A 70,523-nucleotide genomic window follows, 5' to 3' on the forward strand; every position below is an offset into this window, starting at 1 on the left:
AAATTTAAGAAATATAATTAAATAATAAACTCACTATGGAAAATAAAAAAGTTTGAGTCAAAAATAATATTAAATAAACACTGTCTGTGGGGCAAAATAAATTAAAATGCAATGTCTTTGGGATAATATTAAAAATAAACAAATGAAAAAAGGGGGGAAATTCATTAAAATAAGCGTAATATAAAATAAGGAGCCCGAGCCGAAAAGTTTCTCTGACACTGTCTTGGAAAAATGTTTAATTACATACACTGTTTACGAAGAAAAATATTATCCTTAAAAACCACAGTTTCATTGTGACAAAAGTAATATTAGTCTTTAACAAACAGTGAACTCTAAAGAATGGTTTCTTGGTGTTTATTCTAAACTTCGTTCTCAAAGTTTAAAGTTTTCATTCTCATTTCAATAAAATAAAGCGAAAAACAAGGAAGTGTGTGATTTAAACGCACTCACAGTAATACTTAAAAGTGCTGCGCATTACATGCTGTTACACGCTGAATATGATAGCACACTCAGCAGATCTGAAATACGTCACAAAGAGCCACGTGTGCTTCACTGTCACCTGTTGTTGGATAAAAACATTTAAAATTGTTGGATTTTTTTTTTTTAAATAAAGTTCGGCACCTGCTCTGCAGCACGGTCTTATTTTCCTCACGATGACGATGAAGAGGCCAGCTGGGTTTCTGACGTCGCGTGCTGTATTTGTTGGATGGATTATGCGCATCACAGAGCTGAAGCCAAACACCACAGCGCCTCCGTGTGGTCACTGCAGGTAATGCCAGCAGTGACCACACGGCGTCCCTTAATGAGCTGAAGGTCTCAGGGCAGGACGTCTCAGGTGATCCTGAGCTTCACACTCACACTGAGAGCGTCCGGCACCGGTTCACTGGTTTTTAAAAAACTGAGCTCTGAATGCTGTGATAAATAAAACATGTATTATTGAATTATTACACAGAGCTGTGAACAGCTCTCAGTCTGTCCAGGGCTGGAAGTCACTCAGTTTCATCACAGAGTTTGATGAGATTTTTCACCTGAAACTCAAAATAAAATCATATAAAATATCATTGAACTTAATAATGGAATAAAATTGGGGCGATTGTGGCTCAAGAGTTGGCAGTTCCTCTTGTAATCAGAAGGTTGCCGGTTCGAGCCCCGGCTCCGACAGTCTCGGTCGTTGTGTCCTTGGGCAAAACACTTCAGCTGTTGCCTACTGGTGGTGGTCAGAGGTCAGAGGGCCCGGTGGCGCCAGTGTCCGGCAGCCTCGCCTCTGTCAATGCGCCCCAGGGCAGCTGTGGCTACAATGTAGCTTCCCTTCACCTGTGTATGAATGGGTGGATGACTGTAGTGTAAAGCGCTTTGGGGTCCATAGAGACTAAGTAAAGCGCTATACAAATACAGGCCATTTACCATAAAAAGAGAGACGGGTGTGGCCTCGGCCTTCCTGCGTCTGATGTTTGACTCAAAATAGAAACACTTGTTGGGCCTCCTGAGAACCGAGCTTTCACCAAGCGCTTTCCATGTAAGGGGAACTTTGCAGGACCAAAGGCTCCCACCTCAACCCCCACAGGGCTGGTCAGTTCAGATTATCACTGTGTGGCATCTGCATCCCGGACAGCTGCTGTATATAAAGCCTCTGATCCCAAATCATCAGACTGACTGAGAGCAGCATCAGAGTTGATGAGCAGAGATGGTAGGTGTTCTCTCACAGCCCATGGTTATGCTTTTTATACAAATCACAATTTGAAATGTTACCAATGAAGCTAAACGCTCAGAGACCTAACAGAGCGAACCGGATTACTCTGTGTAATACAGTTAATACACTGTATTCTAGATGGTAAACAGTAGTATAATAAAGTTACACTTCTCTACACCATCTACAATACAGCACAGAATTATACTACTGTGTATCTACTATAATATACTTATATTTAAATATGATCTACTAATACAGTTATAAACTTTTGTACACCGTCCAGAATACAGTACAGAGTCCTGCTGGTGGCCATCGCTCTGAGGTGTTTCACCCTGCAAATACACTCTTATTTTTATTTCAGCAGTCGCTGAAACAGATCGGTGCCTGCAGCGAGCATCAAAATGTTCGACCCCGACGACAAAGGCTTCATCCACAAAGACCAGTGAGTTCTCACTCCAACGTCTCCTTATTCAGGCCGTGATAGAAAGTGAAAACACTGAGCGAATGAAAGTGTAAAAATGAAAAGGGCTCGCTTTGGAAATGTTTAGTGACAGGCGTGACATCGATACCTGTGTGTCTGTAGATGAAGCAGATGTTTCAGTCATCAAACATCAACGCAACCGGAAACCTGGACTACAAATCCTTGTGTTACATCGTCACTCACAGCGAGGAGCAGGACAAATGAAAAAGGAAATGTGATGTTTGTCTTTATCTTGCATCAAATAAAAGTTCAAACATTAAACTCTGAATCTAGTGTCCTTTAATAAGCTGAAGGTCTCAGAGCAGGGCCTCTCAGGCGTCCTGAGCTTCACACTCACACTGAGAGCGTCGGGCACTGGTTCATTAGTTTTATTAGAGTCCAATTTAAAATCAGCAGAGAACAGAAAGATTTCATGAAATAAATATTTAATTAGCAGAGTTCACACTAAAGTTTATATATATATATATTACACATTTATATTTTCAGTGTAAAATATCTGTTATAAAGATGTATACATCTGGTTAAAGTTTCAAAACCTTTTTCTAGTTTTACTGAAGTTTTTATGAACAGACTGGATAAAGATGATGGAGGACGCTGCAGTTCCCAGTCTGACCTGATGGTGACAGCACTGTCTCCGCTGCTTAAACTCTGACACATTTGCTGTCATGATAACGTGAAGCTGCAGCATCAGGAGGACGTGCTCCAGCCTGCTGACGACGATGATGGCGAAGAAGCGGCGTCAGCATTGTGCTTTTTGATTAATTAGATCATTAGACGTCCTCACTGATGACACCCTGAAACACGGTCGTATCAAAAATATTTTTGGTTTCTGAAAATTGTTATAAAAAACATTTAAGTATCTTATTCCATATTGTTCCATATCCATCATCCTCATTGACCTTAAAGTTCACATTATTAGGGGCGTGGCGTCTGTGACTGACGAGTGGGTGGAGACATAGATGGAGATGTTTGGTCATGAGTGAGAATCAATAAACTCATTATCAGAAAGTGGCAGTATTGTCTAAAAATCAGACACTGAGGCGTCCACGGTTTGAGGAAACTGCACCTCTCCGTGTGATGTCATCAGCTGCACGCCGGAGCTTGGGCGTCTGGGAGGACGAAGAAGGCAAGCGAGTAGGCAGGAAGCTGCAGGTGGCGAGCCGGCAGGAGAAGTTTTCCTTTGAGTTCAGGCAGCGTTTTATCGTCCACCATCATCAACACCTCGCCGTTCAGCTTCACTGACCTGCAGAAACAGGAAATGAGCTCATCAAGCTAACCGCCACACAACGAGTCAAACACAAAGATTACTGAGATATTAATCTTTGCCCATTTCTGCATAACTCATCCTGTTTATGATCCTCGGGTGTTAGGGTTGTGTGCGCCCCCTTGTGGTCGGACCGCAGCGGTGCGGGGTGTCATCAGCAGAGTTACCCTTCTTCGGGTTTATGCCTGTATCATTTTCCACCACAGCTTATGAGTCAGATCATGACACCATAAGAGGAGGATTTAGGATGGGGCTAGTTTGAGATTGGTCGCTTAAATCAGGTAAAGCTTTTGATTTTTATGTAGTTGTTCTCAGAAAGCCTCCAGCAGCTGAGGTGCTGTGGAGCGGTGGACGGGAGTCAGACTGTCGATTCATGCTGACCAGTTTTGACTCACGGCGGTGACCTTTGAACTCTTTTGAAGCACGCCGCTGAGCCCAAACTATGAGGCCATTGTTCATCCTCCGTCAGCACAGCTGAGATAAAAGCCTGAGAGAGAGTTACACATCAACGGCATCGGTCCTCGACCTGCTGCTGTCTGCATCAGCTGATTCGCTCTCAGGTAGCATTAAATCACCATGATAACAGCTTTCTGTCCGGCACGCTGAACCAGAGCAAAGCCACAGATCAAAAGTGTCAAAAGGTCAACCTCAGCAGCTCTCATAGGACTCGATAAACACCTGAATCTGAACGTCACAAGACCGAAGCCAGCGTCTGATTCACTGTCGCCCCTCTTTTTGCTTTCATGAGTAAAATAAAATCTTAAAGGATTTAAAAAGTAGCTTTCAGGAAGTGTTGAGGCTCACTTCTGTAGAGAAATGTGAGCTGGTCTTCAGGTTTCTACACCAACCAGCCATCACAGCTGAAACACAGACGGCGTCCCTGCAGATGGTAAAAACTGCAGGTTTCACTGGATGCTGAGGCGAGATGATCCGCTGATGCTTCCTCAGCATCAAAACATTTGCTGGATTCTTCTTCATTTTTAAGCTTAGACCGTTTCACCGTCACTGAGTTCAGGAGATCCAGATGTTTCAGAGACTCAGATTCATAAGAACAAAAACAGAAAATGTAAATTTAAAAAGAGAAAAGACATCAGCTCCATGCTTTTATTTTCTGACTCCAGCACAGCAGCTCTGCATGATTCAGAGCTCAGCCCTTGTCTGAAACAAGGCTGGCTTTACGCCACTTTTCTTCTGTTTGGCTCTCCCTCTCACACAGTAGTCGACGGGGCTTCAGTCCCTGAGATGACATCATTCAGATCAAAGAGTAGAAAATACTGTAATAATGAGTGTTCGGCCTGCGGGTATCACTACACACACGGAGCTTATTATTCGGAACTTTATCTCCACCACAGGAAGAGCAGAGACAGGACAGGAAGTGAGGAGAGGCAGAACAGGTTGACTATAATGACCTGAACGTGTCTTCTTAGGCTTGCAGAGTTTGGGCCGTCTGACACACAGAGCGGTGTATCATCAGCACATAAAACATCTGCAATGGGCCAATCCTGATGTTCAGGTAGAATCAGGTGTTCATTTACAGATTTTGACCTGTTGCTTCTTCACCGTGTGTATTTCACTAAAAATGGGGGCGGGGCTTATTATCTAAGGTTCACTGTACTTCCGCAGAGCCGGGAATATTTAGTGAAAAACAACTGTCTTCTTTGGGGTCGAAGCAGATTTCTAACTAGGAGGAAAATGGCTTCATTGAGTACGTTCAGGCACCTGGAGTAGAGTCCCTCCTCCCCGGGCTGCTCAGACTCCAGGACAAAAGCCTCCACTGTGCTGTTGGAGAAGACGGCGGGCACCGAGATCCTCGCTGGCGTCTTCCCAAGGTTCATTGACATCAGCGTGACCGCTCCACGTCTGTAGCTGCAGACACGCAAAACAGCAGCATTATTACTCAGCTTGACTTCCACTTCACCTCAAACAACACAGAACGAAGCATGAGCTTCGTTTCTACTCACACGAAGCAAAACATGCGCAGAAATTATGTTTTGTTATCAAGGAAATCTCTAGGAAATTACTACTGGTGTCAGTGTACACAGCAAGAAATAAAAAGCTTTTTTCCTCCTATAAAAACTTAATGTTTGAAGACGTTTGTTCCTGAGCTGAAGTAAAAGACAAATAATTCAGGTTTGAGATGAGTTTTGAATAACGCTTTAAGAATTTCAATCTTTTCTTATTTTAAGATTTAAAATAAGATTTAAGAACTTTTTTTTCCTGTTTCTGTTTCCAGACGTTTTTGCTGGTTTATAGGAAAAATAAACCTTAAAGATCCAAAGCTCAGCTGATTCATTAAAAGGACAGTTCACTTTCAAATCTGAGTTTTTCTTTCCTCTGGCTTGTAGTGAGTCCAGTTTCAGAGGTGTTGATGTTCACAGTATAAATTTAAATAAATATATGAAATCAGAAATCCTTTTTCTGAGTAGCTCCATGTAGAAACTATTTTGTTGTACAGGACATTGCTTGAAGGGAGCTGTAGCAGCTGTTAACCATTTATCTGTTACTTCTAACTGCTAATACCTTACTACATCATTACCTTGAGCTAGCTATTTCTAGCTATTTCAGACCACTGCAGAGACAGCTGTTTAGACAGCTGTATAAACAGCTGGACGGGCCGGAAGAAAATCCCATCCACCTGATGTGGCAGGGTTACTGGTGGTGGGAGGTCTCGGTGTTTGTATGAGGGCAGGATGTGAAGCGTACCTCTTCCTGTTGGTGCAGTGCAGATACATCCTCACTCGTTTACTTCGGCCAAACTCAGAAAGCACTTGAATCTTTAAAACCTCCAGTCCAACCAGCCTCTTGTAGAGAACAGACAGCCAATAATCCTGAAAGAGGACACGACCTTTACTGGACAACGACAAACTGTGAAGATCTGGAAATGCATCGAGCACAAAAACTAACAGCAGCTTATTTCAGCCACGTTAACGCTCAGTATGAGTGTGAAGGTCCTGATTTGATCAGATTAACATACATTTTCTGACAAATGATCAGTTAATGAACTCACTGAGTCTGTGCTAAACATGTCCGTTTAGGTTTTTAATTAATTTGATGTCCCAAAGTGGACAAAATTAACCTCTTAAGCCCCAACGCCCCCTGATACGGGGGCAAAAGGCAGGAGATCAGTTAGGCTTGGGGCTTAAGAGGTTAAGCAATAACATCCAATCTGAGTGTAGGAAGGAGGAACTCTTAAAATGATTTTGCACATGTAAAAAACATGAAAGCGTAGCTGGAATACTTAAGAGAATCACCCTGACTCTGTCTTACAGGAAGAGGATCCAGGTTGTCGTCCACCAGGTGGTAACTCCCAGAGCCGATGAGCACCTGCCTCATCACGATATCCAGGCCGAGTGCTGCTCCCAGGCCTAATTTATCCAGCCACCTGCACAGATTCCCAGCATGGAGACATCTCAGCAGCGACTCAGAGATATTTGAGAGTGTTTCAGAGATGCTGAGAGCAGAAATGTTCATCCACAGAAAAACACATTCAGCAGAATAAAAATCGTTTACTGAAAGAAAGAAATCAGTCTGAAAAACACCAACGAGGTCCAGAGGTCTAGAAGACTACGAGGAAATGGTCTCCGAGCTCATGCCTGAATGCCTTCATGATGGCTTTATGTTTCAGGTCTGACTGAAGGTCTGGCTGAATACAACACGACGTTCATGATGTTCAGAGAGAAGACTAAAGCAGGGCAGACATGAGGGACTCACATGAATCCTGCGACGAACGTGTCCGACAGTCCTGCAGCTCCTCCTCCGTACGCCGAGCTTGTCTCTCCGAGCCAAACCGACTTTCCCGGAGACGCCAGCTTCACTTTCTGAGCCGGATGAGAAGAAACAAACCCGGTGAAACTCCGAACACACCCAGCACAGAACTGCTGGCACACAGCACAGCATTACCTTCATGACTTCATTGGTCTTTAAGGCCAGTGAGTCCAGGATTTCAGGATCCAGGAAGTCCTTCACAGACGTGTCTCTGCCGTTCACGTAATAACTGACAAACAGCAGAACAAGTTTATTTTATGAGTTATGAATGAAGCATTCACAGCAGTAAACCAGCATGAAGGCTTGGGAATAAAAGAACAGTGTTTCAGGCCGAGGTGTCACTGATATCCTTTAAAATTAAATCAGGTGTGCCTCAGGGCTCGAGTTTAGGACCACTGCTGGTCTCAACCAGTGCTCAGCTGTTTGTGGATGATGTGATCATTGTTAAGCCTAATTTATCACCCAAACTAACTGTCAGTGTGGATGATGAATAATAATCTTATCTTGACTTAAATCTCTTCTTGTCTGATTATGATTCAGAATTTTGGACTTTCTGAAGAAAGTATTGATGCTTTATGACCAACTTTCAACTTAATAAGTCCAAAACTATTTTCTGAATTTATGGTTTAATAAATTCAAAATTAGGAGACTTCAAACAAACATTTGGAGACAGATTAATGTTGGTCTTGTTGTCTTTATGGGAGCATACAGACACTTTATATCCACTGAATGTCGGTTGGACTAAAAATATTAGAATTTTGTTAAGTTTTAATAACTTTGACATTCTGTTTCCTTGCAACAAGATTTGTGTTACAAATGCTAAATAATTTGTTCTGAACAGTCTCTGACTGATATGTACATTTGCAGTTTCACAATAAAAGCATGGGGAAAGTATCTCACTGTCAGTAGGAGTGCATAAACTTTTAATTACCTCCGATGGACGGAGAAGCTTTCAGGCTGTAAATGACTGTAAATGTGACATTTTTCACATATACAGTTAAAATGCAAAGTTTTTATGCACGTCGCTTGTGACTGCATGCATTATGTTGTGAGAGTAGACTTAACTCAGAAATTACATTTCAGAGTAAATAAAGTGAGGGTGAACTCACTGGTGCCAGGTACAGGCGTCGATGGCCTCGGCTCCGGTCTGCAGGAATCTGCAACAGTCACAAGAATTCATGGATAAATCGGCAGCGTCAGCTCAGTAATTAAGTTGTTTTCTGTCTTATTCCTGCAGACTGAAGCTCACATGTGACTCTGTAACTCAGTTAGAGCACAAAAATCAGCTGCTTCCCTTTAATAAAAAGTTTTAGGTTTGTCTGCATCGTTGGTATCTGAGAGACGTTAAAACATCAAATCAGATCAAAAAGCTGAAAACTTCAGAATCTGTCAGCTCATGACAGACGAGGAGCAGAGTGAATAAAATTCCTGAAGACAGAGAGAAATAAAGTAAAAAAGTTCATTTTTTATTATGTGTCTTGTTTTCAAAAGTTCGTAATGCAAAATTTCATGTGAGGAAAAAAATTCATTGAAAAAAAATGTAATTTTTTTCCCCAAACATTTTATGTTCTTTTGTGTTGACAGCAGAAACTTTTCATGAGCTGTCTCTGTACGGTGACCTTTGACCTCTCACCCGTCCAGTAAGTCTGCGTGGTGGTTTCTCGGCTGGCCAACGTCCGGCCCGTACAGCCCAGCATCTTGGTACAGTTTGGACTCTGACATCATCTTCCTGAGACGAATGAAGTCCAGCCCGAGCTGATGCCCATCCACCCGGATCCCGGCCTTCTTCTCGAAGCTGTTTGGCTCTGATTAGAGATCACTTTGATTAGAGATCATGTAAAGAAGAAAGGTGACTTCCTGTCTGAGCGTCACATGAAGGCGAGGAAGTGAAACTGAAACATTGGATAAGAAACCGCAGCGTTACAGCGTTATGCCAGATATTATCACTGAAAGCAGAAGAAAGAAGAAGAAGGAGCCTGAGAAGATTTTACACTAACAGTGTCAGCCTGTTACTGATGCTCTGATTTACGGGTTTGATCAGGTGGTAGGAAACACACATCACTCTGAGCTGCATTTCAAAATAAAAGGCAGAATAAAGTCTGCAGGCCTAAATAAGCAGGTCACAGACTCAAGAAAAAACGCTGATTGAGGCTCTGTGATTATTGATTATCAGCTGATCAGAGAAGGAGTCGTACCGTTTCCGAGCTCCCAGGACATCCCATAATGTCTGGACTGGCAATACTGCAGCAGCAGGGCAGCGTTGCTGTTGTTCCAGCTGTTGTCAGCCGTCCTCAGCAGAGCATTCAGGCCGAAGATGAGCTGGAAGCCAGAGCAGTTGGCGAAGGCATGCAGCTGGTCCACAGTGAGCTCTGAGAGGGAGATGACAGTCAGAGGACGGGTGGCATCTCCATGGCAACGCCTGACAGACATCAGGACTCACCTGTGAAGAAGAAGCTCCTGTATGTACTCAGCAGGTCCTCCTTCATCAGGACCAGCTTCTGCTTCGCCCAGTCGCACTTCAGACGCTCCTCCATCCACGGGGGTAGGAAAGTCTGGTCACATGACTCACCTGGGAGTTTCAACGGTCACAGAGAGGTCAGGAAGTCAGAGACTCACATTTCAACTATTTAAAAGCTTCAACACTTAAAAACTGAATAAGAAGAAAAAGTCTCCAACCTGAACTTAGACTAAAAACAAAAGAATCACATGACACATTAAAAAAATCATTTCCTGTAAATAAAACAAAGAAATCAACATGTTCCAGATCAGTGTGATGTCAGAGAGGTCACAAGGTGATCGTGTTTACCTGCAGCGTCCTGAGGCTCCTCCCACTGTTGCCTCCTGTGAGGCTCAAACACCATGAAGTCCTGCCGCGTCCCCCCAAATCGCAGGAAGGCCGGACTCAGAGCTGCTGCAAGCGTCCTCATCCTCCAAGAGCTGCAGAGAAACCTCAGAGTCACTCCCATGATGCACTGCTGCACTGACAGCAGCATGCAGTTCACATTAAAGAATGCTCGGAAATATTCGTGGGTCAAAGCACCGAAACCTGCTGGTTTTAAACGACCCCAGCTCTGTCTCACTTTGATCTTTGATCTGAAATCTAAGTTTTGAAATTATTTTGTTGTCACAACTCCTGAAGGATTACGAAGAATAACTCTGATGTCATAGTTTTTAAGTTGGTCAACCGTTTTGACTACAAACATGTGACTTTAACTTGATTTCCTTTCCCGGTTTTGAGACTTTGGAAATGATTTTACTCGTGACCTCTGACCTCTGGTTTCCACACGCAGAGATCTGTGCTGATTATCTCACATCCATCATGTTACTGAAACAGAAGGGATTTTGGAGCTCTAGTTTATTCCCGGAGGACAAACGTGTCGGATTCACTGAGAAACATGAATCTAAGTTTGGCTGTCGAGATTCAAAGTTCAAATTTACAGCAGTTTTATTTCAGATGATCAGGTTATGAGGGTCAGCGGGTTACTCGGGTTATTCTCAGATCTAAGAGTGTTTGTGGTTCTCGGGTGTGCTCCTGCTGAAACAGGAACTCTGGGAATTCCCATGCGGACTCTGGAAACAGAAGTGAAACCTGGATTGACTCAGGATCACCTTACTTCTCAATCCTTTAAACCTTTTAAATCAGGTTCAGATTTTTTTTTTTTGAAGTCCAAACTTGAACTGCAGGTGATGCTTACCTGGTCTGAGACTGCGGGAGGCGGAGCTAACAGGTTTCAGGTGAACTGACTCAGGATCAGATTTGAAAGTGAAACAAAAGTTTGAAAGTTTTGTTGCTTAGAGTTTTTGATTTTGTGACCTCCAGTCTGTTTTAACCCGGTGTTTCCGACAATCGTCGGTGGATTAGAGTCAGAGCTCACCTCAGTAGCCACACGAAGCTCTCCTGTGAAGCCAGACTCGCGTCGATGGTCACGGACAGAAAGCGCGGATCCACGCGTCGCAGAGGGGCCGACACGTCCACGCCCAAACCCAGACCGACGTCCTGGTCCGGCTCCCCGAGGGGTCCATCAGGGAGCCGGGATCCTCCGGTTCCGGATACCAGAGTCCCGGTGCAGCAGAGCGCGCACAGCAGCAGCGCGAGCCTCATATCTGTCACACTTCCTGTTTCGCGTCCTCGTGCGCGCACACAGAACGACCGGGACCTCAAACCACGAACTTATATGCAGGTCCAACATTTCAGCAGGAATCACGAGAGACGACACTCCATCAATCAATCAGTGATCAATGACCTGAAATTAATATTCATCTAATAACGAGCCAGAAACGAAGAAACCTGCGAACATGTTACCGTGACAGAAACACGCATGAACTGTCCCACGAACACAAAACTCAATAAAAATACACATAAATATTTAATGCTTAAAAAAACGAAACTATGACAAAAAGTCAAAAATTAAATTAAATATTAATAAAATGTCCCACAAACACATGAGACCACAGCCCACAAACCAAGACTAAATTAAATTAATAATCAAAAGACTCAAATTTGTCCTCAGAATTCATGATTTTTTAAAAAAAAAAAAAAACAACCCAAAAACCTTTTTAAATATTTTTATATTTAAAGACAAAAAAAATCAGATGACCTAAAATGTAGATTAAAATGTCAAAAAATATGAACACATCTAAAGAACACCAAAATCTTCCAAATAAGAGAAAAATGTCAAAAATATATCATCAAAAATGGAAACAGTTCAACTTAACCAAACAAACTGAAATTAAAAATCAAATGAATCCACTGCAAATAAAAACAGATTACACATTATTTGATGACACACATGCTTTTATTTTGGTAGGTCAGCTGTCTGATGTAGCAGACAAATTATTTTCAGTTTCCAGAATAAATAAATGCCCAAAAAACACAGACAGAAAATAAAGTTTAAATATTTAATGTTTAAAATTTACTAAAATGAGAAAAGTCGCAGTAATGAGTCGTTTTCTCAAAGCAGTGAACCATCAGGTACAGGTCGCCCTCCATCAGACTGACATATTCTGTGTGCAGCGGAGGTGAAGACATGATGATGTCATGGCAAAAACAGCTGACAGCTTCCTGCTGATGGCACCTGAGGTTGAAACAGAGTCACTTGAGCTCACCTGACACACTCACACTGCTCAGGTGAAGCTGAAACCTTTAACGAGCAGAAAATGACCTTTAACGTTTCCTCGCGTGAAAAAACGACCTTTGTGTTCTCAGTGTGATAACAGAAGTACAGACGACAAAATAAGAGCGCAATGAATGGCTGAAAGAAGGTGAGGAGAACAGGAAGTGAAGCTTCTGACACAGACACGGCGAGGACATCCCAGTTACTTTAATAAGAAATGATGTCACAGTGAGATCAGAAGTGTTCAAAGAGGGTAGAACTCCTGAGAAGATGTCAGAGCTGTGGCAGGTCAGAGGGCGGCGCCAGCAGTTCATCCACTTCCTCCTGCAGAGCTGCGGCTTTCTCACTCACGAGCATCTGAAACAAAGAAACTGTCACAGTTAAACTTCCTGTTTTAGTGTTTCTTCACACTGTAATGTCATCAAACACGGAGACCGACTGTGAGTGTTGTCAACTCCACAGAGCATCACATCAGTCATTTAACACCATCAGTACTCGCGCTGATTTCAGGTACGGTGATCAGCTCGTGTGGGCGTGATCTCTGAGGACAGTCTCACCTTGGCTGAGGCCACGATCTGATTGGCCTGTTTCCTGTACAGGTTCTGGATGGCTGTGCAGAGAGCAGCTGGGTCGGCGTTCGCCAGGTGAGTCAGCGTCTTGTAGCCAGCAGCGTACAGCTGCTTTGCTCTCGACTGCAGGGAAAAAAGAGGTGATGTCAGAGCTTCAGCTGAGGCAGAGGACATGGAGAAGCTATGGAGGCTCAGATGGTTCTTAAAATCACCTGAAGCAAAAAAAACTTTTCACGTTGAATAAAACTGTTCCCTTGATTCAGAAACGTCGAGCATGGGACACCTCAGGGTTGCGAGCGCCGCCCATTTCTCTTTAACCTGCTGACACGAACATCAGCAGCTCAGCACGTTCACCGATGAGTCAGCGGTGACTGGGACAAAAGCGAAACATCTGGCAGAGGAGAGGTGGGACGGGCCGTGAGCCGAATAACAACCGCCCTGAACCACCTCCTGCTCACGGAGGTGTCAGCAGCACTTACGCTCTCTCAGCACAGGATGCACTTCCTGTAGCCAGTTTAAATATGTCTACAAAATAAAGTTCAAATAATCCTGAAACGTGACCTTTTAGTTTGAATGTCTCCAGAGTGAATCTGATTAATCAGGCTGAGTGGAATAAGCCGACATGAGAAACATCTGGCTCCCCTCTGCAGCGTTTTTAAACCAAAATATAAAAAGTGATCTAAAAGGAGTTTAATAAAGTGAAGTGTGAGGGAGCCGGATGCATCAGCGATCTTCAGAGAAGAAAGCTGTGGCCTAAATCCTTCTGAGCTTTCACGTCACAGTGAGATAAAGTAAAACTTGACAGCCATGATGGGACATTTAACACGTTAACATGACAGAGCGAAGACACAGAACCTGAACATTCTCCCTGACCTTCACTACCTTCATCAGGTACACCTCCAGGGCTGCTTTCAGAAACATCAATAAAAGAGAAGAAGAAGAAAGAATGGATGCTAACAGGATCAATGAAAGCTGACAGGAAGGAACTTAAAGCTGTAATAACCCTTTTACAAAATAAAACCTGAGCTGAGGTGGATGAAGATGGTGTTCATGTGATCAGTAACTGCTGAAATGGTCCACTTTCTGTGGTCCACAAACTCACGTGTTTATTACATAGACATGGGAGTGTACTGGAGCTCTAATGTGCACTTGGGCAGGAAGTAGAATCGAGTGACAGCAGAGGATGCGAGCGCTGATGCGTTGACGTGCGCTGAGCAGAGACAGGGAAAATGTCACAAAATAACAGAACTTTTTGTAAACCCTCCAAGCTGACAACAGGCTGATGATGTCATCACCCCGAACTGTGACGGTGCGGAAACTCATCACTCTTAATGTGTTTCAATGATGTCACACGAGCACACAGTAAGAAAAGGATGCAGGAGGAGAAAAAGAAGAAGAAAAAAGCAGGTGAAGAAGGTGTCTCACCTCCAGGACTCCAGCCACCTCCATCAGAGGGATAAGCTCCGCCTTCACGCAGTAACTGAGGCGCCGCGTCAGCTCGGCGAGCAGCGCTCTGAACGGCCAGAACTCCTCGAGCTCCTGAGACACAGAAACATCAGAGCATCACCATCTCACCTGAGACACACCTGCTGGCTCACCTTCAGCCTGCCCATTTTGGTATGACCTCCAGGTAAACTCCAGTGGTACCTCAGCAAAGTGCAGCACACAGGAGCAGAAGGCAGAGGCGGAGCCGAGCAGCGTCTGCACGAAGCCACGGCTCAGCTGGAAACGCTCAGAGACGCTCCAGACGTCCGTTTCCTTCAGCAGCGAGAAGAGAACAAGAGCGAGGTACATCCTCCTCACCGCCGCCAAGTTCATGCCCTGAAACAAACAGAGCACGCTGCTGAGCGGGGAGGGGGAGTGGGGGGGCTCGATCACAAAGTTCAGAGAGCAAAAAGATTATGACGTCACCATAATCTGCCTTCATCACCTGCACCACTTGTCAGGTCAAATTCAAAGATCACACTTGTCATATCCAGCGTTCATGGAGCAGGCGGACCAGGCTGAACTCCAGTCATGATTTTCGATGTTAGTAAGTTTCAGTGAAACGATTAAACTGACGTCAAAACAACCTGCAGCAGAAACGATGGCGTCAGGTCGCCACTCGCCTCCTTTGAGAAAGGCGCGTCTGTGACCCTCAACAGGAAGTGACTCTGTTTCTACTTCCCCCTCCGACGTGTCTTTACTGTGTCATTATTATTCACAGTTGCCTGCTCGTGCTTCACGTCTCATTTTTACTTCCTCACCATTTAAAGGAGCTTGTGGAAAAAAGTCACGACCTTTAACCTTTTGATTTGTGCCATGCAAACAACATTAACATTTCCTATTTTTAAGGTGCAAACATCCACCTCTGGAGGGTGGAGCTGGAGTAAGGGAACGGCCTGAGTCCGTCACATCACAAGGGTTGGGTATCATCACCGATTTCTATAATCGATTCGATTCAATTTTGACTCAGACAGTCAGAAATATTATAATTCTGATCATTTGTCAGTACTGACACTTGTGAGATGCCTTTGTGTCAAAGTAACTGAGGATAAAACACAGAAAAACATGATGGAGATTTTCCCGGCCTGTCTTTTTATAGCAGATAACCGCCTTAAAAATATTCTGCAGTAGAACAAAAACGGAAGAAAACCATGAATCAACATATGAACATTACCTGACGCTACTGAAGTGATGTAAAGCAAAGTCATAGAGGTTTAATTAGAGACATAGAAGTGTTTTGCAATTTGGCATCATTTGTAAAATTTTACATTTCTTTGGTATTGAACAGCAGAAATGAGGCTTTCTTGTTGGATGTTATCATTTTTGGAAAAAACAAACAAAAAAAAAACAGAGGCTGACAGCGCTGTAAACGACAGTAGACTGTAGACAGTAGACTGGTGCGTAATAAGCAATAATAATGTAATAATAACGTAATAAATAATGCAGAAAACAGATTTTTGATGGTAAACTGCTCTTGAAATACAGGGGGGGGTGGGGGGGGGGGAGTGTGATTTTATCGTGGTGGAAGCAAAACAGCAAAAATAAGAGAGAATTCATGACAATGTGAAGTGTACTTTGGATCTTCTTTTGCTGCTGGTTCAGTGAATTTTGGTCAGAGTGACAAAACCTCCAGCTTCAGAATCTGTGAGATGTCTGCTTTCAGCACCGACGGCTTGTCAGTGCTTTGTGGTTACGTCTTTAGTCAAGTTAAAATCGATTTGAATCGGAAAATTGATTTTTTTAAACCCACCCCTACACATCACACCAGAGCTCGGCAGTTCAAAACTAATCTGGCAGGATTAAGCCCGTCAGATCAGATCAGACCCTGAAATCCAGCAGTTCAAAGGGAAAACAGGATTACATGATCAGATTAAATCAGAGGAGCCAATACAGCTTTTTTAAAAAAAACAAAAAACAAATTCAGATCAAAAACTCCAGTTTTTGTTGCTTATTGGAACAGGATCAGGATTACTGTGATTCCAGCAGAGGGCTGGATTCAGGCTGGAAACATGAAATAAAAACTCCAGAGTTAATCAAACAAGAAAACTAGAACTGATAGACGGTGCTACAAACTGCATTACACTGTGTATTAAATACTATATTAACATAATAATATATTTTCATACAGTGATGATTATTTATGGAGCACTGTATTTCATACATGTAATATACATGTATAAATATTCAGGATTTGCGTTTTTATTCATTAAATTTAAAGCTATGAGATCTACATTAAACTGAGCTGTGTGTTATGAATGAAGAATACCATAACAGTAGAGAACAGTTTAATCAACGCTCTTGATGTTTGCTGCGCTCTGCTGGTCATGTTTTGCATTTTTACATGCTTTTACTTCAGGGGAGTAAAAGCATGACGACAGTGCACAAAGTTGCTTCCTGTTTCCAACCTGCTTTGCTTGCTAACAGCAGCAGCTCTTACTTTTGGCTTTTGTGGTCGTGCAGTTGTTTATGGTAAATGGCCTGCATTTGTATAGCGCTTTACTTAGTTCCTAAAGACTCCAAAGCGCTTTACACAACCAGTCATCCACCCATTCACACACACATTCACACACTGGTGACGGCAAGCTACATTGTAGCCACAGCTGCCCTGGGGCACACAGAGGCGAGGCTGCCGGACAGTGGCGCCACCGGGCCCTCTGACCACCACCAGTAGGCAAACATGGGGTTAGTATCTTGCCCAAGGATATTTGGCATGCAGCCAGGAGGCAGCTTGGGATCGAACTACCAACCTTCTGATTAGTGGCTGACCTGCTCTGCCACCTGAGCTACAGCCACCCCAGTTGTTTATTTCATGCAGCATTTGTATGAAAGAATTTTAAAGGTTGTGGATAAAATAATGAATTAGTGCTGATGAAATAGCTCCTAGTAAAATTAAAATAGTTAATAGTTAATAGTTTTATGTTGGTGAATTTGGTGCCTGCCGCCCAGGTAAAGTATTGCTGATCCAGATTTGGTAAAGTCATCCAGTTTTTTTTTTGTTTCGTTTTTTTTAACTGGATTAGGAGAAACAGCAGCACTCTGTGAGATTTCACAGTGAAGCTGGATGTTTTTATCCTGTACTGAAGCTTTAATCTGTCTGGAAGCGTTCAGCGTGTTTTAATCTGAGCTCCTAACAGACCTTCACAACCGTGGCCACACATCACATATCCAGATGCTTCCTCCATCACTCTGCATTCACCTGCGCAGCTTTTGGTCTTCATCTTTGATTTCATGGATGCGTGTTCGTGATTCTCTCTTTACAGTCAGGTTCGAGTACATTTCACAGGTCACGTCTCAAAAACAATGAAATAAAACCTGAACATCTCGAGCATTAAATCTGTGGTCTGAACTTTCTTACCTTCTTTACTGTCTGTCCTGCAGCTTTTCTTGCCACGAAACTCTCAGGCACGCCAGCAGCAGCTGACATCTTCTGCTCAGCCACAGACAACAGTGTGAACTGCAGATGAGGAAGACGAAGCAGAGAGCAGCTTGTGAGAGATGTGAGGAGGAGGAGGCCAAGAGGCTCTGAGGCAGGCTCTGCTTACCTGCCTGAAGAAGATCATCCAGTCAGGTTTGCACTGATCAATCAGGTCGTACGGGGTCACCAGGTAGACCAGGTGCAGGTAGCTGTTGAGCAGCAGAGACTCCAGGCCTTTGGAGAGGTCTTTGTAGAGGACCTCAGCATAGGTCAGATCCACCGAGGCTGAAGAACACCATTAATGCTTTAATTCATCGTCACGAATCATAACAGCTACAGACACACAAAACTACACCATCGCAGTTTTCTGACCTTACAAAAGGATCTTTGAAACTTTATTTAAGCCCAATGAATCAAAACATCTGAAAACAGTGGGACCAGACTGGGACACGAGTTTACCCTGTTCAGGATCTTTGGTGGCCGGCCCAGGCTAAAATGACCCTCCATGTTTGAATCTGTTTTAACTCCTCCTCCTTTAAATCAACTGTCTTCTTATTGGCTGCTCCTCATGAACATAAGTGGGTGCGTCTTGTGTGTCTGAGATGACCATATTAGGGATTTCCCTCGCTATAACATCATGCAGAGCCAACAGGAGCAAAACTCTGCAACTCTGTGTTCATTGTTGATTTTCAGAATCATGATTAAACATGATGTCCTAAGTCATGTGACAGGAAGTAAGGAGTCCTACAGGTATGCCGAGGGTACCTTTGTACGTAGCCTTTCCCAGCTTGGTGACCCGCAGACTCTGACTGTGCGAGTCTACTGTGATGAGCTCTTTCTCCTTCAGGACATCCACGCACTGCTGCACTGCCTCCAGCAGGCTCCTCCCCACACACAGCTGCTGCCACTGCACAAACAGCAGCGTTCCCTGCAGGAAGTCCTGCAGCTGCTCCACAGATGATGTGATCTGCAGAAACCACGAGACATAAGGACAATAGCACCAGTTGAATCAGGCTGTGATCTGATTATTTTTAAAAACATATTGATCAGGCATCCTGATTGGCCAGTTCAGCAACAAAAACAAGGATATATGGAAATATTTGGATCCATTATATTCCTTGAACTGAATATTTCGAAGCTTGTGTTCGTTAGACAATGTTGCCATCAGTGACACAAACCAAACAAAACAAAAACCTAGAATTACCTAGAATTAGCTAGAATGAACCAGAATTACCGACAGATTCACTGATACAGAAAAATCAGCTGCTTCTTCATAAACCACTAATTCAGTTTAGTTTTTCAAAATAAAAGCGAAAAGAAAGCCAGACCCCACAGAGGTACCATTTGATATTAAATAATGATGCAGAGATAAAAGAGATTAGCGCCTGCTGGCTAATCTGCTCGGATTTGGAGTGAATTAGAAGGATTTACGTTTAATCCAATGAGGGACAGGACGAGGCTCAGGAGGCCTTTTCCATCATCGTGCATCAGGTTGCTGTAACAGCTCTCCATCGGCGCACACACCAGTGTTTTAGCCTGAAATCACACAAAAGCAGAATTATCTGACATCTGTTAGTTTAACTGAATGCTTTTATTTTGTCATAACTCACAGGAAACGGATCAGATTGTTTTAGCAGGAGTCGGAGATGGTGGAGAAGTCATAAAGAGTTATTGTTATGTTATTATATCCACCTTAATTTTATTGTTTTTAACACATTACCAGGGCTGGACTGACCATCGGGCATACCAGGTATTTGCCCGGTGGGCTGCTTGTGATTTTTCGTATTTATGGGCCGATGGGGTTTTATTTCTTTTATTTTTTTAACGGTATAAATGAATGGTGGTGGATTGGCCAGTTGGTCATGATCGACTCTGGGCTGGACCAATTACAGCCGAGGAGGTCGAACTTTAAAGTTGAGGTGAAAAGGTACGCGATTTGTGCCGTACTTCAGCTAGAAAGTTGCTAATTCAATCATGAAACTGATCAATGATCGGCTTTTCTCTCTGCGCCAGAAACAGAAACCTGTGGATGTAGCACTAAACAACAGCAGCAGCACGTTTAAGCTTGATCAGCTGTTGTTAGAATTTATTTAATATTACTTTCTAGTATCAGCTGATGTTTGCTGGAGCCACAGCTGTAAAAGCTGCTGGTCATGATATCGGTTTGGATATGTGGTGAGAGGGAAACATGAAGATGAAACCAGGAGATGTCCTTACTGAATCATCAGAGCTGAACGGGTGATGGAGAAACAGGTTTACCTTTTAGGTGACATGAATGAGTTGAAGGGAAGTTATGAACTGTTTCTGAGAGACAAATAACACCAGGATCCTTTTTTACGTAGCTGACAGCTGGTAACTGTGCAGGGGCGGGTCTAGCAAAGTTTTGCCAGGGGGGCAGGTAGGGTATTAACAGGGAAAAGGGGGCACAAAGAAATACTTTTCTTTCTTATTCTTATTTAAAATGTCTAGCTTTTAATAAATAATTATCTGAATCTTACAACCAAATTTTACATCTGATGTAAAATGTATAGAAATCCATTATTGTATTTAGTAAATATTAAGTCTAGTATATGCCCTAGTAAGTTATAGTATTCTTTCCTTTGTTAAGGTACCATCTGTGCAGTCTGCAATTCTGTTGAAGAAAGATGTTGAATCTATTTAATTACTGGAGAAAAATAATAGATTTATGTGCATTTGTTTGATACGTGCATTAAATTTAAATCGGTTTTGTCAGTTAAGCATCTTGAGGCAGAGGGTGGGGGAGTGGTTCCCTATTTTTTTCCTTTGGCAACCCTATTAGTTAGGTATATGTAATTATAAATTAGGTTGTTTTATATTTTTGCTAAGTACTGTTTAGAATACCAGAATAGGGAGGATGGTGTAGGTTTAAGTTTATTATAAAGGCTTTATGGCTTTTCCTATAATACCATGGTGGGCTGGTCACTAGTCAAAATGCCCGGGCTTGTCCCAGTCCAACCCTGCACATTACAGAGGTTTCTGTGCAGCTGCTGACCTCAAATAAACACACACAAAGATTTAATAAAGCTTTTAAACCTTTTAACTCTTTTAATTTAACGTTTCTTTGTTTTTTTAATAACCTAAAACAGATTTTATGCCTGCAGGTCTGTATTTCAGATATTTGAGGATTAAGAAAAGTATTTTGACATAATATTGTTGGAAAGCTTCAGTTTTTAGGCTCACTGTTTTTAATCAGACATCAGTTTGAGTCCCTCATGGCTCTAGTTACCATGTTCCTGTCCTTCTCCTGCAGGATCAGGATGCTCTCGCCCACCGAATCGATCCCCGCTCGGCCGGCTCGTCCGACCATCTGCTTGTACTGGCTCCTCTTCAGGAAGTCCGTGGCTATGTACGGCGAGCGCAAGATCACTCTGTGTGCAAACAGAGGTCAAACCGGGGTCAAACAGAGGTCAGATCATTTCAGCAACAGCAAATGTGCATAAGCTTTGATATGTACACATGAACACGCAGGTGAGCTCCTGACTGCTGTGACAGGAAGGGGAAAAAGCTGTTTAATGAGCGGCTCACCTGCGAGCAGGTAGGTTGATCCCTGCAGCTAGGGTGGAGGTGCAGGTGAGGAGGCAGAGGACCCCGCTGGAGTAGGCCTCCTCCACCAGTTTCCTCTCCTCGGATGTCAGCCCGCTGTGGTGGTACGCCACGCCATACGGCACAGTGACCTTTAACACCGGGCACAACGAGCCATTCCCGCTGTCCCGCAGCTCCCTGAGGAGGACGCCCTTCTCCTCCTCGCGGTGCCGCAAGAAGTCCCTGAAAGAGTCGAGAAAGGTTTCTGAGTCAGTGATTGGCATGGGCGGCAGAGTGGGAGGAGTCACCCAGTGGCTGCTGCTCACTCTTTCAGATATTTGCAGATCATCGCCGCCACATTCTCGCAGTTCTTCTTGGTGGGACAGAAGAGCAGACACGAGTGCGCTGGGATGACCTCGGTCACCAGAGCGATGATGTGATCCGGGTCGATCTTCTGCATCGTGCTCGAGTACTGCAGGAAAGAGAAAGACCAAGCACCACGGAAACGAAAGAGGAGGACATTAAACTTTAATTTACTGCAGGAAAAATGTCTCCTGTACCTATTAATGTGGCCACGGCGTGTTGGTGTGATCCTCCCCTGCATTGTTAGAGTTAATTATGTTTTTTACTTACTTTAAAGTTGAGAGGACGTGAGAACCTGAAGCAGTTCTCTTCTTTTGGGTCCACCTCGTAGATGGTGTCGTGCAGTTTGACGAATTCCTTCAGCTGAACCTGGAAAAAATAAAAATAAAATAAATCACAGAGCGCCAATTTACCCAAACTCTCAAAGTGAGTTTAAAAGACAGGAAGAAGCCCCGCTGATAGAAACCAGCAGTTCCATGCAATGATCTTGAAACACAAGTTCTCCTCTGACTATCACCAGCTCATCCACATCCATTTTCATATGTGCAGCTGATAAGTCGTGACTAATTCTGAGAGTTGCATTTGCATGACACACAGACCTGATTTTAGTTAATGAGCAACTTTAACAACGCTCAGTGAGCCCCTCAAACAGCTGCTCAGTGTCAGGAACTGTTTTCAGCGGTGGACTAATCTGTGTGTTATGCTCGAGCAAGTCCTTGTGAAAGCAGGAAGTTAGGGTCAGTGTTCACTCGAGGGTTTTATATGGTTCGGGTGCAGCTTTGAGTCAATCACTTACAGGCCTGAAGTTGTTCGTGTAATTTTCAGCCCTCAGAAACGTCTGCAGGTCTTTGATATTCCCCAGAGTGGCGCTCATTCCTATTATCTGAGTTGTTTCTGGAAAAAAAAGAAAAAGAACCCAAAAGCAAGAAGTTTGTTTTTAACTTAAGGCTGGATTGAGTTATGGAGACTATAAGAAGACACTTACTGCTCACATATTGAACTTTGGCCAGAGTCATTTCTATAATGGCCCCTCTGCTGCCGTCACCCAGCATGTGAAGCTGCAGAAGAAACAAAATCTCAGTTAAATGTCCTCCAGCCGTATAAAACACCTTTCATCCAAAGTGGGAGGTACCTCATCAACCACCACCAGTCCAAGGTTATCCAGCCTGCTGCTCTCTATCAGAGAGTTGATGAGGCTGTGAGCCTTCTCTATGGTTGCGATGTAAAGGGACGTCTTGTTTCTTCTCTTCACGGGAGGAAACCTGCCCTTGCTGCCAGCGTACTCCTCCACCATGAAGTCCAGCTCCAGACCAAAGCTTGCTAAACCACGCACCTGGAAAAGTGAAAAGTACTTCCTAAGAGTTCAAAACGAAGGCTGTTAATGTCTCTGAAAGGTGTCCCACATGGCTCTAGTTTTGATCCTCTTTTATTTCTTATGAACATAAATATGATAATGATATGATTAGAGATGGAAATCGAGAGTAGTAGTGCAATTCCTTGGAATCATTAATCTGCCTGCCTATGGATCCTGCTTATCAGTTCTTGCACTCTCACTACGATCAGCTGATTTCAGTTTGTGTGCCAGAGGAAAATAGTGGTGCAGTCTTCAGTGTGGACATGGACATGACTTTTATTTTTATTGCACAAAAGGATGAGAGTGTGATGGTAAAGTGGAGACTGCTCCAGGACAGAAAAACGGCATCACTGTTAACACAACTTCAGCTCTTCACAAGCACCTGCACAGACAGCATGCTAACACTAAGCTAGCCAAGAGCCCAGAGCGATTTTAAAGCTGAGTGCATGCTGACCCCAGACCAGCACCGCGATAAAATGAATCGTCATTTGGGTTGAAGACAGCCATTGCTGAACTTCAACAGGTAACAAACTGATAAGCAGTCAGGCCCGTTTCTACCTGTTCATGTTTCTAAAGTGGCATAGAATCACCATGACAACTGCTTTAACCTCCTAAGACTCGAACTCTTCCATGGCATGCATTTTTAATTTATCTTTAATATTTGGGCATATTGGGACCTGATGAATGTAAAAACAAAGAATTACCAGATTTTTTTTTTTTTTTTTTACTGATTTTTGTTTCTAAGAAAAATGAGAGCCACATATGAGGATATTTGTTTAAAGCTCAGTAGTAGTATAATGCCCTCGTAAGCAATGTTCCCTCTAAGCTGCGCGCGTGCGCAATTGCGCACTGCTGGCACGTCTCTGCACAGAAAAAATCTGCGTTGCGCACAAAAAAAAAATCTAACCTGAATTGAAATTAAAGTAAATACGTTAACAATTCTGTTTGGCAGTGTTAGTCAGTAAGTGACTGGCTGCTCCCGTATGGGATTAGAACAATGCCACCTTATTCCATAGTTCAGCCAATCACGCGATTCACATTCGTATATATGCAGCTAATCAACGTCGTTGACAGGCTATGACAGCGTCCTTATGTGCCGACGCCGGTGTTTTAGCTAGCAAAGCGGCTGATGTGGAGTGAAGCCACGTTAATGACAACGTGTACAACCATTGGAGATGTGAGCAGGACAGACGGAACAATTGACAGAAAAGGTGTGGACTTTATACCAGTTTTTAAATTGTGTTGATAGGCCACGTAAAACCAGAGTTATGATAAAAATATCTGCAATGTAACGTTCTGCATTACTTTTAAGAAAAGTGCTCAGTGTAATAGCTTTTTTACTTTACTTTTTTGAGTAATGACCCCAACACTGATCACAACAAAGAGAGAAAATACCTCCAACATGCACAAACTTTTGACCACACTGCATGTAATTAATTTGCATGAATGTAATGTCTTTGACATGGTGCTTAAAGATGGTGGTGACTCTCAAAGAGGAACCAATGAGAATTGATAAGGAAATCGATAATCCACACTACCATGGCAGTTCGTATCACCCCACAGTGCTCTATTTCTGATTTTTATTTGTATTTCTTCTAAGCGTAAATTAAAATTTATTTATTTATTTATTTAAAATTTATTTATGCATTCTGTTGACAAAACATACTTTTCTGATATGTTTTGATGTTCTGTGGTTTCTGTACCTTCTCCTGCACCAGCGATATGTAGGGCAAGATGAACAGACAGTCCTTCCTCCTGCACAGCAGTTCTCTGAGGATAAGGATCTCTGCCACTAGAGTTTTCCCACCACTGGTGGGAAGGGAGTAGATCAGATTGTTCCTCTGCTGAACACAGTCCAAGTTCAGACACGTCTGCTGCCAGTCTGAAAAAACCCAAAAAAACAAAACCGGTTGTAAATGTCTTCACTTGACTTATTCTGTGCAGAAACTACAATATTTCAATTTTATTGTGATATACAAAACTCTCACCATACAAACTCTGGATTCCTCTCAGTTTAAACATCAGCTCCTTCACTTTGCTTGGAAGCCCAAAGAATGGCCCAAGGTCAGGCATGTCAGCAGAGACAGTCTCCATGGCCTGCATGGCGATGTTTATCTCCTCAGAAACCACCGCCTCCTTCAGCATCGCTGTCCGTGAAACGGCAGAAGGAGCCGCTGCGTTGCCAAGCATTGTCCTCTTCAGCTGGTCGGCAACGCTCCTCCTCGCTCCGGCTGGTCTCCTGGGTGGACCCTCTCCGTTTGCTAGTCCTCTGAAAGGCGTTGAGGTTTTGTCTCTGTCCTGGAGTCGGCTTCTCTTCGCCTTCTCCTGAACTTCCTCCTGAAACTGCAGCTGGCTGGCCGGTAGGTCCTCGAAGGGTTCATCTCCAAGGCCGTCCAGGATGGAGTCTGAGAGGACATCCTCGTCTTCTGGTTGTTGCTCCACCCCTCGAAGCCTTTCATTTTGCTCGGCATCATCCAGTTTTGCCAGGACAGACGAATCCCCTAAGATGCTGTCATAGTTGCCGAATAAATCCTCGCTGTCGCTGCAGTACTGCCAAGAAAAAAGAATACCACCAGCGTGGACTTCAAACAGGTTATTAATCGATCAGGGCATCATTTTTCTTTCTGCCAGTGAAAGGCTGATTACTCTATGACCAACTGAGTCATTAAACACATCGGGGAGGTGTTCACTGAGCTCAGAGATTAGGTGAGGAGGAGGCTCATTTTCTCACAGACTTCAATGCAATCAGACTTGAGGAGAGTCGAACCCTGCTGGTCAATGTGCAAGATGTACCTCCACAGCTCTGCTTTCAGCCATGATGCTGCTGATCCTCCTGTTGGAGTTGCATAGCGGGGAACAGACAGCCCCTCCCCTCTTCCTGGCAGGTGTCAGGTGGGCTTTCAGGTGGTCTCTCGCCCTCTTCCTCTGACAGACTCGTTTTATTTTGACTTCCAGCCTTCCGTAGTTCATCCCTGTGAGCGCAGACCCCTGCGGCTACATGTGAAACACAATAAACATCTTATAGTTCTCGCATACTTCACTAACCTGCTGCTGCAGCCATTTAAACGCCACCTTAAACAAGTTGACGTTAAATGATGAGACCTAAAAACACCAAAGAGCCCACACAGGCTCAGTGAGCAGTTAGCTAGCAAGCGCCGGCATTCAGTTACAAAAACTACAAATTAATCACAAACAAGCTCAAATAAATAAAAGTGTGTCGTGTCCGTGGAATAACTTTTAACACCACCAGTAATAATTAACGTTCACTAAACGCGCATCTACAGCAGCTCAGCGAATCCTTCATTCAAAATAACTATCATTAATCCTGGAGTGAGAGAGAAATGCCACCATCACTTCCGCTTTCGGTTTACTGAGGCGCTAACTCTGAGTTACAGTCGTTCAAAAAGTGTCAAAACGTGCAATTAAACATCTCGATTAGCTTTTAAATGCTAAAAAATTAAGTCTTATCAAACCTTAATAATTAGACGCCTTGGATGAAAAATTGAGTTTCGACTGAAAACGGGTTAAGTCTGTTTTGAAACGGTAATTAAATGTGATGTTTGCCGCTCGGATAGTTTAGGAGTTTTAGGACAGCTGTACGTGGTTTCAGTCACGTTTCAATGACAAACTGCAACACCGCTTTAACAGACATTAATAGCAAGCTGACAAGTGGCACAAACTAAAGCTAATCTGAGGCTTAGGGCTGCTTTTCCTAAGACTTTATGTGTTCCGGGTGATTTCTAACTTGATTTGGTTTATCTTTGAAATGAGTAACGATTAAACCTTTCCGTAAAAGACTCAAAGCGAAGCGTTATATCTCATTAATATTAAACATTTAGATTGTGGAAATCCGTGAAATATTAAAAACAGACAGAATACTTCTTTTAGGTTTATATTTTAAATTTAGTGACATCGTCCAGTCACAGTATATATCCAAGTCACAAACAGCCTTTGCGGAAGTGGTCGGAAGTATTTCTCAGTTGCAGCGGAAGCGGTTCCTGTCCCGTGTTAGGTCAACATGTTGTGTCTGAGGCAGTTGCAGAGGTGGAAACCTGTCTTATGTCGTTATGGAAACACAGGTGAGTCGTGCGTAACACGTTAATTACAAAAATAAAAGTGTAACTCCAATCCTTCTGGTGCAAATGCTAACTCTAGCCGTGCTGCTTCCGTGCAGGTGTGCGGAGCTTCGCGGTCGCAGCAAATGAAGCCGGACCGACGGAGGGCGGGGTGGGTGCTGAGCGCAAGCTGATGGATGCTCGCCGTTGATTTCAGTGTGGTTATGAAGATTTGTTTGTTTTTCAGCTGGTAAACATGGAGAACCCGTACAGAGAGCCCCAGAAGGGCTGCGTCCTCTGTGACGTCACGGTGGACTTTAAAAACATCCAGGTGAGTCAAACGGGAAGAAACAGCTCTTCACCCCAGATTAAATAATGAGAAACACGCTGAGTGAGATTATTGTCAGAATATCTGTGACCGGGAAGATTATAATCAGTTTATCAGAAATCAGGCCTTCACCTCTGACTGACCTTTGCGCTTGGGTGCACACCTGAAGCAGCAGCTCTGCTCCTCCAGGTGTGTGACAGGATCTCCTGATCCCAAGCCAGACTGAGTCTCAGTCGTGGATTAATCTGAGTTTGTCGCCCTGCAGCTGCTCTCTCAGTTCATCTCGCCGCACACAGGCAGGATCTATGGCCGCCACATCACAGGTGGGTCTTCGCCAGAAACAGGTCATCTGGATTAAGTCATCTTCAGGTTGGGTCACACCTCCTTCTGTTTTTTCAGGTTTATGCGGAAGGAAACAGAAAGAAGTGTCGAAGGCGATAAAGAAGGCTCAGTCCATGGGTATGTTCACAGCATCTTAACTTTCAATTCTTCTGTTTCATCATTTGATTTGTTTGCTGTCATAATCTCAACTTTAATCCCAATTTTTGTCGGATGTTTTTAGACTAAATTATTGAATTTTGACACAAAACTTTTGGCTAATTACTGTCTTTTTCCATCCAGAACTTGAATCTATATTTTGTTTTCACATTGACTTTTTAGTAAATTAATATTTGATGACCCAATTAATGAACTGCTTTATAGCATTTTTCCTCTTTTTCACATTTTTGCCTTTTAACAAATATAATCCAAACATTCCCATTTTCGCCACATTTCTAACATAATTATATAAGAAGCGTTTCCCTCTGAGCTGAGCTACAGACGTGAGCCGTTAATATAAACTTTTGTTTGCAGGTTTCATGTCAGTGACGCACAAACATCCACAGTTCATGAAGGACCCTAACATCTGTGGAATCAAACATCTGGATTAGTGTGAAACATCTGTGTGTCTGTGTAAATAAAGTTTCTCTGCTGTCAGTTTGCTGTCGGTGAATTTCTTGGGCCAAAGCGTCAAACATGAAGCGTGTCCTCATCAGAGTAAACACCTCTGCACGGTTTCTTAATGTGAAGGAGTTTAAACACTTTAAAAACACTTGCTAATTTTTTTTTTTTTTTTTTTTTTTTTTTTTTTTTTTTAAATTTGGACCTTCTGAAAACTGAAAGGTTGTGACATCATCTGAAGACCTTCAAACATCACACTAAACAGAGAATCTATAAAATATTCTATCTATAAAATAATGACTGAAATATTGTTTTCCTGGATTCTCTTTTAAAGTTTGTGTCACTGGAGTTTAAAACAAAGAAAATGCGTGAACTAACGTAACCCGGGCTCTCTGAAGTCCCGTTGCCTCGTACAGAGCCGGTAAAACCCAGAAGGTTCGTGTTTATGGAGAAAAATCAGCCGATCAGTTGGCCTCACTGAGCCGGTGAGACCGGCTGTGGAAGAAAACTCTTCTCGCATTTCATCAGTTTTTAAGAGTTCTCACCACCACCTGGACTGGTCTGGACTCTGTCGTGGGCTGATTCTGGTCCCCAAGCCACATGTTTGACTCCTCTGATTTATATGAAACAGAGAAAATAAAAACAGGCAGGTTTGTGTAATTCAGAGCTTTATGATTTCTGTTGCAGTCTGAAGATAAACTTGAATGACCGCACGCTACATCCTTTACAGTGAAAAATAAAACGCAGTGTGAAACAGTTTCTTTGTGAGCGCGAGATCAACTGAAGGTCAGGCAAAAACTTTGAAACCAAAGAAAAGGTAAAAACCCGATGACTCTAAAACCGAACATCTGGAACAAACACCAAAGTGTCACAGCTGGAAGCCTAAATCAAACCAGTCCTCCATCTGAGCGTGAAGAGTCTGAACTCTACACCTGCTCAGGTAAAAAGAACCACTGCTGTCCTTTTTTGAAACAAACTTTATCAATAACAGTTCTTTTAAACAGACTGGTTCCAAAAACATCCAACAGAACTTGGATACGTCCTGGACTCAGCTCTTGCTCCTCCTGCGTTTCCTCTCCTTCTCTGGCAGCATTTCCCTCAACCTTTTACGGCAGTTTGTTGCGCTCGGCAGCGCCTCCCTCGCTGTCGTTATGGAAATGTCGTCTGTGTGGTCAGGAACAGGAAGTCCCTGCAGCGTGAGCGTCTGAGTGTGGAAGAGCGGCGAGGAGGCGAGCAGCGCCCTGACGGCCTCCTGAAGCAGCCGGTTCTTCCTTGGCTCGCCGGGGTCGGCGGCGCTTTCTGTTCACGGAGAAAATGCAAAAGTTCAGAAACTTTTTTACTGAGGTCATCAGCCAACCGTGATTTTAAATAAAGACATTAAACTGGCACTTCCTTTAGTTATCACTGCGATCCAAATATTCATCATTATTATTATTTTAATTTCTAACTGGTCGAATTTTTAAAATATGAAAAAATCGAAAAATTCTCTCCATGAAAATGCAAAGAGCGACTTCACAGTCTGTGGAGAGCACGCCAAAGCAACACGCAGTGATATAGACCTAACCACGACAAAATACTGGCCAATCAAAAGCCCACAAATCACACAACACCTTTGACATTATGAGACTAACTCTCAGTTTTCCTTGTCCACATGTTAGCACAGAAAGAGTTTCTGCGTTGTGTTTTTAAAATGCTGGGCTGATCCTGAGACGTGTCTCTGGTGTCGGGAAGAGGCAGATACGGTAAATTCATCTGATCCCGCTGCTGTGTGAGATTAGATAAAATAATCTGAAACCTTTTCCTGATTCGCTCTGCTGCCTCTCTCTGAGCTTTGTCCTCAGGGCTGACACCTCCGTCTGCAGCATTTCGACCAGGCGTTCGCTCTCCTCCACATCTCTGCACGTTTTCTGTTCACAAACAGAAGGATGCAGAGTGAATCAAACAGGAAGTGAGGTGGCAGGAAGTTCAGGTGCTCTGACAATTTTGCTCACCTGCAGCTCCGCCTGCAGCGAGTCGTTCATCTTATTCACTTCGTTCACCTCCTTCAGCAGCCCGCTGGAGCAGAAGAACTTTGACCTGAAACAAAGAGATCTCAGGTATGCCAGCAGAAACACGGACACGGTGTAAACGTGCCAGCGTGGGCGGGGCATACCCGTGTTTCTTCATCGTGAGGCTGTAACCGGCTGCAGAGCACGGCGCCGACACCTTCCAGTAAGAAAGCTGCTCGAGGAGGCCGAGGTTGGTGATGAGCACGGGGACGTTCATGAAGTGCCTCCACAGGAGAAGAAGAAACACAAACCATAAGGAAAAGACACGAGTCAGTTAAACGTGGAAACACCGAGCTGTCCACCCGCCTCCACCTACCCGTTTTCATTCAACGTTCCTCTAACTGACCTGATTGCTTCACCCAAAGCTGAGATGTTTCAGACCTCTGTGACTGACCTTAAAGCTTCACCAGTGTCCCTGAATGCCTCCCAGTTGTTTTTATTCACTTTAAAAGCCAACTGGAGCATTTTAATAATTATACAACATTTTACCATCACTTCATTCACACTCAGTTTCTTCTGATATTTAAGTTGCCAGCACCTGCTGAGTAAAATGAGGTTTTTTCTTTTATTTTTATATAAAACTAAGAAAAATTCATCCAACACAAACAGGTGGCAGTGACCTGGTTGATCAGCTTTAACAGTAAAAATCATCTTTAAGAGGTTTCATGCGGGAATTTCAGGCAGACAGAGGTTTGGCAGTCTCAGATTCTGATGGTGTTCCTCAGGGCATCGTTCTGGAGCCCCGGGGTAGATTATTTTAATTTAATAACTTAAAAAAAAAATAAAAGCCCACCTTTGCTAACTCTGTGGACTGATTTCAAATGTCATCAAAGGAGCAACATCCCACAACACAAACTTTGGGTAAAATCTATAAGCTGATGTGTCTTTGTAGATGATTAAGAGACAACGCTAGAGAGCAAGCTGATATAAAGATATTCACGTATACTCAGAGCGCCACCTGCTACGAGAGATGAAGGCCGAGTACTCCATCCTGTGCGTGGAGCCTGGAGGTGTCGTCTTGGTGGGAGTCAGAAGCACAAAGATCATGTGAGGGTTGGAGAGAGCGCTCTTCAGGTTCTCGTGCACCAGCTTCTCTCTGAAGGTCATCTGCTGCTCCGAGTTCCTGCGCTGCCGGTACCAGCCGATCACGCTCTCCTGCGCAAGCCGAACGCGTCAATCACATGATCGCGTCATGCCGAAACCTTCTCCCCATCCCACTCACCTGCTTGTTCTCTGCCAGCAGCTTGTGTAGCTCCTCCGCGTTCACCTGTCCATCACTGCTGTACAGACTAACACACAGACACACCTTTACATAAGAACACACACGATGGCATGATTACGTCACGATGCATCACTCACGTGTTCAGTCTGTGGCAGGCGATGTGCTTCTGGACGTCTGTCAGAGAAAACAGACATTCCTAAAAGTGTACTAGTAACTGTAGTACTCGTGTAACTGTACAGTTCATTGAGATGCACTTACTGTATGTTTCCTCGATGTGGATGTGATCGGCCTGAGAGTCGCTGATGGTGACCTGCTCGTCAAACCTGCTCTCTCCGAGGATCAACCCTTCCTGATGGATGAATAAAACCAGATATAAAAACCTTACATCTATAAGCATTTGTTTACTGTTTAATCATTTCAGCTACAGCATTTTTACATAAATATTAAAATATATGCCAAATTTACCAACAGACCTACCTGAATACTTGAATGTATTTGATTATGTTTCACGCTAACGTTTTCTTGTCAGGAGCCATTTTCATTAAACTTTACATTTTTAAAATGGAGTCTGGTGTATTCTGAAACACGGTGGTGGACGAGAACTGAGCATCAATTTTTCAATTAAATTATGTCTTCAGTAAGATTCAGTAGTTGGATTAAACACATGCCGAATTTACCAACAGATCATCGTTAATTTGGGGATCTGTTTAAAAGTGCACGAATACACGAGAATAATCAGTGTTACATTAAAACCTAAAATCTGTGAATGGAGTGTGGTGTGCACCGACGGGAATGGTTGAAAAGGAGCAGTAACATCTCGGGTTTCATGCAAAACTCGACTCGCGTAATCGTTCCGTGTTGGATCATGGATGTACCGAATTTACCTACAGACCTCTCTGAATATTAAAATGTATTTTCATATGTGTTACACTGTTTGACTTCTTACCAGGACCTGGTTTCCCTTTAAATTAGTAGATTTTTGAATGGAGTCTGGTTTGTTTGGAACCTGAGAGCGGTTAGCTAGTTTAAAAGTTGAAGAAACACCACAGGGGGAGTTCTGACTTCACTTAGACGACAAACTGTTCTTCGCTGCATCAAACGACACGCTGAAATCCGAATAATTAAACTAATAAATACGAATTTATCAACTTTAAAGCCTGATACTAACACCTGGCGCGTCTGTTCTATTTGCTAGCTTTCCTCCTTAACAATAATACTACATAATCACCCACAAAGGCTCAATAAGAATCAGTTCATCAGTTTTAATAACGAGTAAAAGAGCTCCTCACCACATCGGAGTCACTGTTAACGTGCTGAAACATGAGGGAAGCTAAAACGATCCCGGGCAAGCGGACAGTGGGCTCCGCCATGATGCCGTTTCATCACAAACACAGACGCGTCACATACGCGCAGTCATACGCTGCGTATTTTTTCGTGCGCAGCAGACTCCGCTGGAGGAGGAGCGGGCTGGTTAGCGAGCTAACCATAAAACCAGCGAGCTGAAGGTTCAGTTTCTCCGGACAGCAGCACGATAGAGACCCGCTCGCCTCTCCTCGCTCCCAGGCACACTTCCACTGAAACAGGGCCTTCTGTGGGGGTCCTGTCCCGGTAACCCGGGTTAGTTCAGTTTAGATAGTCGGACTAACGGGTCTAACTTCCTTTATCCGAACAATTGCTCTAGTAATTCACTCCTGTAACGGTACTTTGGATTTGAAACGTACAAATACTCCATTACAGGTAAGAGTTAAACTTCCAGAGTCACCGCAGGCTGTTTAATAATCATAGTTTTGAATGTTTGTTGTTGTTATTGTTGTTTTAACAGCTAAACTGATTGTTCTGCTAAAGTTTTTAAACTACTTCATTTACTGCTGTGAGTGACTGTTTTATACTCAGTATATGAACCTGTAGTTAACAACTGATTTCATTCTGAGTTCAAAATGGTCATTTTCTCATTATAAATTTTTATCTCAATTAAAATTTGTTGTTTTTATATTACATTAAATTACAAGTTTAAAGGGTTATATGTGTTTTAAAAGGGCTGTAAACATATTAATATGTATTAATTATGCATTAGTTAAATATGTGCACTTGTTTTTTAAACAGCCTGTGATATAATGAAATGCCTTATTTGTCTTTTTCACGCAATAGTCAAAACTCTTCACCTTCCTCTCATTTAAAAGCAGACAAATATGAAATTCACATTTTTAACCTATATTCAATCAAATATTTGATGTTTTGTTGGTAAAAAAAAAACACAAACACAAACCTAAAACATTTCTATTATTATAACTTCAATTCAGCAAACAGCTGTAATATGAATTAAAATGTTTTTTCATATGTATAATACTTTGTTTTATACATATGAGCACATTTAGCACATTTATTTAAAAGCAGGTCAGAAAGAAAGATGATAATCATAAAAACTCCCAAAATAAATCTACAGTCATAACCGAAAAGGTTTGGAGTAGGCCTGGGCGATATGGCCTAAAAGCCATATCACGGTATAATTTGAAGCACGTGCCGTAACAATATATATGGCAATATATTCTTTTCTTCTGTATAAGGTATTTTCCACTATAAGGCACACTTAAAATCCTTTAATTTTCTCAAAAATCGAGAGTGTGCCTTATGTATGAATTCTGGTTGTGCTTACTGACCTCGAACCAATTTGGGCGTGCAGAAATCTGTTAAAAAATGTTTTAGTACAACTTTGGTAAGCCGCACTGCTTGATGGATTGTCAGAGCATTACGGCTGCCGTAGTGAGTAGCTTCGCGGAGTAATCTGGGTCCAAAACTCTGTCCCTTTCAGGTCCCAAAGTCAAATGAACACTGAGAGTTAAAAACGGTCTAAATTCTTTCATCTTTAATAAAATCATCAGCGTTGCTGCTTTACCAGGTGTAACAATTGAGTTTAACATCCAGACATCCATGAAAACAGAATTTATTAACTTTAACGGAGTTAGAAGTTAACAGGAAGTTAGCTCGCTAGTTTCCACCTAAACATGACATACCATGTTCTGACTGAGAGATTTTTGAAACTAATTCAAACGTACAGCTCTGCTACCACTTCCAACATAAATGAAGACAGAAAACTAAACAGCAGTGGCGTTTGCAGGGTTACTGAAGTTGGACTACCTGCTATATGATGTTGTGCTACGTGATTGCTAGCGACACAGCTATGTTAGCATAACATTAGCACAGTGAAGCTGGAGGATGAACGCCAACTTTTTTCCCACTAGATAAAAGTTAATGTGAGGGATTCTGGTGGTCAGGGACAAATGCAATCGCATAGCAGGATGCTATACACGGGCCAAACTTCAGTCAGGAGAACAACTGAGATTATTCATCCACAATACAAGGTTAGTTATTAATATACTGCTACAACACGGGAATAGAGAGAGAATTCAACATTAATGAATCAATGTTACGGAAGTGGAGGAAGCGCAGTTTTGGGCTTTCCCCATATTTCAACAGTGCTTCATCTCTTTGCTATGACTGTCGCCGGGCATAATCCCGCATGCGCGAAAGATGTCTACTTCCGGTCGAAGCATTTTACGATAGTTACAGGTCAGAGTATCTGTTAAGATGTTAAGAATAACAAGTATCTCTTAAAATGTTTCCGATAATGAAACATTTAATATAATTTAGACAAAAACAAAAAATAAAAAGCTAGTGACAGATCTGGACTCCCGATCCTTACTGCGCATGTGCAAAGTCGGACCGTACAAATCGGGTCTACCCGATCCGTACCGCGCATGTGCAGGGGTTTTCTTCTTCTTCTGTTCGTTTAATGGCAGATTACTCCCAGTGTACGAGGATACCGCCACCTGCTGACTGAGCGAATGAACCCTATTGTAAACTGAATTAGCGTCATTACAAACGTGTGTTAAATTTGATTTAGTGATAATCGAGTGTGTTTATGCTTGTCTGTGTGGAGAGGATTGTTGGAATAGTGATGATAATGTCCGCTATCACTGTCAATTGCCAGTAAACACTTCATCTGGCTGCTGAATCTTCACGTGACATATTACAAAGTCTGTATTATTAACTCTGTCATTAGGCACCATTCTTCTTATTTTACGGCGCTGTTGTTCAATCGGGGGACGCTCTCTGTTGAGGAGAAAAGCAAAAATTTGTTGCGGATACGGATTATCCATTGTTTAAATGTCCCGGTAGTCGAAAAGGAGGCAGAGCTGTTGAGAATTTTTTTTTTTTTTTTTTTTTTTGAATACGTTTTATTGACAAAGCACAAAATACAGATATACAAATACAAAATAGCAAACACAATGTCAGGGGGTTCGTATAAAAAAGCAAAATAGACACAGTCTATTAAAGAATCACATGATATTGAACAGGGAACATAAGTTTATGGTTTTGACAGCTTTTTGATTTTGAGAATGTTGTATGGTATTAACATATTGTTTGGTTTCATTTAAAAAGCACCGAAAGGATGGTTTTGCATTAGAAAATTTCGACTTATGTATATGAAATTTAGCCAATAATATCAATAAATTAATCAAATAAAATTAGTTTGCCCTGTGCATGGGGTACTTAAAGAAAGAGCTGTTGAGAAATGCTAAGAGCTAACTGGGCGCTAACCGTGTCATTCAAATATATTGAATGTCGCAATGTTGGCAAAGAGAGGAAGTGACGTAAGATTTGCGCATGCGGGGTACCGATTGGGGTTTTTTTTTTTTTGTTTTTTTGAATACGCTTTATTGACACAGCACAAAATACAGACATACAAATACAAAGTAGCAAACACAATGTCAGGGGTTCGTATAAAAAAACAAAATAGACACAGTCTATTAAAGAATCAGATGATATTGAACAGGGAACATAAGTTTATGGTTTTGACACGTATCATTCAAATATATTGAATGTCGCAATGTTGGCAAAGAGAGGAAGTGACGTAAGATTTGCGCATGCGGGGTACCGATCGGGTTTCCGGTACGGATCGGGTAGTGACAGTTGTAGCCGCTGCGATGCTTTCCACCAAAACAGGCGCAGCTTGATGACATCATCAACATGCGCTATCGCGATAGAGCGGTATAGTCAAAATCTCTATCGTTGGCCAAATTTATATAGTTTCTATCGTATATCGTTTATATCGCCCACCCCTAGTTTGGAGTATTATAGAATAATAAAAAAGCAGAAATACTTGAGCATAAGTACCTTAAAGTTGTTATGTATTATATGTTATGTTATTTTTCTTTGACGTTTTTGTTTGAAATAATAGTTTTAAAAACTTTTTAGAATCTGGAGCTTAAAATGTTTAGAAGAAGATCCTGTAGGTAGGCTAGACAGAATTTTGTTGGCAGAAGGAGCTGATTAGTAAACAACTGTCATCAGCATAGAAATTAATAAAGCTGTTCCTATTCAATGATCATTTACTTCTGTTCTGGAAAGTCAAAGAATGAAAGTATATTGGGGAGAAGGACGGCATGCTGACTGTGGTGGAGGTGATGGGGAGCAGGTCAGAGTGTTTTTGGTTCGTCCTCAGGGGAACATGATGGTAACGCCTCCTTTAACCTCCTGTTTGCAGATGATGAGGTGAGCTGCAAGCTGTCAGCAATGGAGGACCTGTGGACCGTGGCCGTGGCTGTTTTCCAGCTGTGGATGTTCGTAGTCGTGTTCTTCATCACGCTGCCCGCCATGTTCGGCCTCTCTCTGGGTGTCACCAGCGTCTACATCCAGATCCTGGTTAAACTCCTTGAGGTAAGCTGTCCTCAGAGGAATTCGTGTCTATGCTCAACATGTGTGTAAAGTTGTGCAATGAGCAGCAGCGGCAGAGTGGGGTCAGAGGTCATCTGTCCTAATAACATTGCAGTGGGCCACGATACGAATCCAGAGAGGACGCCAAGAGCAGCCCAGCGTACCCGCACCGCTGCCCAATGGTGAGTCTGCTCGCATCACAGCAGAAAACATTCAGTCAGTCAGTTAATCAATAAATAATGACTAATGATCAGACGTAGAAATACATCATCAGAGAAGTTTGATTATTCACATTTATGTAAAAACTACTGGACAGCAAAAGCTGTCAGATAAAGACTCATCATCCTATGTATATATACATAATATATATACATATATTTATAATAAATGAGGTATAAAGCTGTTGGATATTGTCATAATCCGTGTCATAATAACAATCAGAAATAATAATGTTTTTACAATAAATAATTTCTAATAACATTAGAATAATATTTGTAAAAACTAAAATTAGATTTTTAAGGCTTTAAACAGTGAATCGCTATGTTAAACATTTTAATGATCACATTTGGTCAAATTGAAACTGTATTTATTAAATAAACCAATAATCCCGTTGATCTCATGACTGATCAAACTTTTGTTCCGTTCTGATGTGGCGCACAAGACTTTAAAAGCAGAAAGAGATTCCTCTGTGCTGCTGCTTGGAGTTTCAGCTCCTATTCCTGTTTGGATGTTTGGGCTGCGAGCACAGATCACGTGACGCTGTGCGCCGAGGGTGGGGGCTTCCTATTGGTCAGCTGCAGCATCTGATGTTGGGCTGTAGGTCAGGGAGAGAAGCACATGGCTCGTCTCAGGATGATGATGCAACAGCTGCTTACATAACGCTGGTCAAACAGAAGCCTGAGAAACTCAGACACACACAATAACACAATAACACACACTTTAACATACACTAACACACACATTAATAACAAACACAGGTACTGCTGCTTTGCTGCTGTGTGTCAGAGGTTTAACCCTTAACAGCCTGTAGGCCTCACAGATTTACTGCAAACTTTTTCTGAGGCACAAGATCAGAAAAAAAAAAATAGAAATAAATACAAGAACCTTTCACACAGAGTCAAACGTCCTTAAGGACAGGAAAGTGACCAAAGTTTAAAAAAAAAGGTCATTCAGGTCCCTCTGGGTTAATTCAAGGACAAAGACATGGAAACAGGAAGACACACAAACATGACAACAACAAAAAATATGAGACTCTAAACAACTACAGAGAGACACAAAACCACCACACAGAGAACAAAATGACCCCCAAAACACATGAAAACACATAGTGACACAGAAACAATCACACTGGTTCTCAAAAAGTTGATGTTTTCAGTAGAGATGGCACGATACCACTTTTTTTATGTCCGATACCGATATCATAAATTTGGATATCTGCCGATACCGATATGAATCCGATATAGTGTATTTTTTAATCAATAAAACGTTTTTTTTAATATCTTGCTGCATTTTGTATAAGTTTATATTCAAGTTTAAGTAAATAACAACACTAAAGCTATTCTGTTATACCTGTATGTAAAAAATACACTGCGCCCAAAATATTTCATAGTTCAGCAAAACCAATCAATCTAATAAACTTAAACCTGCACCATCTTCCCTATTCTGGTATTTTAAAGAGTACTTAGCAGAAATATTAAGCAACCTAACTAATAGGGTTGCAAACTCCCAGCAAAAAAAAATAGGGAACCACCCTCCACCCTCCACCTCATGATGCTTAATCGATGTAATCAAATTTAATTTGATGCAGGGGGAAAAATGCACAGAAATAAATTATTTTTCAAGAATAATTAAATAGATTCAACATCTTTCTTCAACAGAATTGCAGACTGCACAGATGGTATCTTCCCAAAGGAAAAAGTAGTATAGCTTACTAGGGTATATTAGACTTAACGGTTACTATATACAGTAATGGACTACTATATATTTTACATCAGATTAAAACTTTGGGTGTAAGATTCAGATAATTATTTAATAAAAGCTAGACATTTTAAATGAGAATAAGAAAGAAAAGTATGTCTTTGTGCCCCCTTTTCCCTGTTAATGCCCTATCGGCCCCCCTGGCTAAACTTTGCTAGATCCGCCCCTGCACAGTTACCAGCTGCGTAGAAAAAGATCCTGGTGTAGAAAGTAATATTAAATAAATTCTAACAACAGCTTATCAAGCTTAATAGTGCTGCTGTTGTTCAACCGCTGGTTTCCTCTTTCTGGTGAGAAGTGGGCCAAAAACTAAGAAGAGAGACGGACTCGCAACAGAAAAGCCGATCAGCTGATCATTAAGCAGTTTCATGATTGAAGTAGCAGCAGGAGAGAGAGAGAGGCAGTCCCTCCATATATCGGTTGTTAAGCTTAACGCTAAAATGCTTTACAAACATTCAGAGATGAACTTACACACTTGCTTTACTTCTCTCTGGGATAACTTCCTCGGAGATGAAATGCTGGTTTGGTAGCGAAGCTACAAATACACACAGCTGCTCTATCACGTGATGCATACTGCTGCGACGTGCTAGGTTATGAGCCGAGTTACGCCGTGTAGCAAGTTTTGTGAGGTGCTTTTTTGATATTTAATGGATCGGATTACATTTTTTATTTCTCGCCGATATCCGATCCAGTAATTTGGGTCAGTATCGGACCGATACCGATACGTAATATCGGATCAGTCCATCTCTAGTTTTCAGTAGGAAAAATGTTTCATCATCATCCAAGTGACTTCTTCAGTCTCAGCTGACTGCAGGTTTCCCCAATCTTATAAACAGTAAATTTGCCTGAAACCAGCCCACTGACGAACAATGTGAGGTCAGTTTCATGATCATTATTATGACCATGAGTAGCATTTACAGAGAGTTGGGGAATGGCTGCAATGGTTAAGATTAAGGAACTGACCTCACAGCCCATTTTTCACCAGTGGTGCTAGTTTCAGTTAGTATGCACATGTACTGTTTATAAGATTGGGGAAACCTGCAGTCAGGTTCTGTTTAAAGGTTGGAAACCTGGAGTCAGATGAGACTGAATAAATCACTTGGATGATGATGAAATGTTTCTCCCACTGAAGAATCCAGATGAACAGAATCAACGATTGAGATTTTCTTACCTGGATGATTGATCATGCATCAAGACAGTCACACAGGCTTTTAAAAGAAAATCACAGAGACAGGAGGAGTGTGATAAAACATATGAAAATACATGATATATGCTCAAATAAAGACAGTGAGACTAAACGCGGTGCTGTTCTTTGTTCCTTCCTCTCTCGTCTCCACTGTGTCTTTGTTAAACTCTGGTCCTGCTGAACGCTTTCTGAAACTCTCTGATGACTCAGGGATCATCGAGCGAGCGGAGGGCTCGTTGGAGGAGGAGATGGAGCAGTTGCGGCGTTCTCGGTCTCTGGAAGGCGGTGAGTTTGCTCTGAGTGACGCCTTGTATTTCTGCAAGAAGGGCCTGGAGAGCATCGTGGACGACCAGGTGACCCAGTGCTTCTCCTCTGAGGAGCTGGCCTCCTGGAACCTTCTGACCCGCACCAACCAGAACTTCCGTTACATCAGCCTCCGCCTCACCATCTTCTGGGGCATCGGCGTGTTTGTGCGCTACTGTGTCCTCTTCCCTCTCAGGTCAGTGTGTCACAGCTCGACCTCTCACCTACCCGGGGAGGCACTGATTTCAGCATCCTTGGCCTTTGCAACAGGAACAGCAGCTCTCACAGCGGTGAAGCAATTCAGCCAGAGGCACGTTTCAGTGCTCTCAGGTCACTCCAGTGCTTACATCTTCTGCTTTTAACTAATAAACAGGAAGTGCTGCTCACTGTAACACATCACTGGTGAGAAAACAGATAATAGATGTGCAGTTAGCTGTAATTATCTCCAAACCATCATCACCGCAGTGCAGTCTGTACATGTGCAGTTTGTATGGTTACACCCATCATTCAGAAACCAGGTGACAGAGCTACTATCTCTCTGAGGCCTTCTCAGTGAATAAAAGTGAGACAGCTCTGATCAGGGGGATTTTCACCTTCTCCTCCTCATGTCTCTGCAGGATTACTCTGGCCATCATCGGCCTCTCGTGGCTTGTGATCGCAACGACTCTAGTTGGATTTCTGCCTGAGAACAGGTATGGCGCTTCCACGGTTCACAGCTTTGGTGACTGCCTCGGCGAGGCACAGACTGAGCATGTGCATCTGTTTCAGTGTGAAGTACTGGCTGAGCGAAGTTGTCCACCTGACCTGCTACAGGATCTGTGCCCGGGCGCTGTCGGCCACCATCCGCTACCACAACAAGTCAGTCCACTTCATCGTTTCCTGTCAAGCGCTTCCTGTCGAGCACTTCCTGTCAATCTGAACACGTGTTTCTTTCTGCAGAGAGAACCGACCTCAGAAAGGAGGGATCTGCGTGGCTAATCACACCACGCCCATCGATGTGGTGATCCTGGCCAATGACGGCTGCTATGCCATGGTAAGTGTCGTGCGTGCGTGGGTGTGTGTTTATGTGTGTTTGTCGGTGTGTCTTTGTGTGTTTGTACATGTGTGTGTTCTGTTGTCTTGATGCTATGTTGTCCTCAGGTGGGGCAGATTCATGGAGGTCTGATGGGGGTCATCCAGAGGTCGATGGTGAGGTCGTGCCCTCATGTTTGGTTTGAGAGGTCGGAGATGAAAGACCGCCACGCGGTGACCAGCAGGTGAGGCTGACTGTAAACGATTTCACCTGTCAGACAGTCAGACGTTTTTATTTCTGCTCCAAACCATGATGGTGGAGATGCTCTGACATCACTGACAGCTGGGTGCGGCCCGTATGATCACACATTTTTAGCACCGTGACCTTTAATTTGTTCCGTTGGCTCAGGAGGTAGTTCAGCGTGGCTCTGCCTGTCAGAGCCGGTGGATCAGGAGCCTGTTTGTATGTTTGTGCGTGTGTTTCATCCTCTGCCGAGCTGCTGATGATCAACTGTTGATGTTTACCTTGCTGTCTCCTCGGCGAGCTGTGGCCGTGTGGCGTAACGCTTTGATGAGTCAGCTGATTTGGTCCAGGGTCACTTCCTGTGAACTAAATGCTCACCACAGCCTCGAGCTCGAGGGTTACACTCAGGCTTCGTGACCACATTACAGTCAAACAGCGAGAGAATGGGAACATCTGTAATTACAGCTGTTTAGTGTTGATGCAGACGTGTTTGATGACTCACTGACGTGTGCTTCCTCTCTGCAGGCTCAGAGCTCACGTAGCAGCAAAGACCAAACTTCCCATCCTTATATTTCCTGAAGGTCAGCGTCACATGATGGTGGTGGTGATGATGATGGTGGTGGTGGTAATGATAATCATGATTTGATGGCGGGATAATGTCTGTCTGTGTCTCTGTAATAGGAACTTGTATCAACAACACGTCGGTCATGATGTTTAAGAAGGGAAGCTTTGAGATCGGAGGAACGATCCATCCCGTCGCCATCAAGGTAGCAAAGCTGCACGATGATCGATTAGTCCAGAGAATGTTTTACCTGAGCCAATCGGCTTTGAGAACCTGACTCACCTTCACTCCCTTTGTGTCTCAGTATGACCCTCGCTTGGGTGATGCTTTCTGGAACAGCAGCAAGTACAACATGGTCAGCTATCTGCTGCGCACCATGACCAGTTGGGCCATCGTCGTCAATGTGTGGTACCTCCCACCCATGACCATACAGGTACACCTCGGAGGTCAACGTCTCTAGAAACACCCCAGGGAGGGATCTGAAGTACGAGTGGGAAAATTAAACTATATTTTTGGCCTTTAACCTTTCACACACATACTGATTAATCCATCAGGGGTCACCCGTCACATGACCTCACGGGAAACAACAGGTAGAAAAGATCAGCTGATCGACGTTCTGCTTGTGACCAACAAACTTCCCACCAACGTTTACATCACCAAATGTCCGAGCATAAATCATTTGACACTAATATAGGAAACATTAACTGTTAACTGATGAGAAACGCACACACACACACACACACAATAATACTGAAAGGCCTCAAATAGAAACACAATAAAGACACAAAGTGCAAAGCGCATAGAAATTGTACTGTTTAGAAACCTATGCACAAGAGTTGCGAACAACAACGTTATATACAACCATTTACCTAAAAATGCAGCCAGTGCCTCAGGCGTTTTTTCTATAACACTCACAATAAGATGCCACACAAATGACTTGTGCCACTCCAAAAAATAGTTTCTGTCCACTATAAGACGAGGAGCACATCACATTTTTCCACCAATAGGAAAAGTTTTTTTTTCTTGTTTTGTTTGTTTTTCAGCAGCAAGTTATAACGAGCACTATCCTTAGGAAGTGTCTGTTGACCCCAGAGGGTTAACCCAGTGAATTATTTTGTGTTTCATCCAGAGTTAGTCTGGACTTCCTGAAGGCCTGACGTCTGAAGGTTTGAGCGCTTTCCTTTGATTTTCAGTGATCTGCCCATGCTGTAATTCCCACTCTGACCTGATTGGGGCAGCATCTGCTTCACTGTGTCAGGAAGGTGACACTGTAACACCTGAGCATCATCATCGCCCTCCAGCGTCTCTTTTGATAGAGGGTGATGATGATGATGACAGCTCTGCAGATGAAGACGAGGAGTTAAATGCTGTGCTGCTCGCCATTTGGGCTTTTAAAAGCAGTGTTACCGAAGCATAAACACGCTCACACACACACAGATGGTGAGAGTCATGTGATCACAGCTAACATGACCGCGGTGTGTTTTCAGGATGGAGAGGATGCAGTCCAGTTTGCCAACAGAGTGAAATCTGCCGTTGCTTGTCGGGGAGGACTGCTTGACCTGGCATGGTGAGTACTCAGATTACTCAGTACAGTTACTCAACTACATCACACTTGAAGTTTGTATCTACATTAGAACAGTTTAAAGATAGAAAACACTTTTTTAAATGATGAAATAACAACTTTGTTCTGATTCAAACACTGAACGTTAGATTTAGTTTGTTCGTCCCGGTTTGTAGGTGTCAGTCGTGGCGACGTCTGCTTTCACATACAGCGAGCTGAAGGATTTCACCTCAGCAGCAGGGACTATTTTCTCTCAGCCGAGCAAGCTCACAGAGAAAAGGGCTCATTTAAAGTGACGTGTCAGCACGACTCAATAAAACTAACAAGCAAATGATTACGCACTGTAAATAATAAATTAATGAGTAGTTTTTTGTGTTTGAGTCCTGAAGTTATGACTATATGATATTTATAATCCATAAAGTTGCAAAACAAAATTTTTAAGCATCAATTCTGTGTCGAAAACCATCTTTTACTGTTTTTCAATCTATTTTGAAGTTCCTGTTAATCGTGTGGGAAAAAAAACGTAAACTGCAGGATTGAGATTCTCAGTGAAAACTTCCTTCCTGATTTTTTTTTTTTCTCCATTTCAGGGACGGAAGCCTAAAGCGAGGGAAGGTGAAGGACGCGTATAAGGAAGAGCAGCAGAAGATGTACAGCAGGGTCATCGTTATGCAGAACAGCATCAGTGCCACACACACCCGCAGAGACGATCAATCATAAACAATCAGTCACAGCAAAACTCGGTCGTCTGATTTTAGACTTTACAGGACAGACCTGAATGCCACATCAGACTGTGGGTGCAGGACAGCATCTCCACCAGCAGGAGGCAGCATGAGACAACACAATCACCCATCCAGCTGCTCATCTCCTCCTCTTCATCATCATCATCATCATCATCATCGGCTGCCAGGACTGAACTCTTCATCACACAGATGAGGATGATTTATCACGTCATCATCGCTGTGTCTGATTTTAACTTTTGTACAAACATCTGAACCAAACTGACACTTTAACTCACTGTTTATTTCTCACATGGACGAAGAAATATTTCATCTGTGTGTCTACACACAACACACCATAAACCTCACACACACACACACACACACATACACACACACACAGATAAATAATCCACATTTTTCAACAAATCCCTTCTGCAGTAACAGGAAAAATAATAAAAGAATCTGAGAAACGTCTAAAACAGAGATCGACATAGTAAAGAAAGTAAACATTATTACAATATTACAACCTATATATATATTTAATAGTCTGTAAAATGAAAAGAAAGAAAAAGGCAGAGGGAAAACTAAACAAACATCAAACTTTTTTATGATTATTTTTATATTTGCCCACATCAGAGATGATGTAATGCAGGGTTCCCAACCTTTGGGATGAGGTCCTCACTGAGGTGAGAGGTCAGTCTACCTTTTCTTTCTTTATTAAAATAATCAGAATATTTAGGATCCATGTAATTATTTTATTATTTGGAATAATACAAAAATGTTTTTAATTACAAACATAAATGACAAGACGTACTGCAAAATGGACTCGAGTTTGAAGTATTCAGGTTACTTTACTTTACTCCAGTATTTCCACATGTGTTAATATTTTGTCACCTGTTAGCGGAGGTTAAATGAGTCACGTGAGGCCGCGTCTGTACTTCAGAGCCGACTCTGAGGTCCTCGCCTTGAGAGGGAGGCGGCGGGCGGTGTGTTTACTGTGACGGCGCTTTAATAAAGAAAGCAGAGACTGTGAAATAACATGGAGTTATTCTTCCACACACGGACGGCTTACATTTCACAGCCTCTGTGCTTGTGCCGAGGCCGCCGCCACCGCCTGGAATAACAATCCCACAGCTGGAATAGCCTGAACAGAAATGTTTGTTCTCCCCTAACAAGATTGTGAATTATTAATAGGATCTAAAGCCGATCCCATAACCTGATTGTTGAGGTGGGATTGTTGGCGAGCGCTGCTCCACCACCATTTACTGTGATGTATGTGTCTGCACATCTTTAGATCCAATTTAATGTGATTCAGATAGATTTCAGAGGGACATCATAAAAGGCATCGCGCTGACCCCGGCTGCTCGCTAACGCCCCCACGTACGCCCCGTCCCAATATGTTGATTCAATTTGCTCAGTTTTACGTTTACCCCGACTGATCCATACAAATGCAATGCAGGTACGCTGAGTAAATATGAATACATTTCCAAATTGAATCCAAGAGAGTGTATCGGGCGGCGGACATCATTTTAAATGACGCTGTGCTGGGAAGTGACCACTCACAGGGGTAAATGACTGTTCCCTCCAAGGCTCGCCATTAGCTCGAGTGTAATGCCTTTAAATACATCGTTCTGCCATCTGTTCTGTGCCGCCGCTTTGATGGATGTGATGCAGACGAGGTCCGGTCCAGCTCACGGGGCCGATCGATTCCTGAAGCCAGACTCGCTCCGACCCCACTTTAACACGTACGGTACGACACGCAGCCGGGAAAGGACGTCGGGATATCAGAGCCTCACATGGTATAAAAGAAATCATGGGAACAATATTCTCATGATTTCTGTGGAAAATAAAACAACAACTTCATTTTCTGAGGTTAACTATGAGAAAAGTAAAAGTGTACAGAGACGGAGAGTCTACTCATAACACAGTTATTTACAGTATTATTAGTACGTCATAGTATCATTAGGTATGAAAAAACAGTTGCTGCACAGCTCATTATAAGCAGAGGTAAAGTTACTGCTACTCACATCAGTAATGAGTATTTTCATTTTGGGGTTATTTACGCTTATTTTATATGGACACACTCAAATTACTGCACACAGTAGTATTTCTATATTTCACAGCATGACAAAACATGAAAAATGTGTTGCTTAACTATTAAAAACCATGTCAATAAACCAAATTAAATAGTACAAAAATTACAACGTAGAAAAATCAGTCGCGTAGTCCCTCCATGATGTTTTAATGGGGGCAGTTTGAACTTGGATGAGTCTCCCAAACTGGTCCTGTGAGAAAACCTAGAACCCTCACCTGGATCAGGGACATCATCTGGTGAGACTAGGACTTCCCCTGCGAGGCCAGGGTTGGCTCACCCTGAACCAGCTGTAAGGATCGCCCTGCAGGGAAGGTGGAGTGGATGAAAGCTTGCCTATTTAGTGGGGAAGGAACATGTCTCCTCTGGAGTTGCCCACAGTGATGCTGGTCCCCTCCACCTTCACTCAGTGACAGGGACACCTGGAGGAGTGTGACTGGGTTAATTGTATTTTTCAGTACGATGGGGTCTTATTGGACTCCTGGAGATTTTTTGTCTGTGCTGAGTTTGTGTGGTTGTTTTTGTGGGTTCACTCATTACTGATGTGTCGCTGTTGAAGATATTTTATGTCCGTGGTTATATTTCGTGTCTTCTTTTGGACACAGAGTCCATTTAAAGATGTTTGGCCTTACTGCATGTTGCTTCTGTAAAATGTTCTTTTGCATTATTTGAAGTAATTTCTCAGGTTTAGTGCCGTTTCGGGTCGTTTCTGTACCTCTGTGTGGCTGTTGTGTTGTTGTTGTGTCTGAGTGGTCATTATTAAAATGAAAGTGGGCCGAGAGCAGACCGTGACAGCTTCCTGTGAGTGTCGGCGTTGTCCATTAGGGGGAAATGTAAGACCGAGCCTCTGACGGCACCTCTCATTTGCATACTCTAATGAAACAGGCATTAATTGGTCAGAATTGATTTTTTTCTTGCTGCTGTGATTGAGCTACAATTGAGTCTGAAGTTCTTCAAGTGGATTGATTTGTGGTTAAATTCCAGCTTATTTAGTTTGGGAAATAATGATGTCGTCATGCGTTGATACGGCGGCCGTCCTCCTCGTCCAATCCCCTTCTCCGTGTTTGTTATGTGTACAATCTGCTGCGAGGCTTTGACGGCGCTCGCTGAGTGAGGAGGTGGAGTCGCATGAAAAATGTCCTCCGGCAGGGTACATGAAGGTGTGAAATTGCAGACTCCTCTTTGCCCTCGGCCTCATGCCTCAAAAGGTATTTCTTCTTTTATTGACAGTGTGGCTGAACCGCGGGCTGATGGCGGCCGCCACGGAGCCCACATCCGCCTCTATCCTTGATTGCTTTTGTTTCCAGGTCACCTCCTATCTATTGCTGCAACTTTTCCAATTTCTCAGAGCTTGTTGTATGAAGACAGAAGGCGCTCGCTGGGAAACGCACATAAACCTCCGCAGAGCGCCGACACAAAGGAAACACTTCAAATCTTCCCACTTTCACGCTCAGCGGCGACGCTGGGCCCGTTGACTTCATCAAAGCAATAATCAAATAAATGCCGTGGTTCATTAATATGAAATTATCTTAGCATGAAGATTAATTGGATTAAACTTATGAACGTGTGTTTGCCGTGGATGGCGGCGGTGGAGATGATGGATGATGAGAGCGGCGTGATGAATGGAGAAAGCAGCGGAACTAAATTGAAAGTGTACTCATCCGTTCTTCCCTCACAACTAATGATAAATTGAGCGTGTCACGTCCAACAATACATGTCGAGGTTTAAACATGGCCGCCTGTTCCACGCAGGCCAGGCTCCACGGCAGGTAGACGGAGGGGGACGTCCAGCTTCAGATCAGTTTCAGTCCTTTTCCACTTTGACTGCCTGCTTACAAACCGCCATCTTTATTTCCACTGATGAAGACACCACACTCCTGCACCATGTTTGCTGTTGTATGTCTTTTTAAAAAAAACTGTTCTCCATCATGCTGTCATTTTTTTCATCATTTCAGGTCACTGGGTTTGTTTTTGGCTTATTTTTAAGTCTCTGAGGACATTTCAGAGATTTTGCACGTCTTTATAATCATTTAGTTTCTCTGCATCCCCATTTCTCTGCTTTTGGTCATTATTAGGGCTTTTCGATTCTGTTTGAGTGATTTAGTGTCTTTTCGTAGGCCTTTTAAATGTTATAAATGTAATTTTCTTTAACGATTTTGAGCCTTTTAATTAATGTTTTTCATATTTTTGTAGTTGATTTGTATGCTTTGGGTAATTTTTAAGACCTCTTGGGTCTGTGCATGTTCTTGTAGTGATGTAGAACCTTTAAGATGCTTTTTTGCATTCTTTTGCCCTCATTTTACACTTTTTTGTGTGTTTTTTTTTTTTTTTTTTTTTTGGGGAGGGGGGGGGGGGGGGGTGTCTACCTTTACTCATCGGTCCCTTTGAAGACCCTTTGTGTCTGTAGTTGTTTTCTGTGTTTGGAACTTTTTAGTTTTTTCTTATTTTGTCTCTTTGTGGGATTTTTTCCTATAGTTTGGATCATTTTAGGCCTCTTTGGGCCTTGAGTCTTTGGTATTTTTGTGATTGTTTAACATGTTTTGTGTGTGTGTGTGTCTGTGTGTGTGTGTGTGTCTGTGTGTGTGCTTGTGGATATTTTATTTGAACTGATGACATTACTGCTTCTCTAATTTAACAGAAAGCTCTTTTTTTTGCTTGACTAACCATGTGAATCACTAAAGTTACAGGTACTATCTGATAGTGAAAAAGTTCACATGGTTCATGCCTCTCTGTGGAAGTCGATTCAAATAGGTTACTTTACCGTGGGTCGACTTCAGCTCTGCATTTTAATTCCTGGCTAGTTTTAAAGGATTCACAGTTCAAAATAATCAATCTTTGTCTTATACTGCATCTCAGTGCAAACTTTCAGTTCATCCTAACCTGAAATGAGCTGTTTTAGCTCCTCCCTCTTAAACTGACTTTCTCCTGATTGGCTGCCCCTGGTAACTGGAAATGGGTGGGGCTTCTGTCCCTTGGGTGACCAAATTAGGGCTATCCGCTCTGTATGACATCATACAAATACAAAAGTAGAAAAAAACTAGTGAAGTGTGTCAAAACTGTCATGTACTTAATTTTTTTCTAGTTTTTGCTTTTAAAGTATTGTTATATGATCAGCTCTGCAGCGCCCCCCTCAGGTGGCTTTGTTTCACCTGTATGAGCAAGTCTGACAAACATTTCTGGATCTTTTGTCCTCTGGTAATTCTGCATGTAACTCGACCTTAATCGCCCCATTTTACTCTCCACTGATCAATAACTTTAATTATTTTTCCAAATAACTACCGGAAACATCTATAAGGATTGATTGCCTGAATATTTTTTGCTTTGCCTTGTTGAAAAACCAAACGAGTGACAGGCAGCCAGAGTTACAGATGATCAAAGTCGAATTAAGACAGCGTCTGGCGCCGCTCCAGCTCGCAGCCTCTGTTGTAAATGATATTGCCATCTGTGAGATTACAACAGTTGGGGAATGAAGAAGAGGATCTCTATCAGTCTGCATTCGGCCCATTCGTATTACAGTAGCAGTCCTATGACTGCTGCAGCACTCAGTCATTATCGACATTTTCTGTAAAGTTTTAGGTATTAAAACGCTGTGTTACATCAGGTTTACCGTCTCACTTCAGATCTACTCCACAGGCACCACAAAGCAAATCATTCAACTTTTGATGTTCCTTCAACTGACACATGAAAATCCATTTTAGTTGCCTTATTCAGCATTTACAGTCAGCTGTTAACTATGAAAAAGCTTCATGGGGTTAAGCAATAAGCAGATAAAATACAACTCCACGTGTTTCTGAATGAACCTGACTCGTGAAGACTCCGTGGCAGTGTATTTGCTGACTTCCCAAAATGTGCAAAAAAAAGGAAATTAGACACAAAATGCACTGACCAAAAAAAATTACACAAACCCCCTGAAGTAAACCAAACACTCAAAAAACAAACCCAACAAACTGAAACATGTGCCAGTGCAACAAAAAGGCAAACAGAAATCACCAAAAAATGATCAGAAACCAAACGGGGAAAGAAGAAAGGAAACAAAAATTAAAATAACTCAAACATTAAAAAAAGCAGAAGGACAGAACCTGTGAAGAATGAAAAAGACTTCCTGTCTGTACCTGTCAGTCAGGTAAGGTCTTTCTGACCTCTGTAAACATGTCGCTGAGGTCATCACTCATTTTAGGTCATACATATGAAAATCTACGTTTTAAATCTCATTCATGCCACTTATTAGTAATTAACCAATGAGTAAGCAGTTTAACAGTCAGACCCGCCCCTTCCTGTGACAGTCAAATATCCATTGGTCTCTGAATATGTTGGCGTTCAGACACTGAATGCCTGAACATCTCGCTTGTTTTTAAGATTTTAAAACTCTTCTAGAAGCTGTCTCTGCACTCAGCACCTCCAGGGAATCATCTGGAGCATTATTCAGTTTCAGTGGCCATAAAAACAGAGTGCACAGGATTACTAATCACATGTGATTAAAACAGTTAAACATTTTTGATTTTGCCCCAAATAAAGTCATAAAAAGCTTCTTCCCTCTAGAAGTTACAGTTCCACCTCCATCTTCCCCCTGTTCGTTTTAGTGTCTCACCTGTAACCTTTTTTAGACTTTTAAAATTTTTCATATATTTCTGCTATTTAAGCCATATCCCATGATTTTACTGGTTCAGGCCATCTGAGGTCAAATTATGTTAGGTGAGCTTTAAAAAGTCCAGCATGGACAGAAACAGAGGAAAGCAAACATGAAACATCAGTCATTGCCCCCCACGTGTTTAAACATTTTTTTTTTTATAATGCAATTATTTCAGGATATTTAATAGAGGTGCACAGAAACAAGGACTGGTCTCTGAATGTTGGTAGGAGGAGACCTTTCATTTCCGAGCAGCTGCCCGTCCCACATGCTGACACGAGCCCTTAAAGTTTACCCACGAATTTCTGCGATGTGAGGACTAAAAGAAAAAGAGCCAAATTTGTTCCTTCTCTGATACTCAGCACCTGTACCTTACATATTTATACTACTTATAGTTTCCCCTTGTTTCATTAAATAAAGTTGGTTTCTAGAATGAGTGGGCTGGCTGTGAGGGAGTGTTTTTCAGGTTTGACTGATTTCATACACAGGAAATGTTATGATGACACTGAACGTGGAGACTTCTCACAGAAACAACCTTCAAAGAAAATCACACTGCTCCATTTTTATCCCAACTTCATATTTGGCACGTCCACACCGACTGTCATCCATCACGGCTCGCACTTCCTGATCACGTCTCCGGGGGAACGAGGTTCATCTCTCCCTCTTCCACCAACCAGAAAAAAAGGCAACCTCACCAAGTCTCCAATCTCCCTCCGAGCAGCAGCAGCGATGCAGAGCGGGGGAAAAAAATCCGCCGGCACGCTCTGCAACTTCTCTGCAAAATGAATACTTTTTAATTTGGCTGCCTGGGATGGCCCCGGGCCCCCGGACAATGTTGATGGATGATGTTTTAATGCTGCTGAATGTTATTTTTACTGAACAGGGAAAACTATAAATTTTTACTTCATTGGCAATGATTGTGCCCCATGCATAAAGAAGCACGGCGGCGGCAGCGCCCATGAATAATCGCCCCTCGCAGCAGATGTTACTCTGCAGAAACCAATTCCTCGGATAAGATTTGCACAAGATTAATTGTCTACAGCTGTTTCATGGCCCGCTGCAATCTTAATACATTTATGATAAGTTTAAAAGCTGAGCAGAGGCAGCGCAGCCTCCCGAGCGAGGCCGCTTTATTCTTACATCTGGATTCATATCCTCCGTCGGATTCATCATTAGCCTTTATGCTCGGCGACGGCGGCGGCGACGAGGCCGGCCATCATCACCGCGCCACGTGCAACACTGTCTCTTTCTTCTTCCTCCTATTTTCATCTCTCCCGCTTCTCAGTGACTGAATTATTCAGATATGTGCAAATGAGTTGTTTTCATTTTTCCCTGCCTGAAGTGGAAATTGAAAGTGACCCGGCGTGACCCCCATCTATTACTCAAGCTAAATTGCAGTGAATGTGCGGTGCGGCTCATTGTGGCACCGCTGTTCTTTGTTAAGCGGCGAGCTGTGACCCCGCACCGCTTGCAGCTTTAGCAGCGGCAGCTCGTTACGACCCGCACGCTCCTCGCCGCTTTAGAGCGCCATTTAAATATTCTGCGCAGAACAAAGGCAATCATGTCGGGAGCGCGGGGCCGGGTCAGGGGCCGCTGCCGCAGGACACTAGTTTAAGGTGAGTTTGTGAGGAGACGCTTCAAAGTTCCCGACCCACCGGCAAACGCTTGGGAGGCCATTTAACCCTCCCCCTTGCTCATTGTGTGCTTTTCATCCTGCCTCAGATCATTTAACTCCGCGGAGCTGCTTTCTCTGTGCGGCACAGCGGCAACGGATCGTCCATTATTTATGACGTGAAGCAGCTCAGCGATTGAAAGAAGCAGAGGAGCTCAGGAACTAACTGTAAAATCAATATGCACACAAAATAAATGCTTTATAACACACGCTAATGTGGCTGTAATCACATCTAAGACCTTTCATATACATATTTAATATCCCGCCTGGTTTTTACTTTATTATTACATTTAAATACATGATCCACAGGAGGACGTTCAGCTGCTAGCTAACATGTTAACACTGCTCTCCTTACAAGTATGCTTCATAAACTACATGTTACGTGTTTTTGATCAGTATAGAGGAACAACACCACAAATAACAAAACAGCATTTCTTCATGAAAAACAAGAATTTGTTGAATTATACACACTCACATATATATGTATATAAAATTTAAAGCTTCAGTTTTGGGTGCCGCAATGCTTTTTCAGAGTTTCACTCACCAACTGGAGCTCAGATTTCTTGGACGGGTTGTTAGTATTTTGCTAGCCCAGACAGCTAGCAGCTACAGCCGCCTGTGTGAAAGAGGCCACGCCTCTAACAAAACAAACTTCCAGCCAATTTAAACAGGTGAGCTATGAACCCACCGTCCCCAGAATTCTGAAAGAATAAAACATTTTGTGCTTTGAGAATTGCTTTTGTATCCGACACCATGTAAAATCTTCACATGATTTACCAAAGTGAATTTAAACAAGTAGATAATAAGGTGTCATGCAGGGTGAAATTATCAACCAGTTTTCAAATCAGGCCGTAAACATGTTTATTTCTGCGTTATCTCTGACATATTTTAGCCTGCAGATGTGTATTATTTGTAATTTTTTTTATTTTTTGCCTCCGTCATAGCCTGATGCAAACTGACGTCCATGACCACGTGCGAAGCCAGTATTTCCGTCTTGCCCTCCTGACGTCCAGCCTTTCTGTGCTTCAGTGAGAGAAGCGCAGACCTGAGGTCTGAGAGCTGCGCGGAGCCCTGCAGCCTCCCAGATTTATTTCAGCCGAGCAGCCCGGGGCGGTGCCGCCGGCGTTACGATGACCCCATACATCACGCCTCGTGTGAGCACATATTAAGTGCTTTTCTCATCATCCCCCCCGCCCATTAAAAGTAAATAATCCGTTAAGGAGCGGTCCAATTCCTCATACGTGACAGGTATCTGTTTGTACAGAGCCAGGAAGGTGTGCGAGGAGAGTGAGGAGGAGGAGGAGCGATGGCGTGAGAGGACTCTGATGACCTCGCTATAGCTGCTAAAGTCAGATGTACGCCCGCTGTGTGACCCCGGGGTTTAAATAAAGCTGCAAAGAATGGAAGCGTATGAGAAGTTAGATTCACTGCCGCTGTGTGCACACAGGATAAAAAGGTAGACGCTCGGCGTTCACTTCATTAACGCACATTTCCTAATGAGCGCGAGCTCAGGGAAACCAATCAGTAATTAAGTCCCGCCATCACATGAGAATAAATTAAAATGCTTTCATGTTTTTGCATATTTATGATGCTGAATTCATTCTGCAGCTTCCATATAAATCATGCAAATTTATGAAGTGAACGTTTGGTTTTATTACAGCGAATTATGTCATGTTCGATATCTGAGGTGTCGCAGGAGGGAGGTAAAGGCCGCGCTCATGGTGCTTAGTCTAGATTATTTATGACCACTTCCTGTCAGCCTGCGCACAGCTGTGAGTGTGTGTGTGTGATCAGGATATTGATGACACAGTCTCTTCATGTCCACTCTCACCGCGACGCTTCGATCACGTCGGTTTACAAACTGTATTTGTCTCCCTCATCAGCTCCATTAGAAACATCAGCAAGTCACATGTTCTGTTGTTTTACAAGGAAAGAGCATTTTCATTTTCTTATAGTCAAAACATTTCCTGGAATTTTAAAGGGTTTATCATAACCCAAATAAAGATGAATCGATCTGGAAAATAATACGAACTTATAGCTTTGAGTTGATTGATATTAATCTAAATCAGACTGAATCACTTCAGCTTAATTTAAAGGAAAACTTACTTGTTTGCTGGACATCGTTCTGTTTCTGTTTTAAATGCTTTTATTCATTTCTATTTTCCATGAAAATCAGTTGATAAAAAAGGTTTATCATCTGTGATTTCACTTTTTAAATCCATTTTTACTCCATCAGCGCATCATCAATCTCCTACTTTTTATTAACTTTAAACAAAAATTTGTTTTTGAAAGCAAAAATGTTTCCTCCATCATAACAAATGTGTTGTTTTTGTTTTATAAGTCACCAGTGTGTTCATTATGTTTAAAGTTTGCATTATTAAGGGCGTGGCCTCTTTGACTGACAGGTGGCTGTAGCTTCTAGCTGTCTGCTAGCTTCACCTGAACTGGACCTGTTGGAGCCGTTTGTATTTTTATTGACATCATCGGACCAATAATATGGCTGCTGTGAGGTTAACCATGGTTTTGGCAAGTGAAATTATAGGATTATTTAGATGTCATTTGACAGGTATTTAAATATTGTCACTCTCTCAGAGGCCTAGATGGCAGCAGCCAAAACACTGAAATTAAGGCTCCAACACCCAAAATATTAAAAAGAAGCCAACAGTTTCTACTCTTCCTTTCCTATTATTCAAATCCATGTCCACAAAAACAAATGAATATTTTAAATTGCTTAAGTATTAACAAAGTGTTCGGGAGGAGGTGTTTCCTGCCCCTTTATCTTCATTGTAAAATATTCTTTTGCATATTTGACGGTTTTGTTGGATGAAATACGGCGCCTCTTTGTGCAAAGCACCTCCTCGATAAGTAATATATGAAGCATTTAAACGATGCCATTTATTTGCCATTTGGTGTTATTAATATTCATGATCAATCATCAGCAATGAGGCACCAAAGAGCCACAGGTTCAGTGTTTTATGATGGTTATTAATGACGACCCCAGCGCTTACTTCTCCCTCTCACACAGCTCTGAGCTCTTAATATCAAAAGTATTAATTCCCACAGTATTCCATTATTAATATCCTGGATGGAGATAAAAAGCAATATTAATGTAAGGCCAACATAAAGACAGGGTCATTATTTAAGTCCTGTCATCGTTTGTCTTATTTAAATACCACCGTGATAAGGCTTTATTTTCATTTAAATAAAGACATTAATTTCTTTAACGCTGACTAATCAAAGCAATATTTTGCGGTTTAACTGAAAACCTTGTTAGATCGGTCGTAAATCTTTCTAGAAATTACCGGTTATGGATCACCCATGATTACGGTCATATTGCGTTTCTTAACTTGTGTTGTCAGAGCACAAAAATGGAGCCGAGCGCCGCTGTGAGTAAAGACCTGTAAAGACAATTCCCTCAAGTGTCTTTGAAACATGGGGTCAGGCTTAGCTTAAACTCGTCTGTCAGCTCACAAAGCTTTAGAGGAAATCGCAATATTTACCAACAGCATGTTCAGTAATATTTGGCTTACGTATTTAGATGCTGAGATTTTAAGCTGCACATCAATGATGATCGCAGAGAATATATGACATTTAATTTATAAACACATTGCAGTCAGTCTATGTAAAGGCCGTTACACCGCTGGCCTTTGCCTTTACTAGTCGAAGCTTTGTCCATGTTTCAGGAATCAGTGGGGCAGTTTGAGCTCCTGTTGGCAGAGGTGGAACCACACCTGAGGAGGCAGAAGAATCCCTTCAGAGCGCCCTCTGACCCGTAGCAGCGACTAGCCTTGAGTCACACTGGATCATTTACCGATTCAGTACCAGTGGACACTCTGAGCTGTGATAGCACTTGTTCCCAAATGCAGTAGTCAGCTCTGTAAACTTGAGCTTGGTTTGAAAAAATAAATGCAACAAATATGTTCAATGAAATGGGTTTTTCTCTGTATGTATTATTGTAGGGTCTACCTTACAATATAAAGCATCTTGAGGTGACTGTTGTTGTGATTTGGCGCCATATAAATAAAATTGAATTGAAATTGCACAGTCGGTGCAAAATAAAAATGTTTTTAATGCACAAAATATTCACACAGATTTTACACGTCTGCTGTCTAAAGGGCTGAAGACTGCGCTAATGAGCGCAACTCGTCTGCGGTGCGTCTCTACAATGGGGGGTTGCACTCAGCATATTCACATCACACTATTCCAGTGTTCTCTCATTTTTGCTATATAACTTTGCACTGTCCACTTTCTGCTGTGACAAAAAAATTTCCCACCTGTGGGACTAATAAAGGTTATCTTATCTTATCTTATCTTATATAGTAGTCTTGCTGTATTCCTGTATAACAGCCAGGTCGTCATTTTGCAGTTAAATTGCTGTCCTGCAGCCGCTATGTCATTATTTATTTAGAAATTTATGAGTCACATCAGTGAGGTCCTGGCTGGACTTTGGTTGTAAGGGTGTGAATTTCTGTGCATTCAGACAGCAGCAGAGCTGTGCTTTTTGCAGATTACTCAGTTAATCGCCGTATTACCACAAACAGATTGCATTTAATTGCCAACCTGAGCACATTCAGTCACAGACTGATAGCAGACTGTGTCAATGCCTTCCTGGCACACCGCTGTCGTGTTTCAGTCAGCCTTGTTGTCGTGCTGATGCTGAGGTATACAGCAGGTATGCTAAATGCTGAAATGATGACAGTGGGTCACTTTCTAGTCACAAGTGTCAGAATTAATGATGGCTTTGAGGGTTTTTAACAGTAAGATAAGCACCTGACAGCAGCTGCTGTGAAGCTGAATGAAGATGAAACGAGTCTTTGTTCCAGGTAGGACAGATGATGATACCTGTGGCTCTTGGAGGTTGGAGTAAACAGCGTTTCATGGCTGAGGACACGGAGCTGCAGCACTTGTTGATGGAGGGAGGTGGGGGATAAATCACTAGATTATTCTGGGGCCGTGCACTCGGAAAATGAGAAGAAGGCCTCAGCCAGCGCACACCCAGCTGCCTTCTGATCATCCTTTTAATAACGTGTAATATTGTGGCAGGAGATTTCTGCCAGGATGGAGTTGATTGATGGGCTCTCCGATGAGACATTACAAGTGCAAGGTAGATTGACCAAACATCTAAACATACAAATTATTAAAAAAGGAGGGGTTAGCCTCTGCACCCAGGGAGGAAAGTGAATAACCTCTAGTTAAGATGATCCCATTTTCCAAGTGCAATTTATAGTCTATTGACTGGAGAAACTGTCTTTTCAGATATGCGGAAATTGTCTTACATCGCAGATGAGATCTGCTGCTTGACACCGGATTTGGGGGCCAGGGCGACAGCAAATATCACATTAGCTGCCTGGGAGCCGGACAGATGATATCAGACTGTGTTTCAGCTCTGGACAAACACAACCACATATCATCTCATCTCCCAAACAACCTCATCCGCCTCCCACTGGAGGAGCCCGAGCGCTCGTGTCCACGCCAAACAATCTTCCCACCGCAACACAGTGTGGCGAGGGAAGATGTCGGGGTGGTGCACGGCAAACCTGAGAGAAAAATTCTACTTTCTGTGAAACCTGGTTTATTCCCATCATTTAAATCTGCTCCATGCAGCTGTATTAAACCATGTTCAACAACCCGAGGCCTCGCTCGTGTGTGTTTTAAACTATGACCACACTTGTTACCAAATGCAGTGATCTGATTGGTCAGATCTGTTTATTCACATGCGAAAAATCCCACAAATCAAACTTGATTTAAAAAAAACCCAAAAATGTGAATTTGTGGCAAATACAAAAATGAAATGGCTACATGTGAACAGCTACATTTAGAATACACAATTCCGAAAATATATTTTAAAGTATGAAATATTTGCTTGAATTTTACACATCCAGTGTGTAAAGGCTTCTGTGGGTCACACCCACAACCCTGTTTGTGAGGGGCATCCAATCAGAAGAAGGTTTTAAAGGAGGAGGAGCTTGTTTCAGGATGTGGCTGAACTGAGATCCAGTTTAGAATAAAGACAAATTATTTTGAACTGTGGATCATGCAAAGCTGCTTCAGAAGTTCACCTTCAGGAGCTACATCCAGTGCAAACGGGACAGCATCCTGTTTGCAGGTTACTCTGGATTGACTAGTGCATAGTAACACCTGTTCACCTGCAATCACCATTTTATCTGCTCACATAAATGTAAGAAAAGCAGCCTAACACAAACAATCCAGATGTTATCATATTTGTGAAAGCTGTTATGTTTTTAAGATCTGTATCTCTACTAGACACAATATTCTTTCTACCAAATATGAACGTTTATTTTCATAGAAAATGTCTCACACATATTCATATTTACTGCCTTATCACCCTGCATGTTGTGATTCATCGCCCGGTGCATACATCTTGTGCAGGTGTTTAGAAAAAAGCTGGCGGTGGACATGTTTGGAGGTTTTTCCTGGATGGTCCGGTATTGATTGTCTCACATACAAAACAACCACTTCTTCACAGTCAGACAATCCCAATGATTAGAGGGAGAGGCCGAGATGAGGCTTTTTGTTGGAGAGTTTACACTCAAGTGGCGTTTCTCATTACCTCTCAGCTGGGGATGTTTTGACAGGGAGGGATCCTTCGCTTGCCACTCAAGTCTATCAATGTCAGCAGCAGGGCTCAGCCACACACCCATATATTTGGATTAAACAGTCAGAGTCATTACAGCGAATGTTATTGACCTTTTAAGATACAACTTTAATAGCTTTTCTCTCCCCTCTCAGTCTGTCACGGTGTGAAACGACACAGGCTGCCGTGCTGATGAAGTCCCCCTCAGGGTTTGCCTGGAATTGGAATCAAATACTTTAGATCCCCTCTTCCTCGTAGGTAATGCCACCGGCTTTGTGGCAGAGAAAGGAGAAATTAAAGGAAAAGCACACAATGAGAATGAGGAGCAGGCGATCAGGATTACCAGAAAGGACACTCATTTTCCAGTGGCCAGCCAAGCTAGACAAAGCCTGAGTGTGGGACCGAGGCCGTGATTTTAGACTCCCACAACAAGGGTCCCCTGCGATGAATAAAAACAGATCATCAACAAACAATCAAATCAAGTAAAAATGCCGGTAATATTTGAATGCATTTATAAAATACATCGACTGTTACTGTGTCAATAAAACCCAAACCATTAACTTTTTATAAACCAGAGTTTTATTCCCTAAACTTACCAAACAATACATGAAAGCATAACTTTAATTCAAAATAACTGAATTCCTAGCTGTAGTATAATGGTGTTTTTTCAGACAGCAAAATAAAAACCTAGATGTAGCTAATAAAAAGCTGCGTAATTTGGATACTCAACAACTAGTCAGTTGGGTTAAAACACTAAAAGCTACTCAAACTTTTTGATTAAGGTTATTTGCCAAAAGCTCAAAAGTAGTGAAAAGTGCTACAATTTATTTGGTCAGCATTAGCGGTTAAAATCTAATCAGTTAGGTTAAAGTGCTAACCAGCGCCCAGTTAGCTTTAGGTGGCAAAAGATTAAACTTAGATAAAACTGATGAAAACATTCGATTTGAGTTAGGCGCTAAAATTAGTCGGTCAAATTAGAGCTAAAACATACTCGGTTCATTTAACTTTTTACTTCAGCCAGTAAAAACTAGTTAGTTGGGGTAAAGCTACTAAAAATTGTTTGGTTAAGATTTAGAACTGAAAGCTACTTGGTTACCTTTATGCCATAAAAGGTAGTTGGTCAGGTTAAAGTGCTAAAAACAATTGCAAACAGTTTGATTTGCATTAAGTGCTAAAAGCTTTTTGGTTAAGTGTAATTGCTAAAAAGTATTTGGTTCGGTTTAGCCACTATAAACTGTTACGTTGAAGAGCTCCTCTTTTAGGCTGTAAAATAGGGTCAGGGTTAGCTCCCCAAAACTAGTCAGTTATTTTATAGCATTAATAGCTAGTCCTTTGCTTTAGCTGTTAAAAATGAGTCAGGTTGAAATGCTAAAAAGCTACTCAGTCAGGGTCCGGCTAAAAAGAGTTTAATTTTATCTACAAAGGATTAATCACAACAACAGTTTCCTCAGACTCTACAATAATACAGAGAAAACAATCAGTAAAGATTTATGTTTTATAACGTGTTTGGACTTCATGAAGGTAACGTATAGATATTCTTCTCCTGATTTTTAAAATGTTTTTATTTGAATGTATTTGTAGTGCCGGCAGTAAATGGACCCTTTGTCTCCAGGTGTGTTCGGCTGCAGGTTAATATCCTGCCCTGTCTCTGCTCCTATTTATCATCTCAGGTGTGTTTAAGTGCCACAATATGTGATGGAGGATGGCTCACATGTATTGACAACAGCCATTTGTAAATCACAGCACAGCGCCGGGTCACAACATAATCCTTCTCTCACTTTATATAAGAGGAAGATAATGCGATGGAACTTTTCTAAACTCGTAACCTTTTATTGCGGCCGCCCTCCTCGCTCTCTCTCACCTGTCCAGATATTGTTTCTGAGCTCGTATACCTGCTCCGCCGCTGCAGCCATGTTGTGTTATTCACTGTCTGCAGCCATCAGCCTTTTCCAATCTCACCATCAGGGAAGTCACAGCTCTTTGTACAAGTGCCTTCAGTAATTGAATTTGCTGCAGAAATAGCAGCCTGGAAAATTTCATTTTCGCTCCCAGTGGGTGTGTGTGTGTGTATGTGTGTGTGTTTTAAATGCAGTGGCACTCGAGGCTCATCCCCTCCTTCCTAACTGATCTGCTCTGTCTTCCATTTCCCAGTCTCTGAAGTCTCCCACAGATGGCCGTCCCACTCCATTCTGGACTGCTGTCCTTCCACCACTGCTGCTTTCAGCCCCTCCATGCTCTCCAGTCTCACAGGACTGTTAGCTTTACCTAATAATCAGAAAATAATAATCTGAGTGCTAGAAAAAAAAAGAAAAAGAAAATTGAGGCACTAGAGCTAGGAAGGTAAATATTCAATAGTATCTAAAATAATAGAGTTGGGTTTTACACAGAAATTCTGTAATTATGTTCATCATACCAATACTGTATTTAAATAGGGAGTTTATTTTGTGTTGGACTGTGTCTTCACGTACACGGGTGTTTTTAGGTTTGGTTTTCTTAAGAAATATCACTGTCCTCATGAAAATGAAAAAACAAGTAAAGATCATGCCAGACAGGAGGCAAAGGCGCATACCTTTGATGTTGCAAGAAAACATCTTCATTTTCCTCATCCACACATGAACAGTTTCAGAAGTACAGAAAAAAAAAACAATTTTCCAAAATAGCCGTGTACGTATGAACGCAGCCTCAGAAGCAGCAGGAAGGCATCATCATTAGCAGCCAAGATTTTAATTACTAACCCCAACTAACTCTGTGTTTATGCCTGTACTTGACCAACCCACATGTTTCATAACTAATAGCATATTTATCAAAGGTCATGTGTGAACATCGGTCATATGTATGATGGAAAAATCATTTGCTCCACCACGAAATGAAATGAAATGAACACACAGTATATATGAGAATAGCCAGATTAAAAGTTGTGTTCAGAGACGTGAAAAATTTGCACCATGAGAGGTGTGGAAAGACCTAAAATCCAGGATTTAGACAAACGAAAAACAACTAAAACCTGAATGCAAACAGTAACGAAATCAAAAAAATAAATAAATAAATCAAAACTGGAGTCAAAAACTCAAGTCACCAGAAACACAGCAACATCAAACCCAGGTTCACAGGTTTTGGTCAAAATGATCAAAAAAATATAAAACTCAAAACAAAACCCAGGATGGTGACATTTAGTGTCTACATCAGGACGTTAGACATCGCTGCCAAACGTCACAGTGTACTGATTAGAGTTACAATCAAAGCAAAGCCGACAATGGGAATCCTGTGAGCTCTAAAGTTTAATGCTAATGCTGCAGGTACACCCTAACACAAACCACTGATGTGCCACCTGAACACAGCCAAACACAATCGATATTTCTGACTCCGTCTCAGTTCTCTGTTCAGCATTTATCACCTCACACTCGAGCAGAAAGGGTTTATTGTTCAACTCAATTCAATTCAATTTTATTTATATAACAATACATCACAGGAAGTGGACTTGAGTAATAGAAGATAGGATAATATTGGGTTCAGTATCTTGCTCAAGGGTACTTCAGCATGGAGACCGAGAGAGCTGGTTCTGAAAGGAGAGCAGCAAATTACAGATACAAAACATAATAATTTTCTAAATTGCAATGTTGATTAAATTAGAAGCAGTTAACAAATTACTTTTCCTAAAACAGATGAAAAAAGTACTTTGATTTGTGATATCATTTAAGGCAGAACTGAAATAGACACTTTCCTTTCAACATTTATTTTAAACTGTGACATTTAATTTCTTGGATAAGTGAAACAGATTTTAACAAAACAAAAAATGTAGCTTAAACATCGATTACACTACTAAAGATCAAAATTGTTCCCATCATTTAAAAAAATGACTGAAACAAACTAGGAATGTGTAATCTGACTGATTTTTAGGATTTAAAAAATGGCCTCCACATGCATGTAAGTCCAAAGCTGTCATAATCACAAATAAACAAGGATAATAAAATATGATTATAAAAACTATATGACATATTGCGCATTCTATTTATAGCAATAAACATAATGCAAGTGCAGGAATATAATAATTAAAAGATATTATAAATATATGAGCATATTATTTTTATGTATATAATTTCATAGTTTAAATTCATATATTTTTGTCTGCCTCCAGACAGGAGGTCATGTAAAAGTCTCACTGTCTTTCCCCTTTCTTGCATAATGGAAAAAAGGAGAAGAAATAAATACAAAATATGTAAATAAAGAGCAAAACTGAAAAAGAAATAAAAAGAAAAATAAGAGTGGAAGTTAAAAAAAACAATTTGAAAGACATTTTTAAGTTATTTAACGCCTACATTTATTTATTTGGGCGCCATTTATGTATATTTAAATGTTGTTTATTAATAATGACCCTCTCAGTCCTCTGTACACCTAATGCCCTCAGCTGCAATAAAAACAACAGTAACAGCAGCACTTTTAATTGACCATACTGGTGTCTTATTTGTTATAAATGTTCAGATCTTTTGCTTTGATGAATAAAACAAACTGCAGCTACCAGGACCTGAACAGCAGGGGGCGCCACTGAGAGCCAGAGGTTAGCTTAATGCGGCAGTTTTACTTGTAACTGTTTTTTTTTTTTTACTGTGATGCTGAAGAAAAAAAAAGCTCCTGAATACTTGACCACCTCTGCTGCGCTGTGGGGTGGAGGAGGGGGTGTTTGGTTGGGGGAAGTGGGGTTATGTGGGGGGATTTTGAGGGCTTGTCACGGTGGCAATTTTCTCCTAAATACCTTCCACAAATAATGGTTTTCAGAATGAGCATTAACAGGGTTGATTACACGAAATGGCCCTTTTAATTTACAGCGGGCTCCTATTGATCACAGGAGTGCAGATTAAAGCGTTCAATGAAGCCCGTGATGAGGTATTAACCAGCTGGAGCCCCCCGGGGGGCCCGAGGCTGGCCGGGGCTCTGCCTGTGTACAGTTATTCCCCTGTAATGAAGTGCCTCTATGCAGGGGCATGGAGCCCCGGCAGGAAAAATAGATTGAAGATGATGAGCTCTTCAAAGTCATTTCTCGCTCTCTCATTCCACCTCATGCCCGGCGCCTCCTGCCCCGCCGTGCCCGCTCCCGAAAATGCCTCGGCTTTACTTAGCCGGGCCGGACCGATGCAATTTTTATGACCTTATTGCTTTTTTACCATGGTAATAGTTTTGAATCAATTTATCAATCTGCAGGAGCCATCAGCCATGTTGCCCTCGAAGATCAAGTCCAGGTCATTCCATCATTGCTCTCTGGTGCACTGAGATGGAAAGGCGGCAGGAAAAAAACCTCCTGCTCCTCCTCCTCGCCTTCATCACTGCCAGCGGCTATATGAGAATGCTCCTCAAACAGCTTAGCAAACATGCTCTCACCAGTTTAACCCGTCATCCCAAACCCCCACCATCACGCAGGGATTTCTTATTATCTATCGCCTCGTGATGGAGACTTGGAGAGGGGGATCGAGGAGAGGCACCACCACAATAAGAGCCTCTCCACTTCTACAAGTGTGTGTGTGTGTGTCAGAAAAGCAGCTCTCTTTATTCAGCTCTGGCATGAATGTGCTCCCCTAATCCAAAGCTACCGGTTTAAAGAAATTCACATAAATCTGCAGAAAGGCTGTTTTATATTTTCTGGATTGATTCAGCTCGTTTTCAGATCAATAACAGATTGAAGAGGACGATTTATTCTGGGGATTAATATGTTTAAATGAGCGTTACGGCTCTACTGTCCTTTGTTCAGCTTCAGCAAATGTCAATTAATGTTCCATATCTTCTGTGAGATCAGGCCTGAGAGCTTTCATTCAATTAGGCTGAATTATCGGAGGCTCCGTCTACTGTATGCCACATAATGCTCAATCAGTAATGTGATAATGGCAGCGTGGCTTTGTTTCACATAACCGCACAGCTGCAGAGTTCCCCAGAGACGTTGCAATGCAAAATATTACTGAAATTTCTATACATCATCATTTTTAGATGATTTTTTTGGAAACTTTTCACATTTGTAACTGTGGAAGCAGCTCATCTGTCCTGCAGTATGGAACTGGGACAAACAATCGACCAATAGTCCACCTGAGGCTCCAAAGTCTTTATTGGTCTAATTTCTCTCCTCATAATAACTGTATGTATACGACAGAGTGATGAAAACAATGAGGAGTTTTCTGGAAACAGTGATCACCAGATATCACTGTGAGTAACTGTGGCGATCCTCAGGGCTCTATTATCGGTCTTCTACTTTTTATTTAAATTTAAATTATACTCTTGTTTGTCAAAGCACAAAGTGTTTCCTACTTCATAACTGCATGAGCTATAAATCGTACTAAGGCTTAAAGTTTGCATTATTGACCAAGCCACACTACAGGTGGATGGCGATACATGTGGCTGTAGCTGCTAGCTGTATGCTAGGCTTCAGTTGGAGTCCCTGAACTGGACCTCTGGACTGTGTCTGTGCTGCTGGAGCCTTTAGGAGCATTTTTAATGACATTGTCTGACCAGTAATGTGGCTGCTGTGCACTTAATTGCACTAACACACAGTCCAAGGAGTCCGAAATCTAGTTTTGGTGAGTTCTTGATCTTAATACTCAGACTGATTGTTGTGCTGCCCTCTGCTGGCTGTGTGACTCCACCCAAGCTTTACATCAACAGCTCCTGCAGGAGATCCCATCCTGTGGATGTGTTTAGTCTGGAATATTTCCACTCTGGGCCTGTTATTCCCACATAGATCCTGGCTTTGTAGCAGCTGTGGGGGAACCACAAAAACTGAGGAGGTGGTGGTTTCGATTTTCACTGAAGCCAGAGGCCACCTATCGCATTACTGTAAAGCTTTATGTGACAGTCATGTTTGTGTATTCTGCACTGTCGAGTTATTCGTTAGAAATTCACAGAGGCTTAAAGTGTGAGACGTGAGTTGAGGCCTCACAGACTCGCCCCCCAGAGCGGCAGGAAGGCAGATGTTTTTCACAGGACGCTAAATATAGAGCGTCTGTGTGGAGCCTGTGCTCGGCCCCCCGTCGTTTCAGAGAAATCATCCTGAACACAAACACATTAACAGTGTGTCTGCAGTGCGCCTCAGCCAGTCCTTCGCTCCGGACCACACCGAAACATCTCAACAGTCCCAGTGTAGCCACAGAGTTCAAACTAGAACCTGCAGTTCCTCTAACGTCCAGCAGAGGGTCTAGCAGTAAGTCAGCCCCCATAGACTCCCATCTTAAAACTTTAGAGCAGAAGCAAACATTTACAGCGTGATGCAAAATCTGTTCTAGTCTCTATAGCTGTCAGTCATGTGGACTGCTGCTCCCCTCTGAGCCTGATTCTCTTGAAAGTTTCTTTCTGTTAAAAAGGAGTTTTTCCTCACCACTGTTGCCAAGTGCTTGCTCATGTTGGGGTTTTCTCTTATTTTTACTTACAATATAAAGTGCCTTGAGGTGACAGTTGTTGTGTTTTGGCTCTATATAAAATAGAATAGAATAGAATGCCTTTTATTGTCACTATACACATGTACAATGAGATTCAGAGCTTCTCCTACCCAGTGCACATGTGGGAGAAGAAAGGGGGGTGAGGTGCACAGTTCTGCGGTTCTACTATGTACATACGAAGAGTCCCAATTCAAAAAATGTCAAATATACCAATAAAGAAAAAAAAGAAAAGAAATAGTTTTATATATTTACAGTGTGAGTTATTGCATGTAAATAACAGGTGTTCAATTAATTTACACCTGTTAGAATGATAACTCGCCTGTTGAAAAGCTGACTCACTTTTGGAGCCAGCCTCATGAACTATAGTTTTTGGCTTGTTTTAGTCCACGACCAAACACCAGGAACATACTACTGCACGAGTGCGTGTGTTTATGTGTGGGCTTTAAATGTCACAGGGTGACGGTGTGAACATGTAAACGTCTCAACCTCGACGTTAGAAAACCAAACTTCCAGAACATCCTGACCCTACAGGCCAGTGTAGAGCAGCTGTTTGATATGGACCGGGAGGAGGTTCAGGATCAAAAGGTTGCCAGATATGATCCTCATTAGCTCTTGCAGCTGAATTCATCTTCTTCCTGTAACACCAGCCTGATGCATCGTCCCTATTCATTCCCTCCTAATATATTGAAATACTATGCAACAGCTTTAAGTAAGAGCCACGTGCCGTGGGCGCCACTGCGAGTGATTGATTATTTGATGACACTTTGCCGTAGTTTTTAACTCATCTTTTCCGGGCTATGTTGAACAGTAATGGGTTCATGAGGCCGTATGTGATGAATATTTAAAAAGAAACTTACATGAAACTGTGTCAAGGGCACGACTGAATTATGAGTGTGGCATCAGTGAGGAAATGTGAAGACGAGTCCATAAACAAAACCGTTTCTGTCTCTGCGGCTGGATTTAAAATGATTGTTTGGATTTCTGAGTGTAAATCACTCAGAGAATATCATGAATTAAACATCACATGCAGCTGGTTTCAAACAGAGAACACATGCCGTGGTTCCCAAACCCCCTGGACACCTGAATTCACCTGCTTCCTGTTCTGATTTCAAGGCTTTTTGCTGTAATGACATTATTTTAGTTGTTAGTAAATGAGGTCATGGAGTCCTATTGAAATCATTTTCTTCTTGAACTCCTCGCAGTGTTTATATGAAGCCGAGCCCTTTGCCTTCTGTAAGGATGGATCATTTTAATGGTGGTTGTAATTACCCCAGGAGCAGATGTATTCTGCTTGGAATCCAGTCATTGGTGGTGGGGTGAGAAGCCTTTTTAGAGATGATATATTTCTACATCAGTACGTTTCTTTTATTTGAAATCAGAAACGTGTATCAGTAAAGTGACACATATTTTTCAGTGAGAACGATGCTCCTGAAGTGTTTGGGATTTTTGCCTGATGTAAATCTCAGCTGTTCCTCTGTGGCGTTCCTGGCTCCGTGAACTTCCAGATGTGGGTGATGGCCTGGTATTCCGGTCAGCCGTGGAGCAACACTGCCGGAGTCCGAGCTCAGTGTGGTCTGCTTATCGTCTGCTGAAATAAGAAAGAGCCTAAAGCAGCTCCTAAACCAGGAGGTGTTGTTTACAGATGTCCACGCTACCCTGCCATGGGCTCTGATGCTCTGCCCTTGTTTCTTTTCCTGAATTATAATAACAATTTCCGCCATCTTTGTCAAGTTGCAGAATTGACCCCTCTGTAAATTAATGACTTGTCTGGTGTATATTTGGATGTCTGGTAATTAAAGGCGCTGCTGTGTCGGCTCACAGGACCGTTTTCAGTGCCTCTGAAATGAGATCGAACCCGGGGAAGATGGTGCTGACTGTTCACACAGTACAACAACGTTTTCGTAGAAGGGTTGTATTAAACTAGTGTAAGGAAACAAGTTTTGGAGCTGTTTGGGACTATTTTTAGTGGTGAATGAATCCATTTGGTGATTTGGTTAGTACTACTATTTAATAAAAAGTTATGAATTTAAATAAGTGATGAAAACAGCATGGAAAGTTTTTCCTTTAACAATTAAAAGGTAAGTTATCTGCTAGAAGGATCACTTTGTCTTGAAGACGATCACTTCTGAGGGCATTTCTTCTTTTTGGGGGGTTGTGAAGCTGCCGTGTTCAGTGGCTTGCACAAAGGTCCTTTAATTGAATGCCACAGTAGTAAATAGGCACTAATGAAAGGATGAGGTCTTTGGGATTACGACAGCCAATCAGGAGTCAGCGTCCAGACTCCTCCGGCTGCCCTGACCTCCAACATTCCCAGAAAGAGGCTCTGTATTCTGGCCAATATTGGACTAATCCTCCCTCTATCTGCGTGCTCCTGGAGGTCAGCCTTAAAAAAAGCATTAAGCCAACAGCTAATGGAATTAAGGCTATAATAATATAGGGATATAGTGAGACAATTCTATTAACAAGATATAAATCATGTTGAGTGTGAGGTAAGTGTTTTTTAATTGATTGATGGAAACGGCGATCCATAGGTTTTCTGGAGACTAACAGCCATTTACCGTCTCCGGCAGAGCAAAAGAGGCAAAAAGGGAGAGATAAGAAAATTACGGCGGGCTGAGGAATAAATTATTCAGAAAAGATAATCATTTTGTGCTGACATTACTAATGTGAAGAAGCATTTAATCTCCCTCCGGTGGGACGGGGGCCCGGGTGAAGGTTTTTATAAAGATTAAAACTGCACCCAGAACGCCACGCTCTCATTACCCACACCGCTGTCCTCTAATCAAGGAGAGGGAGGCTCTGCACAGCATTCTGGGAAACTTCACTCAATAACACGCACACACAGGCATGCAGAGAAAACACACAAACAGCAGGCGGGATTTAATTTAGACTGATTTCGACTGGAGGAAAAAAAAAACGTCTCCGGGCCTCCAGAAGTTTGGACTCCGTTCAAAGGAAACATTAAAGTTTATTTATTCACTTTAAAATGCAAATGAGCCAAAAAATATGAATTTTCAGCAGCTGTCTCTGAGCAGTTTATAAAAATACAACTTTAAATTATAATTAAATCACATCAGACAAAAGTTACCGAACACAGCACATAAATACTAATGCCAGTTACTTGTGAGTAACGGGCAGCAATAAAGAATTAAAAGATGGCAGCGAGTGCGTCGATGTTTGGTCATTAACCAGGTTTTTGATTTATTTTTT

General features: G+C 42.3%; 5 protein-coding genes across 5 annotated transcripts; 2 read left to right on the top strand and 3 right to left on the bottom strand.

The window, feature by feature from the left end:
• Positions 1-2,473: 2,473 nt before the first annotated feature.
• Positions 2,474-11,330, bottom strand: hpse (heparanase). The gene is made up of 12 exons (XM_084934500.1): positions 11,076-11,330; positions 10,007-10,137; positions 9,641-9,769; positions 9,396-9,569; positions 8,834-9,005; positions 8,310-8,357; positions 7,336-7,429; positions 7,147-7,253; positions 6,703-6,817; positions 6,139-6,263; positions 5,155-5,301; positions 2,474-3,414 (listed from the first exon to the last, which is right to left on the bottom strand). The coding sequence occupies exons 1-12, from the start codon at positions 11,300-11,302 to the stop codon at positions 3,255-3,257; spliced, it is 1,629 nt and encodes a 542-aa protein (XP_084790626.1). The 5' UTR covers positions 11,303-11,330; the 3' UTR covers positions 2,474-3,254.
• A 644-nt stretch (positions 11,331-11,974) lies between these two features.
• helq (helicase, POLQ like) lies at positions 11,975-27,669 on the bottom strand. The gene is made up of 19 exons (XM_084934501.1): positions 27,570-27,669; positions 25,837-26,037; positions 25,032-25,593; positions 24,747-24,925; positions 22,822-23,022; positions 22,675-22,747; positions 22,486-22,583; positions 21,960-22,058; positions 21,653-21,798; positions 21,330-21,569; positions 21,031-21,172; positions 19,215-19,319; positions 18,549-18,750; positions 17,911-18,068; positions 17,724-17,822; positions 14,531-14,704; positions 14,309-14,422; positions 12,872-13,006; positions 11,975-12,671 (listed from the first exon to the last, which is right to left on the bottom strand). The coding sequence occupies exons 2-19, from the start codon at positions 26,011-26,013 to the stop codon at positions 12,588-12,590; spliced, it is 2,988 nt and encodes a 995-aa protein (XP_084790627.1). The 5' UTR covers positions 26,014-26,037; positions 27,570-27,669; the 3' UTR covers positions 11,975-12,587.
• mrps18c (mitochondrial ribosomal protein S18C) lies at positions 27,013-28,401 on the top strand. The gene is made up of 6 exons (XM_084934505.1): positions 27,013-27,122; positions 27,218-27,270; positions 27,346-27,429; positions 27,692-27,749; positions 27,826-27,885; positions 28,279-28,401. The coding sequence occupies exons 1-6, from the start codon at positions 27,062-27,064 to the stop codon at positions 28,353-28,355; spliced, it is 393 nt and encodes a 130-aa protein (XP_084790631.1). The 5' UTR covers positions 27,013-27,061; the 3' UTR covers positions 28,356-28,401.
• Positions 28,402-29,016: 615 nt separating this feature from the next.
• abraxas1 (abraxas 1, BRCA1 A complex subunit) lies at positions 29,017-33,053 on the bottom strand. Its single transcript, XM_084934503.1, has 9 exons — positions 32,925-33,053; positions 31,894-31,984; positions 31,773-31,809; positions 31,636-31,702; positions 31,372-31,568; positions 30,518-30,637; positions 30,357-30,441; positions 30,161-30,272; positions 29,017-29,664 (listed from the first exon to the last, which is right to left on the bottom strand). Exons 1-9 carry the CDS (start codon positions 33,003-33,005, stop codon positions 29,414-29,416), a joined length of 1,041 nt encoding a protein of 346 aa, XP_084790629.1. The 5' UTR covers positions 33,006-33,053; the 3' UTR covers positions 29,017-29,413.
• Positions 33,054-33,063: 10 nt separating this feature from the next.
• Positions 33,064-45,741, top strand: gpat3 (glycerol-3-phosphate acyltransferase 3). Its single transcript, XM_084934502.1, has 13 exons — positions 33,064-33,372; positions 37,181-37,353; positions 37,466-37,532; positions 40,724-41,012; positions 41,434-41,508; positions 41,585-41,674; positions 41,756-41,849; positions 41,957-42,072; positions 42,597-42,652; positions 42,753-42,838; positions 42,938-43,066; positions 44,121-44,200; positions 44,785-45,741. Exons 2-13 carry the CDS (start codon positions 37,210-37,212, stop codon positions 44,912-44,914), a joined length of 1,356 nt encoding a protein of 451 aa, XP_084790628.1. The 5' UTR covers positions 33,064-33,372; positions 37,181-37,209; the 3' UTR covers positions 44,915-45,741.
• Positions 45,742-70,523: the final 24,782 nt, after the last annotated feature.

The sequence above is a fragment of the Perissodus microlepis genome, chromosome 7, assembly GCF_051167445.1.
Source record: "Perissodus microlepis isolate ML-2025 ecotype Zambia chromosome 7, ASM5116744v1, whole genome shotgun sequence".
NCBI lineage: Eukaryota > Metazoa > Chordata > Actinopteri > Cichliformes > Cichlidae > Perissodus > Perissodus microlepis.

Coding starts and splice junctions, on each gene's coding strand:
- hpse (XM_084934500.1), bottom strand. CDS start 11,302: ATGAGGCTCGCGCTGCTGCTGTGCGCGCTCTGCTGCACCGGGACTCTG. Junction 8,358..8,833: donor CACGCAGACTTACTGGACGG/GTGAGAGGTCAA, acceptor TGACTGTTGCAG/ATTCCTGCAGACCGGAGCCG. Junction 3,415..5,154: donor GAGGAGGGACTCTACTCCAG/GTGCCTGAACGT, acceptor CTGTTTCTGCAG/GTCAGTGAAGCTGAACGGCG.
- helq (XM_084934501.1), bottom strand. CDS start 26,013: ATGAACTACGGAAGGCTGGAAGTCAAAATAAAACGAGTCTGTCAGAGG. Junction 22,584..22,674: donor CAAAGTTCAATATGTGAGCA/GTAAGTGTCTTC, acceptor TTTTTTTTCCAG/AAACAACTCAGATAATAGGA. Junction 21,570..21,652: donor ATCTGCAAATATCTGAAAGA/GTGAGCAGCAGC, acceptor CGACTCTTTCAG/GGACTTCTTGCGGCACCGCG.
- mrps18c (XM_084934505.1), top strand. CDS start 27,062: ATGTTGTGTCTGAGGCAGTTGCAGAGGTGGAAACCTGTCTTATGTCGT. Junction 27,123..27,217: donor ATGTCGTTATGGAAACACAG/GTGAGTCGTGCG, acceptor GCTTCCGTGCAG/GTGTGCGGAGCTTCGCGGTC. Junction 27,886..28,278: donor AAAGAAGGCTCAGTCCATGG/GTATGTTCACAG, acceptor TTTTGTTTGCAG/GTTTCATGTCAGTGACGCAC.
- abraxas1 (XM_084934503.1), bottom strand. CDS start 33,005: ATGGCGGAGCCCACTGTCCGCTTGCCCGGGATCGTTTTAGCTTCCCTC. Junction 30,273..30,356: donor CGCTGCAGGCGGAGCTGCAG/GTGAGCAAAATT, acceptor GTTTGTGAACAG/AAAACGTGCAGAGATGTGGA. Junction 29,665..30,160: donor GCAGAGCGAATCAGGAAAAG/GTTTCAGATTAT, acceptor CTCCGTGAACAG/AAAGCGCCGCCGACCCCGGC.
- gpat3 (XM_084934502.1), top strand. CDS start 37,210: ATGGAGGACCTGTGGACCGTGGCCGTGGCTGTTTTCCAGCTGTGGATG. Junction 37,533..40,723: donor ACCCGCACCGCTGCCCAATG/GTGAGTCTGCTC, acceptor CTGATGACTCAG/GGATCATCGAGCGAGCGGAG. Junction 44,201..44,784: donor GGACTGCTTGACCTGGCATG/GTGAGTACTCAG, acceptor TCTCCATTTCAG/GGACGGAAGCCTAAAGCGAG.